This window comes from Rattus norvegicus, chromosome 17, assembly GCF_036323735.1.
Source record: "Rattus norvegicus strain BN/NHsdMcwi chromosome 17, GRCr8, whole genome shotgun sequence".
Taxonomy (NCBI): Eukaryota; Metazoa; Chordata; class Mammalia; order Rodentia; family Muridae; genus Rattus; species Rattus norvegicus.
Window position 1 is genome coordinate 72048751 of NC_086035.1, and position 72089 is coordinate 72120839.

At 44.8% G+C, this 72089-nt stretch overlaps 1 protein-coding gene and 1 long non-coding RNA gene across 13 annotated transcripts; one reads left to right on the top strand and one right to left on the bottom strand.

Annotated features, from left to right (window-relative positions):
- Positions 1-814: 814 nt before the first annotated feature.
- On the bottom strand, positions 815-16341 carry LOC120097756 (uncharacterized). Of its 12 annotated transcripts, XM_063276794.1 has the most exons (4): positions 14687-16341; positions 14510-14553; positions 12989-13175; positions 4823-12780 (listed from the first exon to the last, which is right to left on the bottom strand). In XM_063276794.1, exon 4 carries the CDS (start codon positions 7006-7008, stop codon positions 5971-5973), a length of 1038 nt encoding a protein of 345 aa, XP_063132864.1. In that variant the 5' UTR covers positions 7009-12780; positions 12989-13175; positions 14510-14553; positions 14687-16341; the 3' UTR covers positions 4823-5970. The 12 variants fall into 12 exon arrangements, 8 of the variants coding, with proteins under 8 accessions (XP_063132864.1, XP_063132866.1, XP_063132865.1 ...); XR_010058965.1 differs by lacking the exons at positions 12989-13175; positions 14510-14553; positions 14687-16341 and adding exons at positions 815-2247; positions 13880-14018 and having other exon boundaries at positions 5362-12780; XR_005495460.2 differs by lacking the exon at positions 12989-13175 and having other exon boundaries at positions 4823-5553; positions 7579-12780; positions 13880-14759.
- LOC134482599 (uncharacterized) lies at positions 14648-48722 on the top strand. Its single transcript, XR_010058969.1, has 3 exons — positions 14648-14784; positions 15412-15508; positions 46321-48722. It is a non-coding gene; the product is annotated as an uncharacterized LOC134482599 (long non-coding RNA).
- Positions 48723-72089: the final 23367 nt, after the last annotated feature.

The window sequence follows — 72089 nt, forward strand, 5'->3', positions numbered from 1 at the left end:
TGTATATGTACATATATATGATATACTGACCATTTACTGATGATAAATCATAAATAAATTTATTTTAAAATGGTTCTTTACTGTGTATGTAATTCCACCATTTATTAATGGTGTATATGACTGGACACTAACAGGACAGATGTGTTTGCTTATTCTGCATAAAACATTAAATCTCTGCTGTATAACTGACTACTGCAGGACCAGCATCATCAACACTTTCAGAGTCAGTGGGTGTCCTTTGTTGTTCATTTTGTTTTGTTTTTAAAGATTTATTTATTTTATGTGAGTCCACTGTAGCTGTCTTCAGACACACTAGAAGAGGGCATCAGATCCCATTACAGATGATTGTGAGCCACCATGTGGTTGCTGGGATTTGAACTCAGGACCTTTGGAAGAGCAATCAGTGCTCTTAACTGCTGAGCCATCTCTCCAGCCCCTTGATTTGTTTTTTTTTTTTTTTGTTTTTTTTGTTTTTTTTTTGTTTTTTTGTTTTTTTGGATAGCATTGGTTGTCCTGAAATCCACTATGTAGACCAGGCTCACAGGGCTCTACCTGCCTGTGCTCCCAAATTATTTTTAACTTCTAATGGGGATCTTGGTTTTTAAGCACAGACCCTGAGGATGACACTTTTCACAGATGTGTAGTTTCAAGATGGCAATGTCTTTAGTACCATTTTAGAAATTGTTGGAACGCCTGTCCCAATACCAAACCAACTTCATTTAGTGATCAAAAAATTGGTCCAGCGACAAACCGGTCCAGCGACAAACCGGTCCAGCAACAGGCCCAAAGTGGGATCCAGCTCAAGGGGAGGCCCCAAGACCTGACACCATTACTGAGCCTATGGGGTGCTCACAAAAAGGGACCTAGCATGACTGGCCTCCAAAAGACCCAACAAGCAGCTGAAAGAGTCAGATGCAGACATCTACATGAACAGAAGCTGCTGACCCCTCTGGTTGAATTAGGGAACGACTGGAGGAAGCTGAGGAAGAGGGCTACCCTGTAGAGGGACCAGCAGTCTCAATTAACATGGACCCTGAGATCTCTTAGGCACTCGATCACCAACCAGGCAGCATACACCAGCTGAGATGAGGCCCCCAACACATATACAGCAGAGGACTCCCAGGTCTGGGTTCAGTCAGAGAAGATGCACCTAACCCTCAAGAGACTGGAGGCTCCAGGGAGTTTAGAGGTCGGGTGGGGTGAGTGGAGTGGGGATATCCTCATGGAGACATGGGGAGGGGGAGGAGAGGAGGTATGGAAAGTGGAACAGCTGGAGGGTGAACCCGGAGGGGAATAAAATCTGGAGTGTAAAAATGAATAAAAAATTTGAAAAAAAAAAAAAGACTTCAAAAGTAAAAAAACAGAAAACCCCAAACGCTCAAGTCAGTAATTTTGAAAATGTTTGTGTGCTTGAGATGTGGCTCAGTGGCTACAAGCACTTGGATAGGACCTGAGTTCAGTTTCCAGTACATTCTCCGGTAAGTCCCTCTCCAGAGATCCAACCCAGCGCTCTCTTCTGGCTTTTGCAGGCACTACACCCAATCTGCATACAGCCACGTATGCCCGTAGTTAAAGACAAATCTTTAATAATAATAAAAAAGAAAACAAACATTTTAATACAATCCATTTTATATACATACTAATTTGATACTTAATACCAAAGACTGACAACAGAAAAATATTTACAGTTTTTGTGTTAATGAAGCAATTGAACCACTATATTTCTATAAAAGCAGAAAACCTTGCGTGTATGTAAAGCCACTACAATTTGTAGCGAGCGTACAATGGTCAGAAGCGGCGGTGCTTTGGGAGGCATTCGCCGGCATCCTGAACTGTGGTGGCATGCTGGGGCGGGGCGAAGCGAGTATGTGGTGTTTTCAGAACCAAGGCTGCAGGGGCACTCTGCCGGGCAATGCTTGTAGTCTCTTGTTGGTAGGCGTGCCGCCATGGCCTGGAGCTTCCAGGACATTTCACTTTTGTCTCCTGAAATCCCACGGATGGCTCGTGTTTTCCCCCCTTATGGAGGGTGATCCTCGGAGTGGGTTCTGGTTGCAGTCTGCAGGCCCACAGATGGCCACGTTCCCAACAGCACTCACACTACGTTTTGACTTGACACAGCGGTGCTCTTTTCCTGCTTTGGCCGGACCGCTAACACTCGTCTGCTGCGGCTTCTCAGAACATGGTGTCATTTCATCCACTGTGGGTAAATGCCAGGAGCCTCGGTGGCGACGAATGTGTGGAAGGCTTCTGGAAATTGGTATAAATTGAAAGAATATAATTCCGGGCAGTCTGTCCATCCTCAGGACTGTGACCTTGGGTTCCTCTATGAGCTCTTTGCTCACAGTAATGGGAATGGGTTACTTAAAATATACAGCAAGGATTGAGAAAGTCTGGAGACCAAGCGAGACCTCGTAAAAGTGCCTGGTGCTTACGTTTCACCCTGGTGCTCTGGCCCACAGTCTGACTTCTTGCTGGTTGAGACCACACTTTAGTTCCTTTTTTTTTTTTTAACCATGTCTTAATGCATTTATTTTGCACCTGTATTTGTGTGTGTGTGTGTGTGTGTGTGTGTGTGTGTGTTAGAAGGCAACTGTGGGGAGTCAGTTCTCTCTTTCCAGCAGTTGGGCTCCAGAGATGGGCTCAGATTACCAAGCGTGGCAGCGTGTCTAGAATAATGTTAGACATTTAGTAAATACCTGAGGAACATTCACAGAAGGAAGATCTTTGACTAGATGCTGAGTCCGGCATGGCCCTGATAGGGGTGGGATGTCATGGCTCCCGCCCCTGAGACAGGGCCGACAGGGCATGGGCTCCCATGAGTGTCAATGGCTGCTGTAGGTTGTAAGGCTTGCTTATATAATAATGTACATATTTTACATGTCCCCTCCGAAGGGGACAGCACAAGTCCAGGAGGGGAAGGTGTGGCTAATGTTTTATCAATGGAAAATCCTGGGACTTCTAGGGCAGCTCTTAGGGCTGTGAAAAAAGGACTCTAAAAACATGAATTTGAAAATATATGATTTCTCAACTCTGGAAAGGTAAGGATGCAATATGAACTATATGAGCAACCTAAAGGGACAAAGGCAGCTGCATTCGTGAGCCAGCTTGTCGGAGAGATACAAAGGCAGGCAGATTCCTGAGTTCAAGGTCAGCCTGGCACACAGAAGTCCAGGCCCAGGAAAGGCTGAAATGGGGATTTCCTGGCTGGGTCCCTTCACCCAGCTTATAGTCTGTGCTTAACTGAGGCAGACGGATCTCTGAATTCCTCAATGATTGATTCTGCAATGTTAAAAAAAAATGTGTTTGCTGTCTTTTAAGAATCCAGGGGCTGGATAGCAGGACACCGATTCATAGGACAGTCAAAAGGGAACCTGGACTCAGTGGCTAGATTGATATGTAAATAAGAGTGGGCTTCTGATCTGCAAGGGGTTCGATATCCAGAGAGTGTTTTAGGATAGCAAGCAAGAACTGCTTGGAGAATTGCTTTGAGCAGAAAATAGAGAAGCAGAATAGAGACACAGCGGTCTGGAACAAAACATAGGTTGGCGGCAGCTTGGACCCACAATTCGACTTGAAGTCATTTGCTTCCCTGCTCTCAAGTACCCCTTCTCTCAGAACCCCTCCCCACGCCGAGACTGGCCCTTGGCAATCAGGTATTTTTAAGCCCTATGAGAGTTGATTTTGACTTTGATTTTAACTGGGGTCAGTTGTTTGGCCCTTGAGTACGTCAGGATGAGCAATAGAATGTGAGTCTTCGTGACTCAAGGTGATTTCCAGACCCGCTGCCTTCCTCTGTTTCTCCTAAGAAAGCAAAGTTCCTTTGAGGTTGAGGAATGTTCTCTCTGTCTCGTCAGCCTCATCTCATCTGTTCTTTGTCTTTCTGTCCTTTCTGGTAATCATCTCTACTTTAAATTAACTACCTGGCCAAAATGATTCTGCCTGTGATTCTGATTCTCTCTCTCTCTCTCTCCATCCCCCTCCCCCGTCTCTCCCTCCCTCCCTTCTCCCCTCCCTCATCTCTCTTTTCCTGACACCTTTCAGGCAGGCTCCCACCAAGTCCTAGGGGTTCCGTCTTTGAAGACATCCAGCTGTATCTCATGTCCGCCTGCCTCACCGCATCTACACCACCCTTGCTCCTAGGTCAGTCATTGTCATCCAGCTGGCTTTTCCAACGGATTGTGAATGACCCCTCTGAGGCCACTCCCGTCTCCTTTGTTCAATTATTCATCACGAGGCCTGGGTGACATTAGATAAAATGGGTCACGGTGTCCCCATGACCTTTGCCATGTCTCCCCATGACATTTCACATCCTGGTACAAGATCTCTTGCTTTCTCTCTCTCTCTGATAATTCTAACACCTGTCCTCTTTGGTTCAGGATGCTCCGGGGATGCTGATGGCCTTTGCCTACCTATGGAACTTGTCTACCTCGTTGTGTCTCAATGTCTCATCATCTTGTCTTGCCTTTTGCCTGGGTTAGTCTTTGATCTCTTCTTAGGGCCACACCTCTTCATCCTTGGATGTTGTCTCTTAAGTCCTGCCTTTCTCTGCACCTCATCTAACTGGCGTTTTAGAATATCCTTTTCTGCTGCACCTTCCCAAACCTTCGGAACAGTGGTTCTCAACCTTCCTAGGGCTGTGACCCTTTAACGCAGCTCCTCATGTTGTGGGGACCCCCAACCATAAAATAATTTTTGTTGTTCCTTCATAAGGGTAGTTTTGCTACTGTTATGAGTTGTATTGTAAATATCTGTCCTACAGGGCCCTGTGATCAGTTGACACCCCACCCCCCAATGGTTGAGATCACTGCTTCAAAGAAGCCCATTATGGGTGTGATTTTTTTTTTAAAGATTTTTATTTATTTCACGTATGTGAGTACACTGAAGCTGTCTTCAGACACACCAGGAGAGGGCATCAGAACCCATTACACTTGGTTGTGAGTCCCCATGTGGTTGCTGGGAATTGAACTCAGGACTTTTGGAAGAGCAGCCAGTGCTCTTAACCGCTGAGCCATCTCTCCAGCTCTATCAGTTTGACTTTTTTTTTTTTTTTTTTTTTTTTTTTTGCTTGTTAACTGATGGCCCTTACAACTGGATTATAAGCTCTTCAGGTACGTATAGGTCAGTCATTTTCACTGCTAGGTTCCCTGTACCTGAAAGTCCTGTGGCTAGTAGATATTCAATAGAGACCTATAAGAAACATGGATAAGTGACAAGAAACACTCCAAATGGAGCACACATTGTCATCTTGTAGTTCTTTGAAACCCGGTATAAACTTTCCTTTGGCCTTCCTCTCCCTTCTTCAATTAGCTCATGAATTAATCAGAGATCTCCAGCAAAACAGAATGTGACCCCCTCACTTACAAATAAACAACAATCGTAGACATAAATCGGTGGTTATTGTTGACTCGTGAATAGGACAGCTGGCAGGATGGCTCCGTGGGTAAAGGCAATCTGAATTTACTTCCTGGAATCTACAGGGTAGAAGGAGATTCCTGAATGCAGTCTTCTGACCCCTCATCTTGTGCTGTGGAAGGTGCATACCTCCCAATAGATCTATAAAGGTAAAATATAATCAGAGTTGCGTAATTCCTCCCCTGGATCCTCTGTTATTCACCACAGACACAATGACCATGCTCTGGAGTCCACTGCTCAGAAGAGGCTAAATGATACCACACCCAACATGGTTTTCTATTCACTACGACTGAGGTAATTTGCTGGCTTGGCTTTTCACCGGATACTGTTACCACCACTTCCCCAAGGACGCTTACTTATGGTGCAATGGAGTACGGACATTGTCTACAACATGGGCACTAAACACTGACATAGATCCATGGCTGCAATCTAAGACAGTCTTCTAGGTAAGGAGATGCTCAAAGTAGAGCTTCCTCCTTCCCCCTGCTCTTCTCATCCCTTCATCCTTGCACTCCAAGGAGGAAGCCCACATGAGATCGAGGATAGCAACAGCCCCTTTCAGAAGGCAGCATCCATGTAAATCAATGAAAGGACATTAATAAAGGGTGTGTGTGTGTGTGTGTGTGTGTCTGTCTGTCTGTCTGTCTCTCTCTGTATGTGTGTGTCTGTCTGTCTGTCTCTCTCGCTCTGTGTCTGTCTCTGTATGTGTGTGTGTGTCTGTCTGTCTGTCTCTCTCTCTGTGTGGGTGTGTGTGTCTCTCTCTGTATGTGTGTGTCTGTCTGTCTGTCTCTCTCTGTATGTGTGTGTGTCTGTCTGTCTCTGTGTGTGTGTGTGTATGTGTGTGTGTCTGTCTGTCTCTCTCTGTATGTGTGTCTGTCTGTCTGTCTGTCTCGCTCTGTGTGTGTGTGTATGTGTGTGTGTGTGTCTGTCTCTCTCTGTATGTGTGTGTGTCTGTCTGTCTCTGTGTCTGTCTGTCTCTCTTTGTGTGTGTGTGTATGTGTGTGTCTGTCTGTCTCTCTCTGTATGTGTGTGTGTCTGTCTGTCTCGCTCTGTGTGTGTGTGTGTGTGTGTGTCTCTCTCTGTATGTGTGTGTGTGTCTGTCTGTCTGTCTCTGTGTCTGTCTGTCTCTCTTTGTGTGTGTGTGTATGTGTGTGTGTGTCTGTCTCTGTATGTGTGTGTGTCTGTCTGTCTGTCTCGCTCTGTGTGTGTGTGTATGTGTGTGTGTGTCTGTCTCTCTCTGTATGTGTGTCTGTCTGTCTGTCTCTGTGTCTGTCTGTCTCTCTTTGTGTGTGTGTGTATGTGTGTGTCTGTCTGTCTCTCTCTGTATGTGTGTGTGTCTGTCTGTCTCGCTCTGTGTGTGTGTGTGTGTGTCTGTCTCTCTCTGTATGTGTGTGTGTGTCTGTCTGTCTCTGTGTCTGTCTGTCTCTCTTTGTGTGTGTGTGTGTATGTGTGTGTGTGTCTGTCTCTGTATGTGTGTGTGTGTGTCTGTCTGTCTGTCTCGCTCTGTGTGTGTGTGTGTGCGCGCTGTGTGTCTGTCTCTGTATGTGTGTGTGTCTGTCTGTCTGTCTCGCTCTGTGTGTGTGTGTGTGCGCGCATGCGCGCGCACACACGTGCCCACGTGCACTTCCAGAGTTCAGTCTCAGGTGTCCTCCCCGGTCACCCTTACTTTTTTTTTTCTTTTCTTTTTTTTCGGAGCTGGGGACCGAACCCAGGGCCTTGCGCTTGCTAGGCAAGCGCTCTACCACTGAGCTAAATCCCCAACCCCTTCCCCTTCCTTTTGGGTAAACTTTCACTGTGTAGCTTTTTCTGGCTCAGAACTTGTTGCATAGAGCAGGCTGGCCTCAAACTCACAGAGATCTGCCTGCCTCTTCATCCAAACTCTGGGATTAAAAGGCTGTGCTACAAGACTAGGCCCCTTATCCCCTTTTAATATAGTTTCCAAATAGCAACAACGATTAGGTATCCCAAATATCAAGAAAGAGTATCTCAAAAATGTACTGGGTGCCTTCAGGTCTACCTGCATCAGTGAAGAATACAGTGCACGCACAGAACACTGATGTCTTCTAACTATGGCCAAGCCAGTGTTTTAATGCAGCCCTTCGGAATGTGAACAGAGATCAGCTTCAGTGTTAGTTTGGGGTGCTGGCTGATTCCCCAGGAGCTCACCCAGGGGCCTCTTAGAGGTTCAGGGATTCCACGTCAAGAGCATCTCCGTGCTTACGCTTTTGGTGTGGTCTTTTTCCAGGCCTTACGGTTGCTTCCCCAAGGAGAAAGAGGCTTTCCGCCAAGTCTTTGAATGCTTTCTTGGTGGACCCCCAGCAGAGAAAAGCATTTCCAGTCATTGCCCGCCCTTTGCCCTGGGTCTCTCCCAGTGGAGAAAAGTATATTGCTTCCAAGGTTCCTGGTAGCGAAGAAAAAGGTCTCCCTTGCAGGCAGCCAGCTCTCCTCTGGCAAGTCACCCGGGGCCCTTTCTTTCCTCCTTTCCTTTCCCATGGAATCCGGTCCCTTCTTTTGTCTTTCAAACTTGCCCTTAGACACAGCGATTCAAGCTCGGATTTTCTCCTTGAATGCACTCTCACTGTGAAAGGGGTTTTTCACGAGAATGTGCTGCCCGCGCTCCCTCACGCCAGAGGGCCAGACAAAGACCTCCATGCTGGGCAGAAGTTTTACAGACATTCCCACATGCCTGTTCTTGGTTACGTTTGGCTAAAACCAACCGCGGATGCACGAAAAAAACAGAAAACATTCCTAGGGAAAAAAATCTTCCAAAGCAATGAAGGGTCAACTGTGGCAAAATTTGATAAGCTTCTTTTATCTTGAGTCTATTTTGGGGGGTACATTAATTTGATTGGAGCAAAGCAGGTTTTGCAGCTACCTATGTGGAAACTTTAAGTAGATGCATGCATTCATATTGTTAAACACTATTAAATACCTCAAAGCTAAAAAACAAATAGTTCTGCTAATGGTTTGTATGTGCTCAGATATAGTCAGATCGTTTGTCTTATTCCAGAGCTAAATATAAGAAATTAGGCAAATTTCATTTTACTTCCAACTTTTCTCTAAAAGGCATTATAGCAGATAAATGTCCTTTTCTGGCTTCCTAATTTTTTTTAATTTAATTAATTAATTAATTATATATAAGTATACTGTATCTGTCTTCATACACACAGGAAGCGGGCATCGGATCTCATTACAGGTGGTTGTGGGCCACCATGTGGCTGCTGGGACTTGATCCCAGGACCTCTAGGAAGAGCAAGCAGTGCTCTTAACCACTGAGCCATCTCTCCAGTCCCCCAATGTTATAAAAAGTCACCAGGAAAAGAAGCTCTCCCTTGACGAGTATCCAGATATCTATGTGTAGGTACTTGTTGACATTCTCAAAGACAGCTCTCTGCAGGACCTGGTTTCTCAAGTTTCAGTCAGGCAATATGGCCCTGTGCTGGCTCCTGCTCAGAGAAACTGCAGCATCAAAGCCAGGGAACCAGCCTTCTGCTTTGTCTGCCTTTGCTTCCTCTGTTTCCTTCCTTCTGCTCTGACATCTAGAGAGGTCACCTCAGTGACGCACCCAGGTGGAGGAGAAAGCTGACCACTGCTGAGGCTTCAAGGATCTGAAAAGTTACCTCAAACCCCGCTTTTCCTTTTGCTCCTTAAAGGTCTGCTTCAGCGAGACTCACAGATGCAGCCGTTAACACTCATTACAACCTCGCCGGGCTGGAGTTGTAGCTCAGTTGGTAGGATGCTTGCCTAGTGTGCAAGAAGCCCTGAATTCATTGCCCGACAGCTATGCAAGCTGGGCGTAGCGGTGCACATCTGTAGCTCCAGCTCTTGGGAGGAGAACAGAAGGATTAGGAGTTCAAGGCCAGCCTGGATACATGAGATTCTGTCTCAAAATAACAACAAAACCCTTGTGATTAGGTGATGTGTGTGTGTGTGTGCGCGCACATATATATGTGTTTATATTCATATATATGTGTGTATACATATATGTAGGTACACACATACCTACATATATGTTTACATTCATACATATATATATATACATACACATATGTATATATATATAATTTATGTGTATTGCTTGTAGGAGTTTATGTACACCATATGTGTAAAGTGTCCAAGGAGGCTAGAGAGCACTGAATTCTTGGAATTATGACCTGCCTGATGTGGGTGACGGGAGCTGAACATAACTTTTCTATAAGAAGGGCATTTAAACGCTAAGCCATCTCTCCATCCTGACTTTGCAATCTCCACTCTATTCTGACTTGAGACTTTTATCCTACTGCCCTCTTCTGTGACACCTCATGCTTCCCTCCCTCTCTGCATTGCTTGACCTTTGTACAAGTTTTCAGCCCATCTCCAGGGTCTGGAAGCTGTATTTGATCTGGGACTGAGTGTGCTCTTCGGCTCTTGAGGAAAGGCCAAACGGCATAGATAGATAATAGGGATTGGGAAACAGTAGACGTGGTGGAGTGGGCCACAGCCAGCTTGCACACAGGGTGAGTAGAGCACAGCTCCCATCTGGGCAGCACTCTGAGGGAGATGTCTGTCTGGAGTTGTAGGGAGGAGATCTTATTGCCTTCTTTCCATGCCAACGGTCCTTAAACTTGACTTCATATTAGAATCAACAGTGGAACCAATTGCCTTCAGACCATGCTCCAGTCAAGATCTGGGTATTGTTTTTAAGCTGGTAATTTTTAAATAGGTAATATACCAGTAAGATTGAACACCAGTGCTGTTTGATGAAAATGCCCTCCTATGGGTCAGGCCTGTGTCAGGTGCTATGCTTATAGGTCAAACGCTTATTCCCCCATGGATGTCTGTCTTCTGTCACCTAGGAGGATGGCCTTCTGCACATGATCAGCTGTCCTCATGGGATCTCCAGCCTGTAGAACTCCGAGAAATAAAAGCCTATTAGTTAAGTTGTTGGTCTATGGTAATTTTGACATAGCAAGGGGACCAAGCGGGTGAACCTGAAGAAATGATCTTGTCAATTGTAAGGACCAGAGTCTAGTGAGGTGCACGGCCTGAGGAGACAGGTAAACTTGACTGCTGCCTCTTTCCTTTTTTGCTGTTGTGGACCACTTGACTAATTTCTCTGTGACGGCCAGTGCTCAGAGGAGTTGGAACAAGAGTAACCAGGTTCTTAAGACTACAATAGTCCCAGTGGCTTTCAAGCTTTCTGTGCCACTATTCTCTTGCAAATGTTAGTATAGCCAAGCAACATTTGGAAGTTTTTCTGGGGTTGCTTTAAAAGTCACTGTGTATTGGGAGCTAGGAAGATGATTACTATACAAGCAGAAGGATCTAATTTGGATTCCCCAGCATCAGTGGAAATGCCAGTTATGATCACTGAGGAGTGAGGAGGCTGCAGACAGATTCTTGAAGATTCCTAGTCAGCTAGACCAGCTGAATCGACGAGTCCTAGCTTCAGCGAGAGACTCTGCCTCAAAGAGTGAACAGAAAAATGCACCCAACATCTACCTCTAGCCTCCAGATTCAAGTGCAAACATGTACACATGCATTCCATGCCTATGCACACACACAGACATGTATAAGATTACCACACACATGAAGTCATTGTTAATAGAGGTGAACATTAGAAGGTGCTCTAGTATTTTGTAATTTGCTCTATATCCATCTTTCAATTATCTATCATCTAATTTCTATTTATCTATTATATAGATACCTATTTAGTTATCTACATATCATATATCAATCTACCTATCATATTTATTCATTCATCCATCCATCTATCCATCCATCATCTATCTATCTATCTATCTATCTATCTATCTATCTATCTATCTATCCATCTATCATCTATTTATCTATCCATCTATTATCTATCTGTCTATCTATCTATCTATCATCTATCATCTATCTATTTATCATATCCATCTATCATCTATCATTTATCTATCTATCCATCCATTATCTATCTATCTATCTATCTATCTATCTATCTATCTATCTATCATCTATTTATCTATCTATCATCTATTTATCTCTATAATCTACTTATCATCTATCTGTCACCTATGTATCATTGCTCTATTAACTTGTCTATTTATCTACTATGTATCATTGTCTACCAGTGATTGTCAACTAGAAGCAACCTGCCCTTCACTAGAGGATTTTGGCAATGCCTGGAGAATTTTTGGTTCCTTCATCCAGGGAAAGTGTTCTTGTCATCTTGCAGCTAGAGGTCAGAGGTTCTTCTCAGTATTCTACAATGCACAGAACAGTCTTGGACAACAAAGACTCATCTAGTCTCAATGCCCAGAGTTCTAAAACTGAGAAATCAGGATGCACGGGATTTTTGCAAGATTTGTAATGAATGCATGAGCACAAAGAAGGATTCTGAGGGCCAGGCATGGTAATGTCATTCAAGATCATAAATCACAATGTCAGGGACTTCATGTGAAGCTTGCTTAGCCACAGAAAGCTGCACATGGATAGGGAGCCAAGGTGACTGCACAGGACACAGTACACCTTTGTTGACACTCAGTACCCTCATAAATCAGGTGGTTATGTGAGGTCAGTGCAGCAGAACAGAAATTTCTTGACCTCATTGGATTGTTTGCTCCTTAGCAGGTTACAAGGGTTATGGAATGGAAAGTTGTTCCCTTGGATGCTCTGTTTGTATCTTTTCATTTCTGCTTTAGTTATTGTCAAATATATTATAGCTAGAGTCAATAAAGGTGATCCTCTAGCTTTGTCCTTGAATATTCCCTCCTAGGAGCCTGTGTAGTTAAGAGTACAATAGTTCCTGGACATTGCAACCTGTTGAAAAGCAGAGCTGCCCCTTCCAGGATCTAGTATAGGAGGGATGGATCTATGCTGGATCACTGCAGGCAGGAGAGTGATGACCACTGCAGGCAGGACAGTGATGATCAACGCAGGCAGGCGAGTGATGATCAACGCAGGCAGGCGAGTGATGGCCACTGCAGTCAGGACAGCGATGACCACTGTAGGCAAGAGAGTGATGATCACTGCAGTCAGGACAGCAATGACCACTGCAGTCAGGACAGCAATGACCACTGCAGTCAGGACAGTGATGATCACTGCAGTCAGGACAGCGATGACCCCTGAAGCCAGGACAGCAATGACCACTGCAGCCAGGACAGCAATGACCACTGCAGCCAGGACAGCAATGACACTGCAGCCAGGACAGTGATGACCCCTGCAGTCAGGACAGCGATGACCCCTGCAGTCAGGACAGCGATGACCACTGCAGTCAGGACAGTGATGATCAACACAGGCAGGCAAGTGATGACTATTGGAGGCAGGACAGTGATGGCCACTGCAGTCATGAGAGAGATGACCACTGCAGGCAGGAGAGTGATGATCACTGAGTCAGGAGTTGTCCTGCACCCAAGGAATGTATCAATTACCTGAGATTGACCTTTGGCATGGGTATGCATACAAAATTCATCCTCTCTCTCTCTCTCTCTCTCTCTCTCTCTCTCTCTCTCTCTCTTTCTCCCTCCCTCCCCCCTCTCTCCCTCCCTCTCCCCCTTTTCCCTCTCCCCTCCCTTCGCTCTTATAAGGGAATATTACATGATATATGTTTTACCACAATAAAACAAAAAATATATTAGGATGAAGAAAAGGGGTAGAATTGGAAGCTGAGTGAGGGGGAGGCCAGCTCTCTGGTCTTCCTCATAACCCTAGGAAGAGTCGGGGTTGGCTTAGAGTGGAAGGCACAGTCATGAGAAGAAGCGAAAGGTCCTCCATTCTTGTTGAGGTGGCTTGATGATAGACTAGAAGAGGAGACAAGAAAGATAATGAAACATTGCACACTGGGCTCTGTGAGCAAGGAGATAATGAAGTTACTTGCAATGGGTTGGCCTGATACTGCTTGTATTCTAATGATATTTTGGGACTCCCAAGACTGGTTGCCCCAGAGACAAGGAGATTGCGCATGCTCGTAAAACACTGAGTGACCCTGCCCCAAGTTATTTCTAATTGGTAGATAAAGATGCCGACAGCCAATAGCTGGGCAGAAGAGACATAGGTAGGGTTTAGGTTTTGCAGGTTTGGGGTCTGAGGAGGACCAGGAGAAGAAGAACGTGCAGGAGAAGCAAGGAAGCCGCCATGGGTTAAGGGTCAAGAAAGCGTGGCCCCGAGGCCTGCCCAGTTGGAGTTAAGAGCAGCCTAGATGGAACATAGTAAATCATAAGTAATCACTCCGGGTTATCGATAGGAAAGTAGATTCTAGCACCGTGGAGGTTAGACAGCTGCCCAGCTATTGTGGTGTTCAGGGCTTATTGTAAATATAAAAGTTTGAGTGTCTTTCATCCGGAACTCAGTAACCAAGGTAGGGTAGAAAACCCGGGGCGGGATTAAAGAAAATTCTAAAACAGCTACCACTGATTGAACTGAGTCACGGCCCAGATGGTGGCGTTTGCCTGGCGTGACGGAGGTCCACGGTGGCACTACATATCCTGGGTGTGGACATACATACCTGTAATCTCAGTGGTAGGAAGGTGGTGGCTGGAGAATCTGGAGTTTAAGGTCATTCTCAGTTTGGGGCCAGCTTGGGATCTGTTAGACCTTGTCTAAATATGTCCGTGAAAATAAATGTGCCACTAATTGCAGCGGCAAATGCTGGGAATTGGGGGAAGCAGCAGCGGAGTTCAAACGTTCAAGCTGAGAGACAGTGCCTTTGAGATGATGGTGACGGATTTGAGGACGGACGTCAAGTGGGAAGTTGCAGACGCAAGCCTGGAGTTTAGAAGGACGTCCCAGGGAGGGGACATGAGATGGCAGATGGCGTTAGGGAAGTCACAGTAACACAGGCGATTGCTCAAGCAGAGGGTGTACAGCAGTGAAGAAAAACAACAAAAATATAGTCCAAGAAATGAAACAAGCCCACACCAGATCTGCAGGTCAGCCTTCTGTTCCAGCAAATTAGCTTGTTTTTCTGTCTTAACTGAAGTTTGTGGGCACTTGAATGGTGTTAGTGCCTAAATATAATCGTCTTCTGATGTCTAAATAGAAATATCTTCTGGAGACCTAGAGCACAGGGCAGGCATTGACAAAGTCAGGTGGACCCTGCAGACGGTCAGCGATCTGGGGCACAGGGAGCTCTTACCCCTGAGTCCACGTGGGGGTCTTACAAAATTCACCTTCTCTGGTCTTCTTTGCATGAGGTTTCCAGAAAGAAGAAAGAGAGAAAACAAAACCAAGTAATCGTGATGCCCAGGAGTGGGGACAGCAGCTGCTCCTACTGTACACCTTGAACTGTGAAGGCTTTTCCTATTCCCTCTACCTGTATGTGTATAGTCATCTCCGTTGTTTTGTTCACCCATCTGACTGAAGATTTTATGGCAGCAACTAAAAGAAGGAACTAAGATCCCTTTAAGAGCGGTGAGCACAGGAGGCGTTTCCATCTTCTGGTAGCTTCAGGTTTTTTTTTTTTTTTTGCATATTCAAATTTTCATGGTATAAATCTTTCAGTTCCTTGGTTGGATTTATTCTAATTTTTTTAAAATTTAGGTTAATATGAATGGAATTGCTTATTTGATTTATTTCTCTGTATGTTTGCTGTTGGTATATAGGAAGGCTCCTCTGTTTCTGTGGGTTGATTTGGCATTCTGTTTTACTTGTTTGCTGAGTGTGTAATTAGCCATAGAGTTTTTCTGGTGGAGTAGTTGGGGCCTTGTATGTATAAAATCATACCACGGGCAAATCACAGTACTTGGACTTCTTCCTTTCCCATCTCATCCCCTTTATTACCTTCACCTGTTCCATTGTCTTAGGTAAAACTTCCAGCCATTATAGTGAACAGGAGTGGCGGGAAAAGTAGACATCTTGTTTTGTCCATGATTTTAGTGGAAAAGGTTTGAGGTTTTCTTCCTTTCTTTGAATGACGTTGGCCATGGCCTTGCTGGGTATCGCCCTTATTAGTGTTCTTAGGTTCTCCGGAAGGTTTTGATCATGAGTGGGTTATAGATTTGTTGAATCTAATGTGACGATCGTGCATTCTCTATCCAGGAGTCTAAGTGGTGGTTACATTTACTGAGTTATGACGGATGAACCATCCCTGTTTCTCTGGAGATGGCGCCAACTTAATCATGGCAGATCATGGCAGGTAATCTTTTTGGTTTATTCCTCAATTCAGTTTATAAGTACTTTGTTGAGAGTCTTTGCGCCGTCATCAGAGGAACTGGTCTATAATTTGGGAGAGACTAGTAGTGGTGTTGTGGGAGGAGTTGGGGCAGAGGGACTGGGAGGTGGCCTTGATAAAAACACATTTTAGACATGTACAAAATTTTCCAGCAATAAAAACAAGATGAACTGGGTGACCATAAGATTCTAGTGGAAAAAAGGTGTCAGTTTCCATGCACACCCCTCCCATACACACAGAGACACAGACACACACCCAGACACACACACACACACACCCACACACCCAGACACACACACATAGACACACACCCAGACACACACACACACAGACACACAGACACACAGACACACACACACACCCCCCACACACACAGACACACACCCAGACACACACACACCCAGACACACACACATAGACACACACCCAGACACACACACACACATACACACACACACATAGACACACACCCAGACACGCACCCAGACACATACACACATACACACACACCCAGACACACACAGACACACATAGACACACACCCAGACACACACACACACACCCAGACACACACACACACCCAGACACACACACACACATAGACACACACCCAGACACACACACACACCCAGACACACACACACATAGACACACACCCAGACACACACACACACCCAGACACACACACACATAGACACACACCCAGACACACCCAGACACACACACACATAGACACACACCCAGACACACCCAGACACACACACACAGAGACACACATAGACACACACCCAGACACACACACACACACATAGACATACAGACACACACCCACACACCCCCCCACACACACACCCAGACACACACACACACATACACCCAGACACCCACCCACCCACCCACACACACACACACATACAGACACACACACACAGAGACACACATAGACACACACCCAGACACACACACACACACAGACACACAGACATACACCCAGACACTCAGACACACACACACACATACACACACATACACACACACCCAGACACACACACAGAGACACACATAGACACACACCCAGACACACACACACACACATAGACATACAGACACACACCCAGACACCCAGACACACACACAGACACACACACACACCCAGACACACACACACATAGACACACACACACACCCAGACACACACACACACCCAGACACACACACACATAGATACACACACCCAGACACACACACACACAGACACACACCCACACACACACACATAGACACATACCCAGACACACACACACACATAAACATACACCCAGACACACACACACATAGACACACACCCAGACACAGACACACACACATAGACACACACCCAGACACACACACACACATAGACACACACCCAGACACACACACACATAGACACACACCCAGACACACACACACACACACACACACATAGACACACACCCAGACACAGACACACACACATAGACACACACCCAGACACACACACACATAGACACACACCCAGACACACACACACACATAGACACACACCCAGACACACACACACACACACACACACATAGACACACACCCAGACACACACACTCATACACAAAGGATATGTATACACATACATAAAGAACACACATATGTATATGTGTGATACATGCACACACAGTCAGATTAGATATACTTTTTCCCTCCCTCCTTCTCTCACCTCTTCTGCTCCATTCTCTTCCCTGTTTTAATCCTCCCTCCCCCTTTGGAGGTTATACTTAGCTTTCATTTCCTGGACCTGCCCGGGTTGGTCCAGACATGGAAAAATTGGGGAATTGGTTTGAAAATAAATAGTCAATGTTTTTCTGAACATGCAAGAGCTTCCTAGATGCTTGGCATTTGGGTTGGAAAGAATTCACCACCCACGTTCTTGGACTAAGATAGGGTTACTATGGTCTCTGTTGGCATAGACCTGAGGATCTGCAGTCTGATAAGTATGCACTTTACTGACCAAGCTATCTCTCTCTCCAGCACACAGTCACGTTTTTATGTAATGTGAGTGTTCCTGTGTATGTGTCTAGGTGCCCATGCACATGTGTGTACACGTGTAGAGGTCAAAGGACACTATCCCATGTTTCCCTTGGGAAGGCCATTCACTTTCTTTGAGACAGGGTTTCTCATAGGTCTGAAGTTTACTGGTTAGACTTGACTGGCTGGGCAGGGAACTGCAAGGAGCCTCTGCCTCTGCCTCTCCAGCACTGGGATTACAAGAGTATGACATCATGTTTGACATTCTTATGAGGGGTTAGAGGATACAGCTCAGCGCAAAGACTTTACTGACTGGGCCAACTCAGCTGTGATTTTAAACATGATCGGGAGGCTGTAAATTTGGAGACTTAAATATCCTCTAATTTATTTAGTTCATTCTCCATTTCCCCCCCACAACCTTCACCATATGACTGTGTGAAGCTGATAAAGGATCAACAAATCTGCCCCCAAATTATTCAGTGCCACACACCATATACGGTGGCCCGTTCTTCACTGATTAGAGCGAAAGCAGGTAGAGTTTGGTTTCGTGATAAACTCTGGGCTACAGTGAGGGAGTAGGAGAGCAGTCTTGAACAAACCACGGTAATGAGCTGAAGGTTCGTTGATAGCAGAAATGCTATAAAACAAATGTCTTTCGTTGGAAGGAGCCCATAGCCTTGCCCAAAAGTCACCAAATTTATCTCTACAGCTGTCCCAACGAGTTAGACAAATATTACTCATCGTTACTCAATAGTGGGTCAAGGGGGTGAGTGACACGGTGACTGACGTTGGCCAGCAAATAAAAGAAATATAAGTTATGGTCTCGGGGTTGGGGACTTAGCTCAGTGATAGAGCGCTTGCCTAGCAAGCACAAGGCCCTGGGTTCGGTTCCCAGCTCTGAAAAAAAGAAAAAAAAAGTTATGGTCTCCTCCAAATATTGTCTCCTTGATGTGTACTGGATTGTGGACAGGACAAGATATGGCGAAGAACAATAAGGAGAAAATGATGAATGGATTCTTATGTAAAATAAAAGATGATCAAGTTAGGTCTGTGGTCTATAATGATTTTTAATATGACATACAGAGAGTGGTTTATTGTAAAAATATTTTAAAAGGTATGTATGTATGTATGTATGTATGTATGTATGTATGTATGTATGTATGGTGTGTGTGTGTGTGTGTGTGTGTGTGTGTGTGTGTGACATGTGGGTGGGTATCCATAGGGGCCAGAGGAGTACATTGGATCCATAGAATCTGGAATTATAGGTGGTGTTAGCTGCCCAGTGTGGGGTGCAGGGAGCAGAACCTGGCACCCCTGAAAGAGCAGCAAGTGCTCTTAACCACTTAGCCATCTCCGCAGCCTTGAGACCTGGTTATTTGATCATATGAATAATTGGATAATTTGCTCCATAGAACACTTTCAACAAAATAAACCCACATTTGCTCTTTCAGGATATCTCAAGTTTTTGTGTATTTATTTACCTCTGAATATAGCATCATCGACCAGTCAACCACCCGTCTTTCTCATCCTTCCATCTCATTTATCCTTCCGCTCATTTGTTCCTTCGTTCATATATTTATTTCTCTCTGCCGCTGTCCACCTGCAGACATGAGTTACATCATGATACGTCAGTCAGTGATTGACTGCATGAACAAAATGGTAGTTCCATGATACGGACCGTAAAATTCTTACCATGCAGCAACAGGGTAACATCCTAGCAGAATGTACCACTCGGTTACTCATGGTGATGCTGGTGCGACACACTTGCTGTGTTTACAGCATGTGCAATTATGTATCGCACTAATAATTAATAGTAAGTGATTATATCATTGATTGCATTTGGCAGAATTCTCTAGAGGAGCAGAACCAGTAGACAGACATGTTACATAATATATATTAATATATATGCATAATATACACACACAAACATCTAATAAACAGTGCTTACTAGATTGGCTTAAAACTGATACGTGCTAGAAAGTCAAATGCTCTTCTTCATGCTGGAGAGGCTCAGTCTACAGAGCCACACTGGTGGCGAAGACCTGGAAGATTCCTGGAATGTCTTTGGTCTTTAGGCCACATTGGAATGCTGGAGAAGCAAGATTCCGCAAAGGGCTTCAGCACCATCATTAGAGTAGATGCACTTCTCCTCCTCCTCCTCCCCCCCTCCTCCTCCTCTTCCTCCTCCTCCTCTTCCTCCCCCTCCTCCCCCTCCCCTTCCTCCTCCTCCTCTTCCTCCTCCTCTTCCTCCTTCTCCCCTTCCTCCTCCTCCTCTTCCTCCTCCTCCCCTTCCTCCTCCTCCTCCCCTTCCTCCTCTTCTCCCCCGTCTTCCTCCTCCTCCCCTTCCTCTTCCTCCTCTTCCTCCTCCTCCCCTTCCTCCTCCTCTCCTTCCTTCTCCTCCTCCTCTCCCCCGTCTTCTTCCTCCTCCTCCTCTCCCCCATCCTCCTCCTCCTCTCCCTCCTCCTCTCCTTCCTCCTCCTCCTCTCCCTCCTCCTCCTCTCCTTCCTCCTCCTCCTCTCCCCCATCCTCCTCCTCCTCTCCCTCCTCCTCTCCTTCCTCCTCCTCCTCTCCCTCCTCCTCCTCTCCTTCCTCCTCTTCCTCCTCCTCCTCCTGCTGTCCTCCTCCTCCTCCTGCTGTCCTCCTCCTCCTCCTCTCCCTCCTCCTCCTCCTTCCTCCCCCTCCTCCCCCTCCTCCTCCTCTCCCTCCTCCTCCCCCTCCTCCTCCTCCTCCTCCTCCTCCTCCTCCTCTCCTTCCTCCTTTTCCTGTTCCTCCTCTGGTGTGGTTTCCCTAAGTGATTCCTGATCACTGTGTAGTCCATGCTGGCTTTCTGTCTCCACCTCCTGGATTATCCCCAGCTTCCTCTGGACTTTAGTCTTTAGACTGTGTTTGCATAAGTTTCCTGTAAGAATGAGTCATATTACATGGTGGTGGCCTTGTATACTTCATGTCTTTATGTCTTTAATTTCACTGAGAGGGCTACGCTGGGTGATGGTAATACACAATCTAGATTTGTGCAAATATACTCTATGATGTTGACAAATGGCTCAAGATGTGTGGAAAGAGAAATCTATGTATGTATGTATGCATGTTTCATCTATCTATGTAACTATGTATCTAAGTATGTATGTATGTATGTATCTATCTGTATGTCTGAATGTATGTATGTATGTATGTATGTATGTATCTATCTATCTATCTATCTATCTAATGTGTCGATCTTTTTCTTCTACCTATCCAGCCCCTCCTCCTATTTCTCTATCATCCTTCAATTAAAAAGGATAAAATATTTGTCTTTTAAAAATAAGTAAGCAGGGGCTGGAGAGGTGGCTCAGTGGTCAAGAGCACTGACTGCTCTTCCAAAGGTCCTGAGTTCAATTCCCACCAACCACATGGTGGCTCACAACCATCTGTAATGGGATCTGATGCCCTCTTCTTGTGCGTCTGAAGACAGCTATAGTATATATATATATATATATATATATATATATATATATATATATATATATATATATATGTGTGTGTGTGTGTGTGTGTGTGTGTGTGTGTGTGTATACACACATACAGTATGTATACACACACATATATAATAAATCTTTAAAAAATAAGTAAACAGTTTGATATGGGAGAAAATGAAATTAGAAAAGATAATCACGTTGTTGGATGGAGATAGTTTACAGGAACCATTAGTCTGTGAGCATGTGACTATGGGCAGAACTGGGAATCCATATACTTTTTTGCCTCCTACTTTTATTTTTTATTTATCCATTTTTTTAGGCACTCTGATTTTTTTAAAAAATTATTATACACACACACACACACACACACACACACACACACACACTTGCTGTCTTCAGTAACACCAGAAAAGGGCATCAGATCCCATTACAGATGGCTGTGAGCCACCAAGTGGTTGCTGGGATTTGAACTCAGGACCTCTGGAAGAGCAGTCAGTGCTCCTAATCACTGAGCCATCTCTCCACCCCCTAGGCACTCTGATTTAAATAGGCAGTCTTTATAACAGCCTTGCAAATATTGTTACTCCTTTCCATGAATTAATAAATGAGAAGAAGGGGCTGGGGGTGACACCTCAGCAGTTGATAGCACTGGGGGCTCTTTTAGAGGAGTTGGGTTCAACTACTGACACCCACATGGTGGCTCACAACTGTGTATAACTCCAGTTCCAGGGGATCTGATACACTTTTCTGACCTCTGTAGGCTCATGGTACAAAAGTGGTACAGACATATGTGTAGGACAAAACACTCACACATTAGAAAAGAAGGGGGAGGAGGAGAAGGAAGAAGAAGAAGAAGGTGGAGGAGGAAGAGGAGGAGGAGGAGGAGGAGAAGAAGAAGAAGAAGAGGAAGAAGAAGAAGAAGAAGAAGAAGAAGAAGAAGAAGAAGAAAGACTAAAATAAGTTAGAAAATTTGCATAAAGTCCCAGAGATAAATGAAGAACAAGATTTGAATGTGTCTACATGGTTCCAAGGCAACTATATACTACACTGCTTCACTAGGCTGGCTAAATAACTGCTGAGCCATCTCTCCAGCCCTAGCTAACCCTTTAGAGTTCTCTGCACGTTTGGGAAGAGACAGCTTGCCAGTGTTCAAGGTCCACTGCACACCTGGATGTGGGGGAAAAAAATTCAGGAATGTTCTAAAAGCGACCGGAAGAGCCTCGGAAAGGTGACGCTGCTCTGTCCATTTGTCACCACCTATTTTATTGCTGCTGTCATTTCCTAGTAGGTTTTGTTTCTTGGAAGAAGGCTTACTTATTGTTAAGTACGCGTGACGCTTCTCTTGAAGCCTTTTAACTTTCCATCTGGCACAGATGACATGACTCTTGGCGGGAAGCCACTCACTGCAACGGTTTTCTCTGTTGTCTCTCTGCTGGGAATAGCATATGTAGTGGAGTGAGGTTCACTGTCCCTTATGTGGGGCAACCTTACGTGGGATCTCAGGTTCCAGACAGCAGCAAGCTGCACTATACCTAGCCTGACAAAGGCAGTTATCCGAGAAGGAGATTCAGAGCTAGAGGAAATACTTGGAGCAATTGGAATCCCATCTGAATACCAGTGAGAAAAGAGCACATCGTTTCCACCAGAGGAGGCATTCCTGTCCTTAGAGGCTCAGACTACACCTTGCACAGGAATGACTTTGGAATGTCCAGCCACTCTAGGTAGAAGGACAAAGTAACACAGTAACAGACTAACAGGGGTTTGGTTTTCTGCCAGGTATCCGAAGAGACTCCTATATATGGCCATGACTCCCTGGCCATGAGTTCCCTGTGTGAGAAATGTGCTGGGAGGACCACCGGCCTCTTTAGTCCGCCCAACCATCTTCTTCCCACCTGCCCTTTGCAACTGACCTCTAACTCCTTCCCAATTTGATGATTCAGAATTTCTAAATAAGAGAAAAGGGGACAGGGTCTTTGGGGGTTTTTTTGTTTGTTTGTTTTTTCTTTTACCCACTTCTAAGCTTTTGTGTTGTTTGAAAAGTCAACTTGGGTTTTCTTGAAAAATAACGATAAAAGAAAAAAAAAAAAGCCACCAAGGGTAGAGAGGCATGACTTCTTGTATTGACTTCCTGCTTCTGCCAAGGCAGACGGCCTGTGTCCTCAGCTCACCCTGGCTCTAGGAGCCGTATGCAAATAAGCGGCCTCAGTGCCTGCTCATGGGAGACTCATGAAGCAAACAGAAATGAAACAAAAACAAACAAAGCAAAAACCAAAAACCGCCGTCACCACCAACTACAAAAACCATCCCATGACCAATTAATTCCAAGAAGCAGTGTGTGTGTGTGTGTGTGTGTGTGTGTGTGTGTGTGTGTGTGTGTGTGTGTGTGTGTATGTGGGGGGAGAGGGAGGGTTGGGGGTTGGAGAGGTGGGGGTAGGGGTGGGGCTGTTGTTGAGGGATCCACTCTGCTTTGCCCTTTAATCCTGACTCCCCTAATGGACTGTACTCAGGAGTGACAAAGAATTCAAAGCATCTGCAGGACAAAAAAAAAAAAAAAATTTTAACCTCTAGCCATGTGGAATGCTATTTCTAAGGCTAATTTACTTTGATGGGAAAACAGAAAAAGCAGTCAGGAGTCTTAAACCAATTTGCTGGACTTATTTCACAACTAGCCCTGAGGGTAACCTTTTCCTTCTTTTTATTTCTTTTTAAAACATACATTTATTTATTTATTTATTTATTTATTTATTTATTTATTTATTTATTTATTTATTTATTTATTTTTAGTGAGAGAGTCAAGTCTCACTTGATCACTCAAGATGGTTTAGAATTTGTAAGCTTTCTGCCTTCCCCTCTGAACGGCTTGGACGGGTAGGCATGAACTCCCTTACAGGGTGAAGGTTGTGGTGTGGTAGTTGGTTTTGGAACTGGGCCTGTTAAGCAAGACGTCTGCTATTGAGGTATAGTTCCCAACTTTTTGTAGAGAACTGAGGCAGGGTCTCACTGAGTTGCCCAGATTGGCCTTGAACTCACTCTGTAGCTCCTGTGAACTTTGAACTTGACATCCGTCTGCCTAAACCAGCTGAGTATCTAGGATTGAAGACTTATGCCACAGGGTCCTGATGAAAGTGGGTTTTTTGGTGTTTTGGTTTTTTTTTTTTTTCATTGCTATGTCCAAAGTGCGGGGAGAAAGGAAGAATTCGTTCTGATTTACAGTGCATGGCAGGGAGGCAACTGCTCTCATATTGTGTCCATTGTCAGGAGGTGGAGAGTGGTGAGTGTTCTAGCTAGCTTTCTCTCTTTGATGGAAGCTGGCTCCTAGAACAAGGCTGCCTACATGTAGAGTGGGTCTTCCCAGTTCAAATAACTTCATCTAGAAACCAGACATGCCCAGGACATGCCCAGAGGCCTGTCTTTTCACCAATCTTACAAGTTCACACTCAATATTAGTCACTTCGCTTCTCATCTGCAAGAATTTTAAAAGGTCAACACCATGGCTGCCATTCAACAGTCATGGGTAGGCCGTGCAGCAGGGTCCCTGCCCAAGGGCAGAGGCCTCTGCTCTTTGGTCCTGTATTTCTGTTAACCATGTTTGATTTAAAGAGTCACCTTCTAGGTGGCACCTGTTGGTCATGTGATCATCCAGACATGTGTTTTACCCCAAAGCTGAAGGAGAAATGGAAAACCCAGACAGAAAAGTCGAGCTTAGCTATGTACAAGGAGTATATAAATAGATTCAACCAGGAAATAAATATATTTGCCTCTACTGACCGTGGTCAAAGATAACAATCGGGTCAGGTTCTTTAATTCATCGTTTTCCATTCCTAAGCAGAGTCCTTGGGTAATTAAGATTTCCTTTAAGAGACAAGTGCTCTAGAGTGGTCTAAATAAAGCCCGGGTGGTGCACCCAGTTTACACTTCCTCCGGGAACTTAGCAGGCTTCGGGTAAGACACTAAGATAATTGATAGAAGGCAGTCCTGAACTGTCTGCTGGCCTCTCTCACTTTCTTCTAGCTTTCTAAAGTTTACGTAATCTTCGGTTCACGGGGGCCATTTCAAAATATTTTAAAACATATTTAGAGCTGAGTGAAGATTTTTACTTTTGACATTTTCTAAATATTTATTGATTTATTACATAGGTACATCATAGCTGTCCTCAGACACACCAGAAGAGGGCATCAGATCTCATTACAGGTGGTTGTGAGCCACCATGTGGTTGCTGGGATTTGAACTCAGGACCTCTGGAAGGGCAGTCAGTGCTCTTAACCACTGAGCTATCTCTCCAGCCCCTTACTTTTGATATTTGTATTTAGGGGGCAAATAAAAAAAAATGTAGGGGGTGGAGAGATGGGTCGGTGGTTAAGGGCCCTTGCTGCTGCTCATCCAGAGGACCTGAGTTCAGTTGTCACCCACAACTCAAGATTCAAGGAGTTTGATGCCCTCGTTTGGCCTTCTCAGGAACCCATACACATCTCTCTCTCTCTCTCTCTCTCTCTCTCTCTCTCTCTCTCTCTCCCTCTCCCTCTCCCTCTCCCCCTCCCTCCCCTCTCCCTCCCTCTCTCTCTTTCTCTCTCTCTCTCTCTCTCTCTCTCTCTCCCTCTCCCTCTCCCTCTCCCCCTCCCTCCCCTCTCCCTCCCTCTCTCTCTCTCTTTCTCTCTCTCTCTCTCTCTCTCTCTCTCTCTCTCTCTCTCTCTCTCTCTCTCACACACACACACACACACACAGTCACACACATGTGCATGCGAGCAACAGAAGAGAGCCAGAACGGGAGGGAAGCAAAGTCTGTAGGGTCTGCTGGGGTAGTGCAGTTAGCCTGGAAAATGATTCTTAGCCAAGGAGGGATCCTGACCATAGGAAGGAGCAGGGTTTGTGAGGCAGGGCACTTAGAATGATCAACGTGCAGCCATTGATGGGGGTGCATCAAGGAGGGAGGGGGGACAGGAGGAAAGGTTGCTTTTTTATTTGCCCCAGGACACTGTCCCAATGTTCACCATGGTGGCCCTAGCCTGTGCTGTGACTTCTCAGATGTCTAGTCTCTCCTGTTCATCCCTGAGGTATCTGGATGCTGGTCATCTCCCATAGGGTCCCATGCATTCCAAGTTGTCATCTCCCATAGTGTCCCATGCAATCCTAGTGGTCATCTCCCATAGTGTCCCATGCAATCCTAGTGGTCATCTCCCATAGTGTCCCATGCAATTCTAGTGACTATCTCCCATAGTGTCCCATGCAATCCTAGTGGTCATCTCCCATAGTGTCCCATGCAATCCTAGTGGTCATCTCCCATAGTGTCCCATGCAATCCTAGTGGTCATCTCCCATAGTGTCCCATGCAATCCTAGTGACCATCTCCCATAGTGTCCCATGCATTCTAAATTGCTATCATCCCTCTGCTCTGCTGTACAGAGGTCCTCCTTCTTTTAGACAGACAGCACCTTGTTTGTCTGCCTGGAAAGCACTGACCTTTCTAGTGCCTTCTACTCCATCTGGCGAATTTCTTACCCACTTGATGGTCAGTTTTCCCAGAGAGGATTCCTAGCTGCCTGAGCTCTTTTTCTCCAGCTTCTTTGTCTAGGTACGGTGTCAAAAGTGTGAGCAGGCCTAGGGTCATACTTCAGGAGGCCATTTTCTCCGCCCGTCTCTCTGCTGGCCTACTCAGCCCCACAGAACTGCCTCGTCTCATAGGCTCAGTCAAGTGGAGGGTTGCAGCGGGACATTGATCTCAGAGTCCTCAACGGGTTCATGGATGCTGTAAAGCCCAGCATCACGCTGTCTGGATGGAAGGACTGTCCAGCCAGATCAAACACACAGAAGACCTTTTCATGATGGTGTGGCTACAGTCCGGGTGTTTCCAATAGTCTGGCTGTCACTTGATTCCAAGTTCTAACACCCACAGAGGGCTGAGTAAAGACCAGGTGTGGGGGAGAGACGATGAGCTTATATAAAAACCAATAGCCTTAGTCCATGTCCTGTGGTACTAAGAGACAGTGCCTGTTAAATAGACAGTTCTGTTGTAAAGGAGGAAACCAGAGTAGTCTGGAGTCAGTCAGTCAGTCAGTCTGTCTGTCTATTTCTTTTATTTCTGTATATATGTGCATCTCTGTGTATTTGTTTTACATATATGTTATACATAGGCGTGTGGGCCAATGCCTGTGACATTGGTGGGCTGCCCTGGCATCCTCTGCCGTATTCTTTTGAGATAAGATCTGTTAATGAACCCGGGGTTAGGTCAGTGAACATAAGCCTTGACGACCTTCTATCTCCCACAGTTCCAGGGTTACACGTGCTTCAGTTTTATTTTATGTTTCTGTTAGGATGACTCAGCAAAATAAAATTCTGGTTTGTCGTTGGACGCACAAACACACATCAAACAGGCCAAAGTGAAGTAAAATAAAATAACATAAATGAAATAAGATACCAAATGGAACAAATGGGAACTTTGTAGACAAAAAGGAATTTTGTACCTTTGGTCTTTTTGACAGTTTCATACAAAACAATGGGTTTTTGTTTGTTTGGTTTTTGTTTTTTAAACGTGGATGCCCGGGATTTGAACTTAAGTCTTCATACTTGCCAACTAAATGGTCTTACGCAGTGAGCTATCTCCTCAGCCCCGGCTGGAGTGTGAAGGAGGCCGGAGAAATTGAAACCATAGGCAGTGATGCCTGTATAAGAAACAAGACGTCTGTGGGAGAAAAAGCAGGGACAGATTGGAGTTAGGAACATACAAGAAGAGCCAAGTCATGTAGTTTACCTAGGATGGAAAAGCATTAAGGGCAACTGGGGAACAGCAAAATGGATCTGACTAACTGAAGATGGACTGTTAGCACATTCCAAAGGGAAACGACTTGAGTGGGTTTGAAGCAAATCAATTTGTAAATATCTCATTATGCAGATGTAGATGTATTATGTTTCTTTATTTTGTGTCCTTTAATGCTAGGGCTATATTCCTCAGACTTTTAGTAAATTATTAATTAATTAATTAATATATATATGAGGGATCTGTTTTAAGGAATGCCTGATGGCCAGAAAAATCACACTGGCTCCCATTATACATGATTGTGGGATGTCATATGGTTGCTGAGAATTGAACTCAGGGCTTCAGGAAATGCAGCCGGTGTCTCTAACCACTGAGCCGTTTTTCCAGCACCTGAGAATAGGTTTTGTTGTGAACTTAACTTCCCTTTCCTTTCCTTTTCTTTCCTTCTGTTTTTCCTTCCTTCCATTTTCCTTTCCTTTCTTTCTTGCTTGTTTTTGCTTTTGTTTCTGTTTTGTTTGTTTCTTTGTTTTGAGGCAGGGTTTCTCTGTCTGTCTGTCATGGATCTTGCTCTGTAGACCAGGCTGGCCTCGAACTCAGAGATCCACCTGCCCCTGCATCCTGAGCACTGGGATCAAAGGCATGCACCACCACCATCAGCCTCAGACTTTTCATTTGGGTTTTAAAAATTCATTGAAAATAGACGTCGAGTTTAGCAAATGAAAGGAGAAAGAAAGATCTTAGAAAAAAAAAAGTCTTGAAAACAACCAGTTTCTCCCACTGCCTTCACTCTTGACAGGTTTAAACTGTGTGGATGCACATATTGAGTTACACTTAAATACATGGAAACCTAAAAATGCCAGAGGGAGGGAGGAGGCTACAGAACACATAAGCCTAACTGTTCCTTCCCCCTCAACTCTGGTAAATTCAAACTACTCGGAGGCTAAGACTCCTCTTACACCACAGGAAGACCCACTGCTAAAATGACAGTTGATGTTGACGGCCATTACGGGACCTAAGCACTGAATTGCCCACGGGCCTTGAGTCCTATATGTAAACTGGTCCGCATCATGTGAGGTGAATGCATATGAAGTGTGGGGACTTGGACTGTCGTTCTAGTTTAATTTCTGTTCCTGTGATAAAGTATCCTGACCAAAAGCAACTTAGGAGAGAAAGAATCCTTGGCTCACAGGTGCAGAATGCAGTTCACTATTGTGGGGAAGTCAAGGCGGGGAGTCGCATCACAACCGGAGTCAAGAGCAAAGAGAAACGAACGCAGCCTTGTTGCTCGAGTCTCAGCTAGCTTCTTTCACTGTTACACGGGGCAGGGACAGCCACCTAGGGTCATGGTGCTAACCACAGTGGGTTGGGTATTGGTACATCAATTAATACACATCAATTAACACTCAAGACAAAACCCCCGAGACATTCCCACAGGCCAACCTGAGGTAGGTAATTCCTCCTTGACAGGGTTTCTTCCCAGGTGACTCTAGGTTAAGGAAGATTGACAATAAAAATAGCTAACCTGTGTTTCCATCTCCTATTAACCACACACACACACACACACACACACACACACACACACACACACACACCTCTTTTAAATCACAGATTCTTATGTCTTCTCCCTTATAATGTAAAAACATAGTCTAACTTAAAAAACAAAAAAAGAAATTCCAGACTTAATTTGCATGTCTTTTGGGGTCAGCTTTGAGAACTAACGTGCACCATGATACTTCTCTGACTGGCCGAGTCATCATCATTGTCAGATAGCAAGACATAGCAAAGTTCATATGGGGCATAAAAAGCAAAGTTCAGAAAAGCTCCCTTGAGGGCCTTTAAAAGGCACGGTGAATTTGGGGACGCAGTCTAGCACGTGGTAAACATCCAGATTGTGTGAACAACTAGTGCAACCCTGGGCGAGTTATTGATTTCTCTTATTATTATTTATTTATTATATATGAGTACACTGTCACTGTCTTCAGACACAGCAGAAGAGGGCATCAGATCTCATTACAGATGGTTGTGAGCCACCGTGTGGTTGCTGGGAATTGAACTCAGGACCTCTGGAAGAGCAGTCAGTGCTCTTAACCGCTGAGCCATCTCTCCAGCCCCAGATCATTGATTTCTTAAGCCTTAGTTTGCTCATCAGCCAAATAGCTAAGAAGCCCGGAGTGACGGGGCATGCCAGTAATAACAGCCCTGGAGAAACTGAGGCAGGAGACTAGGAATTCAGGATCATTCACAGCTAGATAGTGAGTTTGAGGCCAGCTTAGGTTATCTGAGACCCTGTTTTTAAAGACCTAGTGACACAAACAAACAAAATGGAGCTAAGAAAGAACTGCTTTGTAAGGTTGTTGCTAGCACTGTAAATGTGCATTCATTCATTCATTCACTCGTTCGTTCATTTGCTCATTCATTCACTTGCTCATTCATTCATTCATTCACTCACTCATTTGTTCATTTGCTCATTCATTCATTCATTTGCTCATTCATTCACTCACTCATTTGTTCATTCACTCATTCATATGCTCGTCCATCCCTTCACTGACTCATTCATTCATTCACTCGTTCACTCACTCATTTGTTCATTTGCTCATTCATTCATTTATTCATTCATTCATTTGCTCATTCATTCACTCACTCATTCGTTCATTCACTCATTCATATGCTCGTCCATCCCTTCACTGACTCATTCATTCATTCACTCGTTCGTTCATTTGCTCATTCATTCACTTGCTCATTCATTCATTCACTCGTTCACTCACTCATTTGTTCATTTGCTCATTCATTCATTCACTCGTTCGTTCATTTGCTCATTCATTCACTTGCTCATTCATTCATTCACTCGTTCACTCACTCATTTGTTCATTTGCTCATTCATTCACTCACTCATTCATTTGCTCATTCATTCACTCATTCATTCGTTCACTCATTCATATGCTCGTCCATCCCTTCACTGACTCATTCATTCATTCTAGATGATGTTTTGTGTATAGGAGACCTACAGATGCACGAGACACCAATTCAATCATTGAGCTTATACTGAAGAGATCTATAAAAAAGCAAACACAGTAAAATGCGGTCAGTCCTGGTCCCTTAAGGGTCTGTGTCAGGTGGATTAGGGTAAACAAAACCCAGGTGTGAACATATGTGTGCCTTCTACCCTCTTCTCTTCTCTTCCCCTCTGTACCATTTTCATCCTTACCCTTGAGGGACAATAATAACATTGAATACATGTGATAATTAAACCTGAAAACAGGACTGGGCTCAGTCAACAAAGTGTTTGTCATGCAAGTGTGAGAGTCTGAGTTCATTCCTCAGCATCCACGTTAAAGATCCAGACATTTCTGTAACTCCAGGGCTGGGGAGGCAGAAAGGCAGAAGCCCTAGGATTCACTGACCTGTCAGCCCAATTAGTGATCTTCAGGTTCCACAAGAGACCTTGTCTCAAAAAATAAGGTGAAGGCTAATCAAGGAAGACACTTGCTCCTGATATCTGGCTAGCACATGCATGCACACATATGAACACGTGCACATGAACGTTTCTGAATTTATTGCTTGGAAGACAAGAGTGGGGTGCAGGAAAAGTCCTGCATCCGAAGGATGGAGAGGACTTACGACGGATCCTGGCTAGTTTATCTCCTGTCAACATAACACATCTGCAAAGAGGGAACCCAATTAGGAACCGCTTCCATCAGATTGGCTGGTGGCTATGTCTTTGCGGGGGACATTTCCTTGATTGTTAATTACTGTGGATGGTATCGTGCCTAGGCATGAGGTCCTGGGTTATTTAATGACGCTAGCTGAGCAGAAGCAGGGGTAGCAAACTACTAAACAGCATTTCTCCATGTTTCCTGCTTGAGGGCCTACCTCACCTTCCTTCAGTGATGGATGGTGACCTGGAAGTGTGTCGTAGTTAGTGTTACTATTGCTGTGGTAAACACCACGACCAAAAGCAAGTTGGGGAGGAACAGGTTTTTGTTTTGGGGAGGAATGGGTTTTTGTTTTTGATTTTCATTTTAAAATATTTATTTATTTATTTATTGTCTTAGTCAGAGTTTTCATCCCTGCACAAAAACATCCTGACCAAGAAGAAAGCTGGGGAGGAAAGGTTTTTTTTTTCCGCTTACACTTCCCCATGGCTGTTCATCACCAAAGGAAGTCAGGACTGGAACTCAAGCAGGTCAGGAAGCAGGAGCTGATGCAGAGGCCACGGGGGGTGGGGGGGATGTTACTCACTGGCTTGCTTCCCCTGGCTTGCTCAGCTTGCTTTCTTATGTAACCCAAGACCACCAGCCCAGGGATGGCACCACCCACAACAGGTCCTCCACCCTTGATCACTACTCATAGAGGCATTTCCTCAAGGGTGACTCCTTTCTCTGTGATAAATCCAGCTTGTGTCAAGTTGAGTGTACACTCAAAACCGGCCAGTACATTTATTTTTGGCTTTTCGAGACAGGGTTTCTTTGCATAGCCCTGACTGTCCTAGAACTTGCTCTGTAGACTAGGATGGCACCAAAGTCATAGAGATCTGCCTACCTCTGCCTCCAAAGCACTGGGATGCAAGGTGTGCAGTGTTATCCGGCCTGGGGAAAGGGTTTATTTTGCTTACAAAAGGCAGGAGTTGATGGAGTTAATGGAGGCCACGGAGCTGTGCTGTTTACTGTCTCAGTCCATGCAGCTTGCTCAGCCTGTGTTTTCTTTTAGAACCCAGGACCACCAGCCTGGGTGTAGCCCCACCCCCAATGAACCAGGCTGTCCCATATCAATCACTAATTAAGAAATTGCCCTTCAGACTTGCCCACAACCCATCTTAGGGAGTCATTTCCTCAGTTGAGGTTCCCCTTCTCTCTGATGATTTTAGCTTGCGTCAAATTGACGTGAACCCAGCCTGCTCGGAGTGTAAGAAAGCCCAATGAACCCTTCCCCGGAGTTGCTTTTGGTCACAGTGTTTTATTTCAGCAACTGCTGCGGCCATTGCCAGTCCTGAGAACTGAGCTGTCAGACAGGTAGACGTACAAAGACCTTTGCTTCACGGTGAGCTGAGTTCTAGTTTCAGATATGTCTTTTTTCAAGCAGTGCCCACCAAGTGACTTCACTTCTCTCAGTCTTACATTCTCTACCCTTAAATGAGGTTATGACTAACCCCCCTCATCGGGTTGTAGTAAGGATTGAGGAAGTTACCATCTGTACAGATGTTAGTACAAGTTATCCTTTTCTTTTTTTTTTTTTTTAAGATTCATTTGTTATTTATAAGTACACGGTAGCTGTCTTCAGACACGCCATAAGAGGGCATCCAATCCTCTTACAGATGGTTTCTGGGATTTGAACTCAGGACCTTGGAAAGAGCAGTCAGTGCTCTTAACTGCTGAGCCATCTCTCCAGCCCAAGTTATCCTTTTCTTGATTGATTGTGTTGATTAATCTTCATTGTCAACTTGATTGGGTCTGGAATTATAATGGAAAGACCTTTGTGTGTGTGTATGCGTGCACGCACATGTTTCCAGAAAGGTTTAACTGAAGAAAGAAAACTCATACTGAATGTAGGCTGCACTACAGATGGGGTCCCAGGACAATAAGACAGAAAGGGAACTGAACCCCCATATTCCTCTCTCTGTTTCTAGACTGTGGGCTCTTGTGACAAGCTGCCTAGACTTCTAGGCCCCAAGCTGTGACAGCCTTGATGGATTGCACCCTCAAAGCTATGAGCAATGAATAAAATAAACAATAAGTTTACTTTTATTGTTTCCAGTGAATGTAGATTACAGAACATCAGACTTAGGTCCGAAGGCCTGGTCTTAGGCGAAAATCATATTTATGTTTATCTAGAACTGAGAGTTGAAGCCAAGTTTTAGAAGACTGTTCTGAACTAGAACCTAATGGGATTGCTCTTATTTTAATTCTGGGATCCTCTCGTGAGGTATGAACTGAGGTATTTCCAGAAGGGGTTTTCAGGAAGGCCTATGACATCATCATTTAGAGGGAACTATATCAAATTGCCTCCAGGGCAAAAAGATCAACTCCCTCCTGCTAGACCAAGTCCAGATGCACAAGAGACCTGGTGTTGCTGACATTCTATCTGTTCCTGGGTTTTCCCATGGAAAGTTCCTTCCAGCCACTTATAGGAAGTCAACACCCAGGATCAAGAAGATTAGTTCCGATAAAAGCTGAGCTGGGCTTCACTCGGATTGACATTGTCTTCCTGAGTGGGCTTAAGCAGATTTATCTTACACATACATCTGAGACCTCAGGGACAGCCAGCCTCAGACTGGGAGGGATAAACAGAAGAGCCTCAGACAAGGCACAAAAACTACAGTAGGAAGTGAGTATTGGGTAGAGTCAGGCCGTAGAATCAGAAAAATAAGAAATGAAGAAAAAAGGACACAGAGAACGCTGTAGTGTGGGGATCACTTTCCTAAGCATCAACTGTTACATTTTCGCTTCTCTTAACCTCTTTCCACCGTGTGGTGTTTAGTTTTATTTAGGTTTTTACTTTTCAATTTCAGTTGACACAACCTTGAATCACAGGGAAGGAAAGTCTCAGTGAGAGGCTGTCTCCGCAGAGCTGGTCTGTGGGCATCTCTGTGAGGGATTGTCTTTTAAATTAATTGATGTAGGGAGATTAAGCCCACTGTGGGCGGCACTATTACCTAGGTAGTGGGTCATGAACTGCTTAAAAGTGAACACACACACACACACACACACACACACACACACACACAAGTATGCCTTCATTTCTCCCTTTTCTTGACCGTGGATGTGATATGACTAATGATTTGAAGTTCTAGCTTGGACTTTCCCAACAACCTGGAAGTCGAAACAACCCTTTTTCGTCCAGGATAGATGATCACAATGACAGAAATGAAACTAGAACATTCACACTTATTTATGTATCAGTTTTCTCGGTCTAGTCAAAGCACAATACAGACAAGACCCACCTGATCATAGTTTCCAAATAATGGTGGGCACCCATGCTATCAACTAACACAGACGCGAAAGGCGTAGCAGGTCGGTAAACCTCTTTAGATTTGTGTTAGCACTGTTGAAAGAGCTTAAAGCTTGAATTTTGCTGGAAACGTCTCAGAGGAATTTTCTATAATTGGAAGAACTAAAGCTTATGTTGGCCCATTCCTCCAGTGCAGTTTAACCGACTTCAAATTTAATAGTCTTGGTAGGCGCAAGGACGGCTGGCGGAGGCCCGAAGTGTCTAGTCCTATTAGAGAAGGATTTTTGAGTTCTAGTTTTTTGGTTACTCGGCATGAGAATGTGCTAAAACAACAAGGACAGAGACGGTGTCCCAGCTCTGTCTGGCCACGCCGAGGAGTCCAGGAGGGTTTGTGCTTTCCATAGTTCTCCCGACTGTTCTCAGTTCACTTGGAACTAGGAGGGTCTCGAATTTTCCCACCCCAAGCCCTGCTCCCACTTTCTGCTCAAAGTTAACAGTCTGTATGCTACATGCAGCAGTCAGTTGGTTGTCATTTGTCCCTGTTTAAAAAAAAATAAATGACACACGCCTAGGAGAAGGCTCCAGAGTTTCCTGTTCCTCAAAGCCAACAAAACTTTGTGTTTACAACTGTCAATTCTACTTGCAAAATGTCTGTTATGCCTCTTTTCCCCCACACGTTTCCTTTCCATTTATTTATTTATTTATTTATTTATTTATTTATTTATTTATGCCATTATTTGTCAGAACCTTGTCACCTCTTAGCACAGGCTCTTTTTTTTTTCTTTTTCTTTTTTTCAGAGCTGGGGACCGAACCCAGGGCCTTGCGTTTGCTAGGCAAGCGCTCTACCACTGAGCTAAATCCCCAACCCCTTAGCACAGACTCTTGCTGAAACCAACTGGGACTGATCGTACCATCCGTTCAGCTCAGAGGCTGTACTTAACCTTGGGTTTGTATGAGAATAACAAGGAAGGCCTTGGTGACACTGAAGGGTTGGCCCAACTGTCTTGGCGTGATTTTCAAGACCTGGAGCAATGTGGGACCAGTGTACCTTTCTGCCCTACCAGCCCCATGTCCCCGTCCCAGTTGATATCTGACCGATTCTGAACACATCATGGACGTTCATGCTTCTGTGATTCTGTTCCGCTGTGTTCCTCCACCCAGGTTATTACTTTCTTCTTCTTCTGGGTGGAAACTTACTTACCCATTAAGGCCCATCCAGGTGGAATGGAATCCGTGCAGGCTCCCTTAACTGCTGAGATTGGTATCAGTGATTGGCTGAATAATCAAAGAGGCAGTTAGCAGAGGAGACGAGAGACTGAAACAGCCAACACAGCACCCTCTCGAGTCTAAGATAGCGAGGGCGCCCATGCTTGAGTCTTGGTGCCAGGCCTTTCAACACTTGTAATTGCATTTAGTTAATGTCTGCGTGAGCACCTGGTGCTTCTGCCACAGTGCAGGTGTGGAGGTCAAAGCACAACTGTAAGGGTCAGTTCTCTCCTACCATACCAGTGTGGGGGACGTAATATAGACTGTCAGGCTTGGCAGCAAGTGTCTTTCTCTACTGAGTAATCTTGTGGGCACTTATGAAAGGCATTCTGGGTAGAGTTTCACTGATTAAAACTCCCCGTTGATTCTCTTCATAAATGATAGTCATAATGGTTTTATTTTCCAGTTCGGCTTCAATGTAACAGAATGAGAATATAAAACTGTCAAGGGGGTGGGGAGATGACCTAGCGGGTGAAGTACTTATCTTGTAAATAGGAGGAACCAGAGTCTAGATCCCTAGAACCCATATAAAAAGCCAGACACTTACGATCCTAGAAACGGTGAGATGGAAGGTAGAGACAGGCTGTTCCCTGGAAGCTTGCCCGCCATTTAAGAGTTTAGCCTATTTGGCAAGGTTCCAGGACAGTAGGCCTGGTGCACACAGCATGGCAGAAATGAGAGATGTGGCTTCAACAAGGAGGGTGGAGAGATCTGGGTCCTGAGTTGTCCTCTAATCTCTGCATGAATGCCACATACATGTGCCTATCCACCTGAACACACACACACACACACACACACACACACACACACACACACACACATTCTCTTTCTTTCTCACTCACACATTCTCTCTCTCTCTCTCTCACACACACACACATGCACACACAAACACACACACACATTCTCTTTCTTTCTCTCTCACTCACACATTCTCTCTCTCTCTCTCTCTCTCTCACACACACACATATACACACGCCCCCACACACGTGCGCACGCACACGCACACACATATTCTCTTTCACTTTTTTCACTCACACACATTCTATCTCTCATACACTCACACACAGACATACAGACACACACACACCCACACACACACTCTCACCCTCTGTCACTCACACATATTCTCTCTCTCTCTCTCTCTCTCTCACACACACACACACACACGCAATCACTCACACACATTCTCTTTCTGTCTCACTGTCTCTCTCAATCTCTCTCTTTCTCTCTCTCTCTCACACACACACACACACAGAGAGAGAGAGAGAGAGAGAGAGAGAGAGAGAGAACAGAATAAAGAATTTAAAAATGCCAAATTATTTTTTTTGTGGTAAAGTAATTAATCTATCTGAACCTTCATAGAACATTAAGCTCAATTTCCACAGAATCACCTTTCTTGCTGTATGCCTTTACCTCATGCTAAAATAGCAGGAAAAAGCTTGAGAAAGGGCTGTATTTGATTGGGGTGAATCCGCTACCCTTGTGTGCTCTGTAAGAGGGACATCCTACCTCATATCCACTCCACTTCCCGGCCCTGACCTCTCACCCCACCTCTCACTCCTCCAGAATTGGGCATGAGCAAAGTCTCCTTCCTGTTGCTAATCATTAAGGTAGCTGAGTAGAAGCTGGCCACTTCCTTCCATGTGATGTGCCCCTTACCCCAAGCAGATGGTCTGTAGCACTTACCCATGACTTTTCTTTGGAGTCTGGCACATACCTGCTGGCCACTTTTTCAGACCCTGAAGTTTCTGAGAAAATTCTGACTGGGGTATTTAAAATTGTTTTAGGCTTTTGCTGCACCAGTGCTGAAGATGAATGGTGACCACTATCTGTGCAGTCTAGGAAAATCATCCTCCAATCACAGTTGTGGTCAGAAGGCCACTCCTGATTTGACTACCCAGGAGTCTGAACAGAGGCAGATGGGTGTTGTAGGGCTCTCTTATTTAGGTTACCCCTTCAGAGATGGAGAGAGACACATCTCTCAGATCCTGTGCCGTTCTACCCGGAACGGCTTTGGACGTTTCCTGACACCACCCCTGCCATCCCTCTGCAACAGACGCACTGGCATCATGGAGTTGTCGTCGGCTGGGATCAACCTTGCCTCAGTATCTTCCAAGGTTCAAAGCTTGGGGATCATGATCAAACTGACCAATTAACAAGAGGGGGAAGAAGTTTTGATTTTGAATGTATACAAAGGAATTCGTTTAAAAATGGCTCATAATGAGGCCTATAAATCTTCATAGGCTAATCAAAGGAAATGGGGTGAGGGCTATTGGGTGACAGACAAATGTTCTGACACGTATAGGAGTTGATATGTGTCAAAGAACGGCTATCTGCCTGCAGAAGGTGACGTTGTCTCAGGCTGCAGTTCTTCTACTGAAGAAATAATGTCTTTGAAGGTGGAAATTTCCGTTGGAATTGTAGTATTAAAATGCTTTCTGAAGGGGGAAATTCTTACTGTCTAGTTTTTGGAAGTAAGAGAAAAGTCAAAAGCTCCAATTGCTTTTAGTTTAAAATTCTCCATATGCCCCCAAGGCATACTTGGGGTTATATTTCTGGCCCCCTCACTCCTTAGTGTAGATCTTCTGTATGTGACACCACCAGGGAAGACCCTTCTCAGTAAATAAAAAGTAAATGTAAAGAGTGGGTGAATGTGAATATTTTTCCCTCCTGCCTAAACGTAACACATTGATTTCAGAGTGTGGCTAAATACTCCTCCCTTGCTGGAGGTGACCCACTGATTTGAGTTCACAATGAAATACAACTATGTCTCACAGCCTCATTCCCTTCAGACAGTAACTAACTGGAAGCATGAGGTGTTAGAGTGCTCATGGACCGGAAGCAGGAACTTGTTGGAAGTGGCATTTGGGACTGGTCATGGAGCTCTGTGGATAGAATTCGTGCCTACTATGCATGAGGTCCCCGGTTCAAGCCCTAGTCCTGCATAAACCAGGCATGGTAGTACATGTCTGCAATCCATGTAACCAGAAAGTACTAGCAAGGGGATTAGAAATTTAAGGTTATCCTTAGTTACAAAGTGAGTTCAAGGCTAGCCTGGGCTACACAACAGTTTATCTGAATAATGATGATGATGATGATGATGATGATGATGATGATAACTAATAATAGCTTCACAAATAAACCACTAAGCTCGTTCAATGCAGGCGAGGTGCTAGGGGTCTTGCATCATGGGGTCCTGTAAGGGAAGGTGGCAGAGAAGAGAGGTGTGGAAGTGAGAAACTGGGCTCTTCAGTGGCTGCTCTTATTTCTACAATTATGCAAATAACGAGATAAAGCCAGCCTATTCAAGAACTCTGAAGAGCAAGGTCAGATACCCCGAAACCCTTCTAGTATCTGTGTTTCCTCTGGGGTCCTGAAAACACCCTTTCTGCCAGATCTTTTTCAGCTCTGAGTGTAGGGTTCATACCATTGCCTGTATCCACCACAGGCACCCTTGTGTTCTGTCTGTTTTTCTACATTGCATAGTAACTAGACAAACACTATGTTTTACTGGAAGAAAGAAAATTTTGTTATGTAGCACAACTCCTTGCTTCATGGTCCAGGAAACTGAATTTGGGGCTTAAGTGATTTGACTCAACTATGCCAGTCAGCAAGCCAGCTATGGAGACACACCATTCACTTCCTGTTTTACTCACACCTCTTATGTGAATTGCAGAACCACAGCTCTAGCAGGGTCACCTGTGCCTTTTTGAGTCTGTTGTCATCTACAAACTGCATGCTCAGTCAACATGCAATCTCCCCTATTTCCCTAACACAAACTTGTGCATGTAAACACACACACACACACACACACACACACACACACACACACACAGAGAGAGAGAGAGAGAGAGAGAGAGAGAGAGAGAGAGAGAGAGAGAGAGAGAGATCTTATAATGCTTTAAGTAAGTCCACTAGTTTGTGTTGAGCCTCATCATGGGGGCACAGGCTGCCCATGGGCTGCAAGTTGGACATACCTAGTAGGTGTCATTTGAAACATGTGTGACTCTATTTTCCTGTGGTAGTCTGTTGAGCTCTGATGGTCATTTGACCTGGTCATAGTGAATCTGTTGTTTTATTTATAAACCTTGACCCAAGCTTTTGGCCAATTAGTTTCTCTTATTTAGGAATCAGGAGTAAAGGGATGGAGAGGTGGCTCAAAGGTTAAGAGCACTGACTGCTCTTCCAGAGGTCCTGAGTTCGATTCCCAGCATCCACATACCACAGCAATCTGTAATGGCATCTGAGTCCCTGTTGTGGTATGTGTGAAGACAGAACACTCATAGTAAATAAATATTTAAAGAGTAAACAAACAAACAAAGGAATCTGGATAAAAAGGGGCATAGACACGTCTAGGGTCCTAATAGGGAAGGCATTTGCGCAGGCTGTAGAGACGCTGTGGCAGCTGGAACTGTGAAGGAACATAAGCTGAACACAGTAGCGAAGGGACAGTACAGTCAGATGGGAATAGGTCCCTGAGGAAGAGGTCACGTGGCTCACATAACAGCCAGAGGAATGCGTTTCTGCTTCTGTGGTTTTTGGAGCTGATCTAGTTAAAGACCGGTTGTACCAACAATGTGCTCTTTTAAAAGATAATCATAACTTCTATTTCTTGCTGCAAGCGGATGCAGTTGTTACAAGAAAATCAAGCCCAAGTCCAGCTTCCTTGCTTCCATGACAAGGGACCTGAGGTCAGTTTCCAGCGCTTGTGACAGGTAGAGCTGGAGTTACCGAGGCTGGGGCAGGAAACTGAGCTCAGTCCCTCTGCATGAGCAGCAAGTGTTCTTAACCACTGACCGTATGTCTGGCTCAAGACCATTTTAATTCAGAGGAGACAACTACACAATAGGCAGCGTTTTCAAGTCACATCTGCCCTCACACATGCTAAGCCTCCTGCATTCCATAGCCATGTAATCAATAAACACACACGGACACACTTCCACCCACACTCCACCTTTTCCTTGCTGCTGGGCGGTCCTATAGGTTTAAACGACAGCATAATGGCACTCCTCTACCAATGTAACAATCTACACAATGGTGTCACTGCCCTAAAAGTCCACGATGCTGTGTCTTCTCCCTTGCTTCTCCCCAATTCCTGACAGACACTGGTCTGACTGTCATCCGTGTGTGCCTTTTCCACATGTAATCTTGGTGGAATTGCACAGCGTGCAACCTTTGGAGCTTTTTCTTTTTCATTCGTGCTCCCCCTATATCTTCTCAAGGTTTGGAAGCGCACTCCTTCTTAGTGCCAAACCTTTTCCAATCGTGTGCACTTTCTGCAGCTTACTTCTGCTCCCCTACAGAAGAACATCCTGGCTGCTTCTGCACCTTGACAATAATAAGTAAAGATGCTACAAAAATCTGGGTAGAGTAGATTTTTGGTGGACATATGCTTTCAACTCATTTGAATAAACCCCAAAGAACGGAGGGTTAGAGCAAACGTATGTGGAGAATGTGCTTAATCTCTTAAGGGTAAGACAAGCCGTGTGTTGAAGTAGTTGTGGTGTTTTGTATAACACTATGGCGAGTGGCTGGTCTTGTTTGTTACTGCTACCTCCCTGGGCTTCAGCTCTCCAAGTAGGTGTGCTGTGGTCATTGTATCAAATTTTTACTGTGTGGCATATGCACATGTATGTGTTCATGCGTGTGTGTGTGTCAATCTGCATGAAGGCACATGGGCGTGTGGAGGCCAGAGGTTGACATCTGTGTCTTCCTCAGTTGCTTCCCACGTTATTTTTTCAGGTAGGCTCTCTCACTGAACCTGGAACTCACGGATTCTGCAAGTCTCAGTGGTCCCCTGAAATACTGGGGCCATTCTTGGTTCAGTGTCTCTCTCTACAGGCAGAAGCTATCATGAGAGCTCCTTGGATAGGAGAAAAGAAGAGGAGAAGAGAGGAGAGGAGAGGAGAGGGGAGGAAAGGGGAGGGGAGGGGAAGGGAGGGGAGGGGAGGGGAGAGAAGTCAAAGTTGCTTCCTCAGGCAAATTTCCTGTTTATGTGAAGCCGGACAGCCTGAGTCACACTGTTCATGCTAGTGATGATTGATGGTTGTTTTGCCCCTGCATGCCCTTCCCCCACCCCAATCCGGTTGCCAAAACCCCATTTATGTTCTAGACCTCATTAGCTTTCCGAGGGCAGCACAGCATCTTAGATTTGTTTCCTTCTTTGTTCCTCCGCCACCTGGTAAAATGTCTACGTCTCTGATGTAAAGTCTTCCTCTAATCTAGAAAAGCAAGACATGCAGACTGTCTGCCACAGCATACCAGTGGTGATTCTGCCACTGTTGACAACAGTGCTGGGATACCAGGGAGGGGAATAAAGAAGAAAGGTGAAGGGAGAGAAAAAGAAGGGAGAGAAAGAGAAGACAACAAAATTGTAATCACTCAAATGAAACCCTGATCCGTGTTTGTCTTAGGGTTCTATTCCTGCACAAAACATCATGGCCAAGAAGGAAGTTGGGGAGGAAAAGGTTTATTGAACTTACAAGTCCACATTGCTGTTCATCACCAAAGGGAGTCAGGACAGGAACTCACACAAGTCAGGAACTTGGAGGCAGGAGCTGATGCAGAGACCATGGGAGGGGTGATGTTTACTGGCTTGCTTCCCATGGCTTGCTCAGCTTGCTTTCTTATAAAACCCAAGACCACCAGCTCAGGGACAGCACTACCAACAATGGACTGCCCCCCCCCCATCACTAATTGAGAAAATGCCTTACAGCTGGATCTCATGGAGGCATTTCCTCAAGGAGGCTCCTTTTTCTGTGATAACTCCAGCTTGTGTCAAGTTGACACACAAAACCAGCCAATACAGTAATGTCTGCCAGTGTTTATAGTGTATATTCCTTGGATCTGGGAAAAGATGCTTACTGTCAGTTCTTAAGAACAAGTCCAGTTGGCTTGAGCACAGCACTAGGAACTTGTAGGAGTAAATGTGGTCTTATTAGGGTGTAGTTTTCTTGCAGACTGTGCAAGCATTCAGGACAGGGAGTCAGGGAACCTGCCTTATCATCTTTGGTTCTGTGCTTGTCATATAGCCGAGACCCAATGGACATTTGCTTCCTGGTACCCACAGTGTGGATGATTGGGGATTACTCATACCTCTCTGGATCAGCTTAGTGGACACTTTGGAGGTAAAGAACTGAAAACATCTTTTAGCAATCATAAAGCACAAAGCCCTGCCCCCACCTCCTAAGAAGCCAGACTACCCAATTATATAAAGATAAGAAATACACTGACAGCCCTTGTTCTGCAAATAGGACAGGGACCCAAGGGCTTCTCTATCAACACAACTCCATTCTTCCTTTGTTTGCCTCCCAGGGTCTGAGATGTTAACAAATTGATTGGAGCTGGGAAGAACTAAAAGACAAACACAGCACCTGTGGGCAGGACCGTGACGGCATTTCCAGGAAGGATTAACTGGAAGGCACATTTGCAGTGATATATCAGATATAAGGGGGTCTGACAGACAAGCTGAAGCTTTGGCCTGTCTGTCTTCAGCCCTGGCTCACGAGTGCATCTACTCTATTGCTGCTGATGCTACGGTGATCTTCTGCTGACTGCAGAACCGAGCCATTTCAATCTTCTCATGTGGACTAAAACCCAGCTGCTCTCCAGAGATCCTCCAGGCCTTCAGTGTCACTACTGAGGCATCCAGGAGTCTCATGATCTGAGCATGAAGTGATGCAGGTGTCCACAGTTGGGAACAACCCGTATCATGTGATCTCATGATCTATCTATCTATCTATCTATCTATCTATCTATCTATCTATCTACCTACCTATGATAGATAGATATAGATGTAGATGTGTATTTATATATTAGATATAAGTCAGATAGATATAGATATGAATTCTATTGGTTCTGTGTTTATAGAGAGTCCTGACTAATAAAGATCTCAGATAAGTATTCACATAAAATGCAGCTAAAATGAAGGCTGTGCCTCCGAAGGTGTCGTTGATATAAAGTTGGGTCTTAGAAGGACATGGCCTTGGCCACTTACTATAATCATCGGGTGCCTAACACCACCAAAGGCCAGGCTTAAGCTTTAGCTCTTGTCATAGTTTGTGGCGCTATGGCCAGGGAGAGTATCTGAAAGGAGGGTGGGTTTGATGGGAGGGCGCTGGGGATGGCACTGCACAGACCATGTCAGTGCTTGTGGGTAGGGAAAAAGAAACAGACTGGAGTCTGGTAGAAGGTAACCAGTCAGCTGGAGTTCACCCATCCCACTCTGTCTGTTCTTTGTTGTTTTAATTCCTGTTTGACTCTGGCCCAATCTTTTGGGCCTGGGCCAAGCAAGTTTCATGATGGTTGCCAGCTAGCTAGACCTCAAAACAAGTTTGCAGGTGGCCTTACTGAAGGCCTACTGAGGAAGACATGTTGACAACGCACTTTTGTTTCTGAGGCACCTGTGGGAGAGGACTTGGTGAAATTTGCCGCTCGTGGCAATGGGCCATTTCAGGCACATCATTCTAAAAGGGTGACTCTGGACTTTCTAAGCAGTGAGGTAGAATCAAGACTTCAGGGGCTGGGGATTTAGCTCAGTGGTAGAGCCCTTACCTAGGAAGCACAAGGCCCTGGGTTCGGTCCCCAGCTCCAAAAAAAAGAACCAAAAAAAAAAAAAAAAAAGACTTCGGCTGGTCCTTACAGCTAGTCATCTTATAACCTGAACTTGAAGGTCATTTAAGTAGCCTTTTCTTTAGTCATCTTTTGAACCCTGAGCCTTTTCTAGGAACAAATCTTTCTCCTCCTGCTCTGCCTCTCTTTACTTCTGGGGTCCAGGTTGCTCAAGATGGCCTCATCAAATGTTCTTCCTGTAGAAACGTATCTGACTGTTGCATCAGGCGTCATGGTGGTTAATGTTGACCATCAACTCCACAGGGTCTAGAATCACTGGGGAAACAGGTCTATCAGAGATTTTCTAGATTAGGTCAATTGAGGTGGGAAGATGCTCTCTACACATGGGTGGCAACATTCCATCAAACTGTGCGGAATGGGAAAGCAAGCTGAGTACCAGCATTCATCTTTCTCCTCTTCCTGACCGAACACACTGACTGCTCCTGCTGCCTCAGGCTCCTGCTGCCTTCTTTCCCACCATGATGGACCATGCCCTCGAAGTGTGAACCCAAATAGCACTTCCTTCCTTCCTCCCTTCCTTCCTTCTTTCCTTCCTTCCTAAATTGCTCTTGGGCATTTTATGACAACAGTAAGAAAAAGTAAAAGTCACTTGAATATGAGTATGAACCAACGGTCCCCTTACATAAATGCGACATTCCACTTAACGTATCCCAGAAGAGGAACTCTCTCAGAGTCAACAGAGTAAAACTCAGGCAAGTTCAGGCTGTTTTATCCACCCCACTATAAATGCAGGAGTAAGGAGAGAGTTCAAGACAATCACTTGAAACCTCCCCTTTACACAGAATAAGCATATCTTCTCTCTCCCTCCCATCATAGTTTCAACACACTGGAATCTCATCTTTTGAAAATTCCTGAGTGTTAAGAATGGAGAGCTGACATTTCAGCCCAGAAGGAGTCTCTGCAACTCAAACCAAGTTTCTAAAAACATGCCATGTTATATAATTCAGGGCAAGGCATGGAAAAGTACTAGCTGGTGTGCAGCTGGAGGCTGTCCTGCCTCTGACTCACTGAGGCAAAGGCACTTGAATTGAGATGCATCTCGGAAAAGCCACTCGAGTCCATTCATCCTCCAGGATCCCACGAATTTGCTGTGGGGGTGGGGGTGGTGGTGAGACGTAAGGAGAGGATCCTGGGAACAGTAGTGAGTTTCCAAAGTTTGCTCCTGCTCCCCCTGAAGCCAGTGTAGAGGACTTCTTCATTCCCTTCCAGATGTCTGCTACTGTCCAACTGTTTCTATGCCTCACACCTGAGTGGGAAAATGGCCTTCAACAGCCAAACTAGGATCTGTGCTGTGGCCTCATGCCAGTGACACTTCTGCCGTATCAAACATTACTCTCTGTTTCAGTTGCCTGTCTTCACATAGGGAGCCATTTTGGTGTCTGGCCAATCTCTGAATGATTGCTGGCCCCAGTAACCAACAGAATAAAAAGACATGCTTAAAATATGCCTACATATAAGCAATCATCCAGCTACTGGATGGCTCTTTTTAAAATGTGTGCATGTCTGTGCTTATGTGCACATGTGTGCGTACATGTGTGTGGCATGCCAGTACATGTACATATGTGGGAATCCTTGTGAAGGCTGAAGGTTGGTGGTGGGTGTCTTCTTCAACCTCTTTCCACTTTATTTTGTATTTTCATGAGACAGAATTTCTCCCTGATCTTTGCACTCATTAATTTGCCTCCTAGATTGGCTGCCCAGCAAGCCCCAGAGACTCTCATGTCTCCGCCTCCTGTGTGCTGGGATTACAGGAGGGAGTCGCCGTGCCTGGCTTCTTCATGCAAGTTCTGGGGACACACACACTGAGGTCCTCATGCATTAACCATCGTCCCAAACCTCTTCAGAGGCCTTTAACAGAACAAACATATGGCAGTTTAGAATGTAAAAGCGCACCTAAGGTACTTTCTTTTATTTTTAACTTAGATGTGTGTGGGTATGCCTGTGTGTGAGGATGTGCAGATGCATGTGAGAGGGCCCATGATGGCCAGATCCTCTGGAGCTGAGTTACAAACATCTGAGCCACCGTATGGGTACCGGCAACCCATCTCGGGTCATCTTCAAGAACAGTACGTGCTCTTAACCTCTGAACCCCCCTATACTGACTTTCTAGGATTAACACACACACACACACACACACACACACACACACACACACTCCCATGTGTACACAAACTTATGCATTATTGAGAATTTGGCATTTTCTGGTGAGATCCCAGCTCTTGCCATGACCCCCCCCCCCCCATTTTATGACAGGGATCTTATGATCTTATGTCATCCGACCGACACATCTCAGGAGTGCTCTTTTATTTTTAAATATCTACAGAGAACAGCGAGAGACGCACTCATGGCTTCCTGCTAGGAGACAGTAAGTGCCGTTCAAGGTTGGTGTCTCTTTCATTCAAGTTTGGCTGAGTCATTCACAGCTAACACTATGTTTAGGATTTGCTAATACGGGCATAACTTTCCATGGAAGCAAATAACATTGCAGTCACCCAGCTTCCCACACCGCGTGTCCCAGATGGGCTTGAGGAGGATGCGCTGGTTCACACACCTCCCCCGGCAGCGGCAGCTCCAAGGAGTTGGGGTGACCTCCCTGTCCATGTGCACGTCAAACCCTCCCACACCGCAATCTGGAATCTAATGACCTATTTGAGCTCTAATTTTAAAAGTGCCCTACAGGCTTGCCTACGGCCCAATCTTATTGAAGAACTTTGTCAATTGGTTCCCTGCTCTTAAATGATTTTAGCTTGTGTCAAACTGACATAAAAACTAGCCGGCTAATCATGCTCTAAATATCCACCACATTGGGACAAATGACAAGATTCATGCATAAAAACAAAGCAGCCAGAAAATGAACTTCCACAGCAAGGAATGAAATCAGAGTGTCAAAAAGTGTAGGGGGGTTGGGGATTTAGCTCAGTGGTAGAGCGCTTGCCTAGGAAGCGCAAGGCCCTGGGTTCGGTCCCCAGCTCCGAAAAAAAGAACCAAAAAAAAAAAAAAAAGTGTAGGGAGCCATTCTGAGCTATACAGTCACAAAGGATGTGGGGAGCAGGTGTGGCGGCAGTCCCAAGATGGTGCCCAGGACTGCAGTTAAGTCTCATGACTAGAACCTGACTTCCTCACACACCTGAAACTAGCCACGTCCATTGTGAGAGCTGCGCAGGCGCACCATGACGCAAGATCAGGCCATGTGACCTAGACCTATGAACTGAGATTATGCAGTCTGGACTGAGGAGGCGGAGTTGACGGAGGATAAGGGTGTGTGCTCGGGGGCTGCGGAGAGAGAGAAATAAGAAAAGAGATTGTTGCTTGCATGCAGAAAAAGGTTCCTGAATAAACTGCTTTGAGAAGAACATCGTGGTGTCCCTCCTTTCCTGCTGGTCGGGGTTGGTCGTGACAAAAAAGGGTGCCTGCTCCCCAATTTTTTTGCAGTATGTCTCAATTCGCTTCTCTGTCACTGTGATAAATACCATGACCAAAAGCAACTTGGAAAGGAAAGTTTCATCTTACAGGATATAGACCATGGGGAAGGAAGCAAAGGCAGGAACTCAAGCGGGAACCTGGAGGCCAGAACTGAAGCAGAGGCCATGGACGAGGCATGACTTGTTTGCCATGCCTTGCTCGGGTTAATTTTTTTACAACCCAGGACCATCTGAAGTGGAAAACTCACTCCAAGAAATTTGCGCTAGTGTGATTAGCTAATCAGATGGAGGCATTTTTCTCAGTAGAGGCTTCCTATTCCCAAATGACTCTACCTTGTGTCAAAGCGACAAAAACAGAAACAAACAAACAACAAACAAACAAAAAACAAACAAACAAAAAAAAAACCCCAGAACACAGTGCTAGTCACAGGAATCAAGATATGGAATCATCCTATGGAGAAATGGAGAAAGAACATACTACCTAGTATTTTCTACTTTCTCCATATGCTGTTGTGGGATGGGCTCAGCCGTGGACTCTTCTTGAAGGGTTCCAGGAGGAACCTGTTTACAGACAGCCTGATTTTCAGAGGGAGGCTGCTGGGTGTGTGTGTGTGTGTGTGTGTGTGTGTGTGTGTGTGTGTCACAGGAGTCATTGAATTATGGGAAACTGGGAGGCTTGTATGGTTGTGATGACCAAGATGTCTGTAGTCTACTCTCTTGTCAATAAAAAAGAATGGTAATCTCTCTCTCTCTCTTAAAGATTTATTTATTTATTTATTCATTTATTTATTTATTAGTACACGGTCGCTGTCTTCAGACACACCAGAAGAGGGCATCAGATCTCATTACAGATGTTTGTGAGCCACCATGTGGTTGCTGGGATTTGAACTCAGGACCTCTGGAAGAGCAGTCGGTGCTCTTAACCACTGAGCCATCTCTCCAGCCCCTCTCTCTCATTTTCTAATGGGAACCTAAGTCTTGCTGTGATTCTTATGCACTCCTAAGGGTCTCAGTTTTGAATTCCACAAGCTCCAGGTTTTTGAAAGATGGAGTAATAATGAACGAAAGTAGAGAGCTTTCTTCTGCCTAGCCATAGTGAACTAGAACTGCAGGCCGTAGGCACTACAGGGATCCAGCCTAAGGCTCTCATTTAATGGAGGTTACAGAGAACTCTTGGAGTTAGGCTGCTGCCCTTGACATAACTGATGGCCACTGCCCAAGAAGGCACCACCAGCTGGTTTTTCCAGATTACCCATCTCACACTGCTCAGTTTAATCCAAATCCTCATGCAGCTTCACATCAGGAAGCACAGCAATCCCTACATCTCAGGACCAGACCTATGAACGCTGAAGTATTCCAAGAAAAAAAGCATAATGAGGTTTTGTGAGCACACCCGACATTACTCAGCCTCCCGCTGATATAACAAGTCCTGGAGATGGTCAATTTATGGAGAGAAAAAGCTTTATTTTGGCTCACAGTTTGGAAGGTTTCAGCCCACAGTTGGTTGGCTCTACTGTTCTTGATGCTGTGGAGAAAGTATCATGGTGGGAGAGTGTCTGGTGGAGGAAGCCTTCATCTGCCTCATGATTTTAAAAGTGAAAGAAAGAGAGAGTTCTGCAAACCCTTCAAAGGTGCTCCCCTGATGACCTAAAACCTCTCAGCAGACTCTGTGGTATCTATGGTAGAGAGGACTCTCCTATGGTATATACTCCCTGACAACAGAATCATAGGTTAGGGAGTAAGTCCTTAACACACCGGCTTTTGCGGTCATTCGAGATCCAATCTGTAGCATTTCCTCAGCAGAGTGTAAGACTTCAGTGACGAGGCTCGGGATCTCCAGCCTCAGACATACACTGGTCCTATGAAGATAGCAAACACATTTTTAACATCACTGGGCACAGGGCCTGAGAATACACTGCCTCTGAATGGAATGTATGGTGTTTGGATATGGAATTGTTGGACTGAGGGCTGTGCACATGGTCTGTGGGGCCATGCTATAGGAAGGTGGCTGGAAGGTGGAATGTGTGAAGTGAAGTGATTTTGGAAGTGATTATATCTGGAGCCGGAGGTTGAGGTAAGACAAGGGTGAGAAGAACTCAATACGCATCTGAGTGGGCTTTGTTTTATTTTGAGACCAGGAAAAGAGATATTTATTACTACAAGTGCAATTTTATTCTGTGTACTGAAAGTCTGGAAAAAAACAAAAACAAAAACAAACAAAAAACCCAGCCAAACTAACCAACCAAACAAATAAACCCCCCAAAACCTACAAAAAAACAAAGAATGCTTTAAATAAATACAAGTGAAGTCACTTTACTGGAGATTGGCCTGTTGGCTGGGTGTGATTTTTTAAAAATATTTATTTTATATCTATGAGTACACTGTCGCTGTCTTCAGACACACCAGAAGAGGGCATCGGATTCCATTACAGATGGTTGTGAGCCACCATGTGGTTGCTGGGATTTGAACTCAGGACCTCTGGAAGAGCAGTCAGTGCTCTTAACCGCTGAGCCATCTCTCCAGCCCAACTGGATGTGATCTGCACACCCTGCACACATCTGCAATCCCAGCATTCCAGAGGCTGAGACCAGCATATCATGAGCTTTAAGGGAGGCTACCTAGTGAGACCCTGTCTAAACAAATAAATAACAACAAACAAACAAACAAACAAGGCATCTTGGGACAAATTATTCCTGTGCTCCCCTTGTTACTTGGTCCCATCCACTGCCACCCACCTACAGTGGTGGGACCCATAGCAGCTCTCATGCCAAATCCTCAGTCTCCGTTCTACAGGAGTTTTGACTGCTTTGGTCACTGCTTCAGGAAAAGGCCAATCTCAACCATGATACTCCTTTAGGGAGCTCCCACTCCACAATTCAAAGATGCAGAGCCCACGAAGCTCATTTGTGGAGAGAGAGAGGGCATTGTAGGACTGTACTGAGTTCAGTGAGAGAGAATACTTTAGATAGTGCTAGTGAGTGTGGTCCCCAGTGCCTAAGAGGCTTCTAGAGCTCGGAGCTGTTCCTACAACCTGCTCGTTTCTGTTGTACAGATGGAGCTTTCTCCTATGTCTTCTCTTGAAGAAAATGCTGCAAGCTGAGAGAACAGTTCAAAGGGGGGAAAGGGTGGGCCCATCAGTGCCAAGTGATAGAGAAACAGAGATGACAAGAATCTAGGTTCTAGGTGGTTCACACAGCACCTCTGTCTACCTTTTCTTGATCTGCCTCAGTTCCCTTCTACCATGTCTTGATCCATGGAACATCCTGGGAGCAAGAGTGCCAACACAAATACAGGATATGCTTTTAATAAACCATTTCACCATTGGTGCTGAAGCCTGTGACCGTCCTGTTCGTTGTTTAAGACATAGCAACACATAATGGCATGATCGCCTCTTCACTGGGTAGATCACGGGAGGTGACTGTTGCAGACTATTTCACAAGCATTGTCAGAATTTAAAAGTTTAATGTTAACTATATATTTGGAAATCCATTCATTCATTCATCCATCCACCCATTCACCTGTTACCCATCCATCAATCTGTTTATTTATTCATCCATTTATCATTCATTCAACCAACCATTCATCCATCTATTCATCCATCCATCCACCCATCATCCATCCATCCATCCATCCATCCATTCTTCCATCCATCCATCTGTCTATCTATCTGTCCATCTGTCCATCCATCCATCATCCATCCATCCATCTGTTCATCTGTTCATCCATCCATCTCTTCATCCATCCATCCATCATCCGTCCATCCATCCATCCATTCTTCCATCCATCCGTCCGTCTGTCCATCCATCCATCATCCATCCATCCATCCATCTATCCATCCTCCCATCCATCCATTCATCCATACATTCATTTGTTCATTCATCCATCTATTCATCCATCCACCCACCCATCCATCCAACTATTCTTCCACCCATCCATCCATCCATCCATCTATCCGTCCATCTGTCCATCCATCCACCCATCCATCCATCCATCCATCCATCCATCCATCCATCCATCTGTCCATCCATCCATCCATCCATCCATCCATCCATCCATCATCCATCCATCCATCTCTTCATCCATCCATCCATCCATCATCCGTCCATCCATCCATCATCCGTCCATCCATCCATCCATCCACCCACTCATCATCCATCTATCTACCCACCGCTCATACATCCAACTAACTAACCATCCAGCCATTCAACTACCTATCTTTCCACCCATCCACTTAGCATTTTTAAATCATTTAACCATAGGACCCAAACCTGCTGAAGTTGTTTTGAGGTGACGGTAGTGAACAGAACAGACAGGTACCGGTACAGGCTCTTAGATTTGCACTCTTGTAACCACCAGTTACTGCTAAGCATGGAACACTTGATTCACGGTCAGTCATTACTAAGGTAAACTGAAAGTATAAAAGAGACGCTAGATCCACAGGCTTATGATATGTATACAGTAAAGAACAATATCGTATTGATCATTTGTAATATCAACTACATGTTGAACCAGTAATATTTTGAATATTTAGGATAGGTAAAATGTATTATTAAACTTAATTTTATTCTTTTCCTTTCTGTTTATTTATTTTTTTCATTAAATATTTTACACCAGGCACCCCAAGCCCACTCATCTTGCAGTCCCTCCATATCTGCTTTTGCCCTTGTTACCTATGCCCCCTCCCCCAATAAAATAGACAAAACTAACCGAACACAAAACCTGTCTCACAGTGGAAGCTGTGGGGTGTCCTTTTATCCTTTTACCCATATAGTTTTACTTGCAAATGTTCATTAGAATGAGTCACTGTTCTGGTTCAAGGCCTTTGGCTTCTGCCACATTACCAATACTGGATCCTCACCGGGACTCTTTTTGGACATCTCTGCGTCGCTGTGCCCTGGAGCTCCTGCAGCTTTGGGTCTGTAGGCCTAGTCACGTGCTCTAGCAATTCATCTATGGGATAGATATTGGGCTCCACTCTAATCCCTGGATCTGGGTCTGGGCTGGAAGCTGAGTCAGTTCCCCTGTGCCCATACCACCAGGGCCAGCTCCAGTGTGCTGCCCAGGTGAGGTCCAGGGCAGTTCTGCAGGGTACCGCCGCAGGTGAAGGGCGGGTCTTTACCTTTTCAAATAATAGTTTGCATTATATATTTAAATGCATCATATTTCCAGAACGCAGCAGATCTGGAAAGGGACATTCTGAATAAAGAGATGAGTTGGGAGTGATTCTAGGGGAAATAAACAAAAGGTGCCACTGAGTTAAGAGAACAGGGCACGGTTGCTGCCGCTGCAGAGAGCCCCTGGGCAGCACCCCACGAGCGAACCTGAGCCTCGGGACCACAGGTAAGACCAAATTTTCTGCTGCAAGAAAGCTGCCTGGTGAGCTTGGGACACACGGAAGCAGAATTTCTCTAGGACCGGGCACGTTCTGTGTTTACCGGAAGTCCCACACCCGCGGATCCCGGCCTGCAGCAGCTCTCTGCTCCCAGACCCGGTGAGAGAGAGACCCAACCGCCTGGTCAGGTGGGCACTCCTGAGGCTGCAGAGCAGAAGAGACCACCAACACTGCTCACCCCTGCCCACATCCCTGGCCCAAGAGGAAACTGTATAAGGCCTCTGGGCTCCCGTGGGGGAGGGCCCAGGAGCGGCAGGACACCTGCCTGAGACACCGCCGGAACCTGAAAGAAACAGACAGGATAAACAGTTCTCTGCACCCAAATCCCGTGGGAGGGAGAGCTAAACCTTCAGAGAGGCAGACAAGCCTGGGAAACCAGAAGAGACTGCTCCCTGCACACACATCTCGGACGCCAGAGGAAAAAGCCAAAGACCATCTGGAACCCTGGTGCACTGAAGCTCCCGGAAGGGGCGGCACAGGTCTTCCTGGTTGCTGCCGCTGCAGAGAGCCCCTGGGCAGCACCCCACGAGCGAACTTGAGCCTCGGGACCACAGGTAAGACCAAATTTTCTGCTGCAAGAAAGCTGCCTGGTGAACTCAAGACACAGGCCCACAGGAACAGCTGAAGACCTATAGAGAGGAAAAACTACACGCCCGAAAGCAGAACACACTGTCCCCATAACTGACTGAAGGAGAGGAAAACAGGTCTACAGCACTCCTGACACACAGGCTTATAGGACAGTCTAGCCACTGTCAGAAATAGCAGAACAAAGTAACACTAGAGATAATCTGATGGCGAGAGGCAAGCGCAGGATCCCAAGCAACAGAAACCAAGACTACATGCCATCATCGGAGCCCAATTCTCCCACCAAAACAAACATGAAATATCCAAACACACCAGAAAAGCAAGATCTAGTTTCAAAATCATATTTGATCATGATGCTGGAGGACTTCAAGAAAGACATGAACACACTTAGGGAAACACAGGAAAACATTAATAAACAAGTAGAAGCCTACAGAGAGGAATCACAAAAATCCCTGAAAGAATTCCGGGAAAACACAATCAAACAGTTGAAGGAATTAAAAATGGAAATAGAAGCAATCAAGAAAGAACACATGGAAACAACCCTGGATATAGAAAACCAAAAGAAGAGACAAGGAGCTGTAGATACAAGCTTCACCAACAGAATACAAGAGATGGAAGAGAGAATCTCAGGAGCAGAAGATTCCATAGAAATCATTGACTCAACTGTCAAAGATAATGTAAAGCAGAAAAAGCTACTGGTCCAAAACATACAGGAAATCCAGGACTCAATGAGAAGATCAAACCTAAGGATAATAGGTATAGAAGAGAGTGAAGACTCCCAGCTCAAAGGACCAGTAAATATCTTCAACAAAATCATAGAAGAAAACTTCCCTAACCTAAAAAAAGAGATACCCATAGACATACAAGAAGCCTACAGAACTCCAAATAGATTGGACCAGAAAAGAAACACCTCCCGTCACATAATTGTCAAAACACCAAACGCACAAAATAAAGAAAGAATATTAAAAGCAGTAAGGGAAAAAGGTCAAGTAACATATAAAGGGAGACCTATCAGAATCACACCAGACTTCTCGCCAGAAACTATGAAGGCCAGAAGATCCTGGACTGATGTCATACAGACCCTAAGAGAACACAAATGCCAGCCCAGGTTACTGTATCCAGCAAAACTCTCAATTAACATTGATGGAGAAACCAAGATATTCCATGACAAAACCAAATTTACACAATATCTTTCTACAAATCCAGCACTACAAAGGATAATAAATGGTAAAGCCCAACATAAGGAGGCAAGCTATACCCTAGAAGAAGCAAGAAACTAATCGTCTTGGCAACAAAACAAAGAGAATGAAAGCACACAAACATAACCTCACATCCAAATATGAATATAAAGGGAAACAATAATCACTATTCCTTAATATCTCTCAATATCAATGGCCTCAACTCCCCAATAAAAAGACATAGATTAACAAACTGGATACGCAACGAGGACCCTGCATTCTGCTGCCTATAGGAAACACACCTCAGAGACAAAGACAGACACTACCTCAAAATGAAAGGCTGGAAAACAACTTTCCAAGCAAATGCTCAGAAGAAGCAAGCTGGAGTAGCCATTCTAATATCAAATAAAATCAATTTCCAACTAAAAGTCATCAAAAAAGATAAGGAAGGACACTTCATATTCATCAAAGGAAAAATCCACCAAGATGAACTCTCAATCCTAAATATCTATGCCCCAAATACAAGGGCACCTACATACGTAAAAGAAACCTTACTAAAGCTCAAAACACACATTGCACCTCACACAATAATAGTGGGAGATTTCAACACCCCACTCTCATCAATGGACAGATCATGGAAACAGAAATTAAACAGTGATGTTGACAGACTAAGAGAAGTCATGAGCCAAATGGACTTAACGGATATTTATAGAACATTCTATCCTAAAGCAAAAGGATATACCTTCTTCTCAGCTCCTCATGGTACTTTCTCCAAAATTGACCATATAATTGGTCAAAAAACGGGCCTCAACAGGTACAGAAAGATAGAAATAATCCCATGCGTGCTATCGGACCACCACGGCCTAAAACTGGTCTTCAATAACAATAAGGGAAGAATGCCCACATATACGTGGAAATTGAACAATGCTCTACTCAATGATAACCTGGTCAAGGAAGAAATAAAGAAAGAAATTAAAAACTTTTTAGAATTTAATGAAAATGAAGATACAACATACTCAAACTTATGGGACACAATGAAAGCTGTGCTAAGAGGAAAACTCATAGCGCTGAGTGCCTGCAGAAAGAAACAGGAAAGAGCATATGTCAGCAGCTTGACAGCACACCTAAAAGCTCTAGAACAAAAAGAAGCAAATACACCCAGGAGGAGTAGAAGGCAGGAAATAATCAAACTCAGAGCTGAAATCAACCAAGTAGAAACAAAAAGGACCATAGAAAGAATCAACAGAACCAAAAGTTGGTTCTTTGAGAAAATCAACAAGATAGATAAACCCTTAGCCAGACTAACGAGAGGACACAGAGAGTGCGTCCAAATTAACAAAATCAGAAATGAAAAGGGAGACATAACTACAGATTCAGAGGAAATTAAAAAAATCATCAGATCTTACTATAAAAACCTATATTCAACAAAATTTGAAAATCTTCAGGAAATGGACAATTTCCTAGACAGATACCAGGTATCGAAGTTAAATCAGGAACAGATAAACCAGTTAAACAACCCCATAACTCCTAAGGAAATAGAAGCAGTCATTAAAGGTCTCCCAACCAAAAAGAGCCCAGGTCCAGACGGGTTTAGTGCAGAATTCTATCAAACCTTCATAGAAGACCTCATACCAATATTATCCAAACTATTCCACAAAATTGAAACAGATGGAGCCCTACCGAATTCCTTCTACGAAGCCACAATTACTCTTATACCTAAACCACACAAAGACACAACAAAGAAAGAGAACTTCAGACCAATTTCCCTTATGAACATCGACGCAAAAATACTCAATAAAATTCTGGCAAACCGAATTCAAGAGCACATCAAAACAATCATCCACCATGATCAAGTAGGCTTCATCTCAGGCATGCAGGGATGGTTTAATATACGGAAAACCATCAACGTGATCCATTATATAAACAAACTGAAAGAACAGAACCACATGATCATTTCATTAGATGCTGAGAAAGCATTTGACAAAATTCAACACCCCTTCATGATAAAAGTCCTGGAAAGAATAGGAATTCAAGGCCCATACCTAAACATAGTAAAAGCCATATACAGCAAACCAGTTGCTAACATTAAACTAGATGGAGAGAAACTTGAAGCAATCCCACTAAAATCAGGGACTAGACAAGGCTGCCCACTCTCTCCCTACTTATTCAATATAGTTCTTGAAGTTCTAGCCAGAGCAATCAGACAACAAAAGGAGATCAAAGGGATACAGATCGGAAAAGAAGAGGTCAAAATATCACTATTTGCAGATGACATGATAGTATATTTAAGTGATCCCAAAAGTTCCACCAGAGAACTACTAAAGCTGATAAACAACTTCAGCAAAGTGGCTGGGTATAAAATTAACTCAAATAAATCAGTTGCCTTCCTCTATACAAAAGAGAAACAAGCCGAGAAAGAAATTAGGGAAACGACACCCTTCATAATAGACCCAAATAATATAAAGTACCTCGGTGTGACTTTAACCAAGCAAGTAAAAGATCTGTACAATAAGAACTTCAAGACACTGAAGAAAGAAATTGAAGAAGCCCTCAGAAGATGGAAAGATCTCCCATGCTCATGGATTGGCAGGATTAATATAGTAAAAATGGCCATTTTACCAAAAGCGATCTACAGATTCAATGCAATCCCCATCAAAATACCAATCCAATTCTTCAAAGAGTTAGACAGAACAATTTGCAAATTCATCTGGAATAACAAAAAACCCAGGATAGCTAAAGCTATCCTCAACAATAAAAGGACTTCAGGGGGAATCACTATCCCTGAACTCAAGCAGTATTACAGAGCAATAGTGATAAAAACTGCATGGTATTGGTACAGAGACAGACAGATAGACCAATGGAATAGAATTGAAGACCCAGAAATGAACCCACACACCTATGGTCACTTGATTTTTGACAAAGGAGCCAAAACCATCCAATGGAAAAAAGATAGCATTTTCAGCAAATGGTGCTGGTTCAACTGGAGGGCAACATGTAGAAGAATGCAGATCGATCCATGCTTATCACCCTGTACAAAGCTTAAGTCCAAGTGGATCAAGGACCTCCACATCAAACCAGACACACTCAAACTAATAGAAGAAAAACTAGGGAAGCATCTGGAACACATGGGCACTGGAAAAAATTTCCTGAACAAAACACCAATGGCTTATGCTCTAAGATCAAGAATCGACAAATGGGATCTCATAAAACTGCAAAGCTTCTGTAAGGCAAAGGACACTGTGGTTAGGACAAAACGGCAACCAACAGATTGGGAAAAGATCTTTATCAATCCTACAACAGATAGAGGCCTTATATCCAAAATATACAAAGAACTCAAGAAGTTAGACCGCAGGGAAACAAATAACCCTATTAAAAAATGGGGTTCAGAGCTAAACAAAGAATTCACAGCTGAGGAATGCCGAATGGCTGAGAAACACCTAAAGAAATGTTCAACATCTTTAGTCATAAAGGAAATGCAAATCAAAACAACCCTGAGATTTCACCTCACACCAGTGCGATTGGCTAAGATCAAAAACTCAGGTGACAGCAGATGCTGGCGAGGATGTGGAGAAAGAGGAACACTCCTCCATTGTTGGTGGGATTGCAGACTGGTAAAACCATTCTGGAAATCAGTCTGGAGGTTCCTCAGAAAATTGGACATTGAACTGCCTGAGGATCCAGCTATACCTCTCTTGGGCATATACCCAAAAGATGCCTCAACATATAAAAGAGACACGTGCTCCACTATGTTCATCGCAGCCTTATTTATAATAGCCAGAAAATGGAAAGAACCCAGATGCCCTTCAACAGAGGAATGGATACAGAAAATGTGGTACATCTACACAATGGAATATTACTCAGCTATCAAAAACAACGAGTTTATGAAATTCGTAGGCAAATGGTTGGAACTGGAAAATATCATCCTGAGTGAGCTAACCCAATCACAGAAAAACATACATGGTATGCACTCATTGATAAGTGGCTATTAGCCCAAATGCTTGAATTACCCTAGATCCCTAGAACAAACGTAACTCAAGACAGATGATCAAAATGTGAATGCTTCACTCCTTCTTTAAATGAGGAAAAAGAATACCCTTGGCAGGGAAGGGAGAGGCAAAGATTAAAACAGAGACTGAAGGAACATCCATTCAGAGCCTGCCCCACATTTGGCCCATACATATACAGCCACTCAATTAGACAAGATGGATGAAGCAAAGAAGTGCAGACCGACAGGAGCCGGATGTAGATCGCTCCTGAGAGACACAGCCAGAATACAGCAAATACAGAGGCGAATGCCAGCAGCAAACCACTGAACTGAGAATAGGTCCCCTATTGAAGGAATCAGAGAAAGAACTGGAAGAGCTTGAAGGGGCTCGAGACCCCAAAAGTACAACAATGCCAAGCAACCAGAGCTTCCAGGGACTAAGCCACTACCTAAAGACTATACATGGATTGACCCTGGACTCTGACCCCATAGGTAGCAATGAATATCCTAGTAAGAGCACCAGTGGAAGGGGAAGCCCTGGGTCCTGCTAAGACTGAACCCCCAGTGAACTAGTCTATGGGGGGAGGGCGGCAATGGGGGGAGGGTTGGGAGGGGAACACCCATAAGGAAGGGGAGGGGGGAGGGGGATGTTTGCCCGGAAACCGGGAAAGGGAATAACACTTGAAATGTATATAAGAAATACTCAAGTTAATAAAAAAAAAAAAAAACAAAAAAAAAAAACAAAAAAAAACAAAACAAAACAAAAAAACAAAAGAGAACAGGGCACACCTTCGTGTTCTCTACACATTTGGGAAGAACGTGTGAGAAAAAGCGCATGTTCCAGTAGAGTCTGATCTTTGTCTTGTTTGGGGGTGCGTTATTTTAATAAGCGGTGATTTAAATTATGATGCTATTTTAGACTATATAGCATTCATTCATGTTCTTTGGTCATGGTTAGTTATTATTACATCATTGGTGGCGGCCAAGATGCCAGCTGTGGTTTTAACGAAGGGCGGACTGCATTGTGTGGAGAAGTTATGAATGGTGTGTGTGTGTGTGTGTGTGTGTGTGTGTGTGTGTGTGTGTGTGTGTGTGTATGAGTTTGTGAGACTGTGTGCACAGAGAGACCTGAGGAGGATGCCAGGTGTCTTGCTCTGATGGTCCCTACCCTGTTCCCTTGAGACAGGGTGTCCAACTGAGAGGGAAGCTTGCCATTCACGTAGGCTGACTGACAGGCAAGCTCCCAGGAACGCTGCCTCAGCTTCTATTGCTGGGTTTATGGGCATGCGCAGCCATACCTCTCCTTTTATGGACGCAGCATAAGCATGAAGACTTGAGTTCAGAACTCCCAGTACCCACACAAAAAGCCAGGTGCAATGAGTTTGCAAGCCCAGCAATGGATTAAGACAGAGACAGGAAAATTATAGGGGCTTCCTGGCCCTAGCTAGTTTACATGAAAGAGTAAACTCCAGGTTCACTGAGAGACCTTGCTTCAAAATTAGGTAGAGAGTGATAGAGATCACGTGGCTACCTCTGGCTTCTCTGTGTCCATATATAGGTTATCAAAATTATACACATATGGACACACATGTACATACACCCTTACACACACACACACACACACACGTGCATACACATGTCTCAAAAATATCTGTATCTAAGTAGGACTCACCGTTCTTTCATGCACCCTTGTTATTACTCGGATCTGCTATGCACTGGGCACTTGGTGTGGTGTTGGGGATCAACGGGCAAGTGAAATCAAAGAAGCCTCTGTACCCCTACAGCTGGTAGACATGAATCACACCACTTGGAAGTCTTTGGCTACACAGAGGACTTCTAAAGTCCCTTGTGGCTCTCTGAAATTAAACATTTCTTTTTCCGTCTCTGATGCTTGTAGCTGTCAAAGAGGAGACTCATGTGTTCCCTGAATCCCAGGATCCAGAGCAGCAGGAATTTGGCTGTCAGGTTGTGGAGAGTGTCCTTGTCCTGGCTTTGGCCCGCAATATTGCCTGAAGTAGAAGTCGCTCTGGGATCCTTGCCTCCCACCTTCTCCCTCACCTCACCAGCCTCCCTCCCTCATGCCGGGTTTTGTGGTTACTGCCGGTTTTAAGCTCCCCCTAAGCTTGTTGCTGCCTGTGCTGAATTGGATTTCTCTTGGCACTGGTCCCAGCCTCTTCTCTGAACTTTCTGGCCATTAGCCTGGTGCTGACTGGTACCAGCCTCATGGGATTTGACACTGACACAGCTCCATTCACCAGAATGGTTGGAGTGGACTTCTCGGCTAAGCCCATTCCTCCCTGTCTTTTCTTTCTGTCTCATCTGCGATGGCACTTTCCGGGGCCTCTGTGGTGGAAGTCTGTAAGGCATGGGGGTGCACTCATTTACCCAGTGGGAAGCAAGCGACGCTGTGTACCTGGCGTTGACTAGAGGTTAAGACTGCAGCAACAGCCCTTGAACTCACTACTTCATTAGGAAGAAAGCAGCAAGTTCAGCCCCACCCTCGCTCAGCTTCCTGTAACTGTCACCGAGCACCTGGGATGTTTCAAAAGGAGGGAAGGCTTACTTTAGCTTATGGTTTCAGGACTTACTTCCCAAAGCTGCTTGGTGGTTAATATCAAATATCATGGTGGGGGTATGTGGTGGAGCAGTCATTCCCATCACTCACAGAGTCCAGGAAAGAAAAGGCAAGAGGGTGGGAAGTGGGTCCCAACATCTTCCTAAAAGACCCGTACCCAATGGTATAGCTTCTGTTTGTTCCAGATGCTGGTATTTTCCCTACTTCCCCCTTAGGGACACTGTGTAGGTCCCAGGGTTCGAACTCACCAAGATGACGTTCCCTTGTACTATAACGTACCTTTTCCAAAACTGTTAGCTCACTACTGCCTGCGACTCCGCTTTCAAGTGACGTGACACCCTCACGCAGACATACGTGCGGGCAAAGCACCAACGTACATAGAATAGAGATAAAATCCTAAGTTTAAAAACAATTAAGATTATTGTTGATACATTGTATGTATATAATATATATTAGCATAAATACACATCATTCCTCCCATCCACTGTCTCCAGTGAGCATACGGAACATATGGCCCAACGGAATCAAGGGGCTTTGATTTTGTTGTTGTATTAGATTTGTTCCTATTTGATCATTAGTTTCTATTATCTTTTGGCAGCTTAAGAATAATCTATAAAAATATTTAAAGTGAGAGGGTGGTATCTATCTATCTATATCCATATCTCTATATATGTAACGATCAAATAGGAACCCATCTAATAAAAAACAACAAGCCAAGGCCCCTTACCTGCACTGGGATGCTCATGGGAGAGCTGGCAACGTCGTATTAGTGTTTATTTATGCTCATATCCTTTCACAATGCACTGTGCTTCCAAATACTTAGAACTTGCTATTGGATTCAGTCAGGTTTTATTTCTACGAAGCCATTGCTGTTATATCTTTAAATCTTTCTGTTGTTGGGTAGAGTGTTGGTGCTTTTTTGAGACAGGATCTTATGTAGCCCTGGCAAACCTGGGCTAACTAACTCCTAGAGACCTGCCTCCCAAGTGTAAGCATTAATGACATGTGCCGCCATGCCTGGCTAAATTTCTTTCCTTAGTACAAATGTTGGCGGTGCTTTTCGGTAATGGGCTCTATTGTCAAATAGGAAACCCTTTGTGGGCACACGATTTACTCAACTCTGGTGCTGTAGTGTGAACTCAGCCACGGGACAACACATGTATGAATGAATGTGGCTGTGTTTCAGTGAAACGTTGTCTCTAAAAACAAGTAGTGGGCTGGGTTGGTGTACCTGATGGTGTACCTGAGTTGCGATTTATTGATTCCTGATTTCAGAGCCGTTTCATAGAAAAGCAATCTATGGGAGAGCTCTAAGGCTCAGTGGATAAAGGTGCCTACGGAGAAGCCCGACAACTTGAGTTCAATCCTTGGGGTCCGTGTGGCAGAAGAGGAGAAGTTACTCCTGAAAGCTGTTCTCTAGCCTTTACTGTAACATGATGGCAGGTACACACACACACACACACACACACACACACACACACACACACACACACAGATATAGGGACAGACACACACACATACACAAACACACATATACACCAAATAAGTACAATGATACTTTTTAAAAAGTAAAACAATCCATTAATATTAAAACAGGTCGGGGTTGGGGATTTAGCTCAGTGGTAGAGCGCTTGCCTAGGAAGCACAAGGCCCTGGGTTCGGTCCCCAGCTCCGAAAAAAAAAGAACCAAAAAAAAAAAAAAAAAAAAAAAAAAACGGGTCTTGAGCCAGTTGTCCTAGGGAAATGTCCCAGAATGAGTGGTCTAGGCGTTACTTGGGAAGAGATCATTCCCTCATAATTTTACGCAGCACGTTTGACTTGTAGCGGGCATCCTATCACCCTAGCTACTTGTGTTCAAATCTCCCCTCGTAGGTTGTAGCTCTTTATGAAGAGCCTATGCCTTGTCTGTTCCTGAACCTTTCTGGTGTAATATAGACAATGGATATATTACATTTATATTATACATTTATACATATTATATAATATGTATACATGTATACATATACATTTATATTATTACATTATATTAAATATCATTTAATGAGCGCATGAGGCTGTGGGGAGAGACGATTTCTAAGGATATACCAAGAAGAGACCCGTTCCTGTTGTGTAGCTGCTGAGTCCTGACTAGTGTGTCTGTGGCTCTCTTTAGCCTATCCCTTATCTTCGGTGATAAGTGGGGCTTAGCCTGAGGTGCCACTTCGCTCTGTGGTGCTCTAAGCTTTCATTGTCTGCAGTGTCTGCAGTGGGAAAGGCGGCAATGTGTCTCTGCGGTGTGCCCGCCGATTCACTGATTCATGGAGGGTTCCACGGAGGGTGCGAGCCCTTGACCTGGGCCAGTCATTTTTCTACACTTCTATTTCTTTCCTAAAATATAGGAAAATAATCAAAACCTTTATTTTTAACTGTGGGAAAGTCTCCCTCTCCCTTTAATAATCAGCGTTCTGTTTATCAGCTTCAACCAGCAGGGCTTTGATTCCTTCTCGCTGTGAACCATCGTGGGGACACTGGCAGTGATATGTGACATAGGAATGTGCTCAGATGCTCACTGTAAATACATGTACCCAACTGCTGGGACAGACATAGGTGCCACAGGGCCATCTGCTTAATTGGATAGATACAGGAAGACTTGACTGGGGAAAGAGTGTTACAGTTGCAAACCCAGGAAGAAAACAACAACAAAACATGTTGCTACCAGAAGCAGGATGATTTTAAAAGTTACTTTCTCAAAACCAAATCCTAAGTGTGTTGGAATAATTATGGTTGAGAGGCATAAAGTTGTGTTCTTTGTTTCAAATACTCTTTTGCTCTTTCTCCTTCCTCTTTTCCTTCCTTCCTTCTTTCCTTCCTTCCTTCCTTCCTTCCTTCCTTCCTCCTTTCCTTTCCATCCCTTCCCTTCCTCCCCTGTTCTCTCTCTCTCTCTCTCTCTCTCTCTCTCTCTCTCTCTCTCTCTCTCTCTAGCGAATGACCTCCCATCATCTAGAGACTTTACCAACCATCAGTAAGTAGCTCCTTAGCTAAAGGTGGGAGCTCACGAGCCCCTCTCTGCTCTGTATCAGAAGGTTGACTGGCTTGATCCTGTGGAGACAGCCACAGGAGCTATGAAGTCATGAGTGAGGCTGTCCTGTCATGTGCAGAAGACACTGTTTAGCTCTTGTCCTCCCTGGCCTCTGGCTCTTCGAATCTTTTGACCTTTTCTTCCGTGACTGTCCCTAAGACTTGGGTGTTACACATGATACAGATATGCATACTTTGATAAGTTGTGATTTTGCCGTTGGATGCTGTCCACTGATTCTAATTCCGTCCATGAATATTTCTTGAAGATCTTCCATGTGTTAGGACAGCTATATATCTTGCTAGTGTTCACCTTACAGAGACCATCTCTCAATGCATTCTGTTACCCTTGTCTTCAGAACATCTCTGCACCCACTTAGGCTGTCACAAAAGGTATAACAGAACTCTTTAGTGGTTTTCATTAAAAAAAAAAAAAGAAGTCGGGCTGGAGAGATGGTTCAGTGGTTAGGAGCACTGACTGCTTTACCAAAGGTCCTGAGTTCAAATCCCAACAATCACATGGTGGCTCACAACCATCTGTAATGGGATCCAATGCCCTCTTCTGGTGTGTCTGAAGACAGCTACAATGTGCTTATATATAATAAATAAATCTTTTTAAAAAAAAGAAAAAAGTCAATAAAACACAATGTAATCCTTACATGCTAAGAAATCCTAGCTCAAGAGGATACTTAGTAGATATTAAAACATCCTGATAGTTTCAAATCTAACCAAAGAGAAGTGGATGAGTCCATGACCCTCATGCCACAGTTGTATATGTATTGTAGTATATGGGGCTCACAGTGGGGTAGGGTCAGCCCATAGGAAGGAAACCTTCTGCTCAGCCCCAGTCTTATTCTGCCAAGTCCTAAAACTAAAGCACATGGTTCAGCAACTGGGCCTCACTTCCTATTCTGGTGGGCAACAGACAGCAGCAGCAATGTGCTGCATGCTTTGGAGGCCCCAGGAATCTTTCTGGCCAGCAAGGAGGCGATATGTTCTTATAGACAAGTTTTATTGAGACACAAGGCTCACAAAGACAACCATTTCAAAGCACTTACTTTATCGTTCTATATATATTGTCGGAGTTGCCTAGCTTTCACCACGATCCGACTTCAGGACATTCTGATCACCCCTCACAAAGTGTCTGTGTTCGTTAACACTCATTTCTCCGTACACTCTGGTCTTGAAATTACTCACCTATTTCTGGTCTCACTAGGTTTGCTTGTACTGGACTTTCTACGTAAATAGGATTCTACACTGTGTGCTCTTCTGGGCCTTCTTTTCCCATATAGGTTGTGTTCCTGAGACCTATTAATACCGCAGTATTATGTATTAGCACTCCATTCCTTTTTATTGTTGAGTAGTATTCCATTGTATGGGCATACCGCATCTGCCTGTTGGCTGATGACCACTGATGCTGTTCCTCCTAAATGCACTGAATGAAGTTGCGAAGAAACTTTGTATCTACCTTTGTATGTGTACATGTTTTTATTTCTCTTGAGCAAACAACTGTAAGAGTAATGGTTAGGTCTTATAAACTAGTAAGTTTTTTTTTCTTATAAAGAAAAATATTTAATTGAGGGCCAGCTTTCAGTTCAGAGGCTTGGCCCACTGACATCATTGCAGGAAGCATGTCAGCATGCAGGCAGACGTAGTGCTGGAGAAGGAGCTCAGAGCTCTACCACTTGACCTGAAGGCAGCAGGAAGAGGGTAAATATTTAATCTTTAAATCTGCCAGGCTAGTTTAAAAGGACACATTGCATAATTTTGCCATGGCATCTACAATGTAACAATTAATGATATAGAACATCTTTTCATAGGGGTTGGGGATTTAGCTCAGTGGTAGAACGCTTGCCTAGCAAGCACAAGGCCCTGGGTTCGGTCCCCAGCTCTGGAAAAAAAAAAAAGAAAAAAAAAAGAACATCTTTTCGTAATGTTACTAGTCATTTGTCCATATTTTTTGAAAAAAGAAAAAGTATCTTTTCAATTGCTCTATTTTTAGCTTGGGCTTTTGTTGTTTTCTTGCTGAGTCATAAGAGTCATTATGTATTCTACAGTGTCCATACACGTAGAGGATTGTTAGTAGAGTGCCTTACACACAGTAGGCCCTCAACAAACTCCTGTTTGCTAAATGGTATGAACGGGAGTGGTTGGAACCTTTGGCTATGGGCGCACAGAATTATGACATTAAGAATTAGCTAATCTTTTTCTTTTCTTTTCTTTTCTTTCTTTCTTTTTTTTTCCAGCGCAGACTTCGAATTTAAAGGCTGGCTTGTGCTGCTCGCTTCCAGCTATTGATGGGGCCTTGGGCTGCATCATCCTCGGCTAGACTGGCAGCCAGTGCCCTGGAGCCTGTACAGGGCACTGGAGCCCTTTCATTCTCTTTCTTTCCCTTTGGCACAGAGAGTGTCTTGCGACAGGTTGAATAAGCAGCCTGAAATTTTGCCAGAGTCATGGGATGAGGAAACACAGGCAGGAGAAAAAGCATCTGGGCGAGGCTGGGCGTTGGGGGAGGGGCAGCGGAAGCTCACCATCACATGGTTTCCATGGTTCAAATGCGGTTAAAGGCCAGCATCAGTTCAAGCCCTTTCTTTAGTCTTTCGGGAAGCCTGGCCCTTCCCTTAGGTCGTTTGTTTAGTACGGTCTGGTGGGCTTGTTTGGTTACTTCCCCAAACCCACGAGCAAAGAGTTTTCTAGGTAGAACAGGGATGTGGTCGTTCCAGCCATGAGGGCAAGTGATTCCTCAGGGGACCGGCACCTGAACTTAAAAACTCTGGCTCCAATCAAATTGTCCCTGTGAAAATGCCCGACACTGAGTTGCCATACTGAGTAGAGATCGAGGGAGAAGTTAGGTGCCAGAGTTCTGTGTTCTCTTTTCCTGCCACTAGCCTGTGGAAACACATTTGAACGCACACGTACTTAGGCGTGCACGGGACTCGGGAGAGAGAGCAGGGCTGAAGTTATTAGGTCAGCAGTAGGAGCTAAGGTTGGATGGCTGGGTTAGATCTGAGCTGAGTTAGTGGGCACAGGGAAATGTGCCCCTCATAACTCTCTACTTAAAATTTCGCATCCAACACCCAAATCCTGCATGCCTTGGCTTCCCTTAATTTACATCATGATTGTCTTTTAGTGTTCTATGCAATTAGCTTATTTGTTATGTCTACTGTCTACTCTCTGCCTCCTTCACTCCCTGGTCTTAGGGGGAGGACTCCATGGTGCGTTGGTTGATTGCTGAAACCTTTCAACACAGCCAGTGGCTACTGAGGAATTAATTACTGGTAGTGAAAAATACTGCCCCCCCCCTCACTTCTTGCAATTGTCAGGAAGAGGAAGTGGCACCGGAGAGGGAACAGCTTGCATTACAACACGGGAGGGTGAGTACTACATCAGGAGACTGACCATGTCTCAGTTGCCCGTGGACGATGCCACTCCTCACTTGGTAAACGACAAGAGAGAAGCTCATTTTAGGTGATAAGTTTATGGGACTTCTGCACGGGGAGCATTTAAGAAACCCACAGCAACAATCATCTCCTGGTCACCGAACATCTTAGATGCTAAAAGCACTGACCATCAGCTCAGCTCTTCCCTTTTTTTCTATCCTTATCTGTGGCTCTTCCTTGGGAACTGTGAGAACAGAACTGAGCAAAATGTGACCCAAATGCTGGGTCAGCAACAGTGTTTGCCTTGTCATCTGCAGGGCTCTCTGCTAGTGAAAGGCTCTCTGCTAGGGGAGGTTTTCACTGTTCTGTTTATGTGACCTGAGTGTTTACCCAATGAGTGCGATCGATATGATCCTTTCACTGAGGAAGAGACTGAGCCGGAGGACAAATAACTCTGCAAAGACCTGTCTGCTCAGAGTCCTGGATCATATGACCCGAGAGGCTCCCTTCAGGGCTCTGCATTACTTTATGACCAGCAGGTTTTCCCCTTTATTTCCTACGACACACCCCACTCACTAGCATTTATTAATTGTACAAATTAGTAACGGGCTCTACTGTGACGTTTTACCCTTGGATCACACCATCCTTTGATTAGACTCATCTCTCTAGTACTCTTGTGCGTTCCTCCTGCTTTCCTTGACAGATGCCCAAGGAGAATGAAGGGAGCTGAAGAATCCAGCTCGGTCTGGTTCATAAAACAGTGCCAACAGCAGTTGTGTTTCTTGTCACGCTCCTCTGCCTCCCTCTAGTGGTGATCTAGCCTCAAATTGTGTGTGTGTGTGTGTGTGTGTGTGTGTGCGCGCGCGCGCGCGAGTGTGTGTGTGTGTGAGAGAGAGAGAGATGGTGTAATGTGTATGGTGTGTGTATATGTGTGCTATGTATAATGTGGCATGTGTATGTGTGAGATGTATATGGAGTGTGTGATGTGTATGTTGTATGTGTGCTTGTGCATGTGTGATATATATGGTATAATGTGTATGGTGTGCGTATGTATGGTATGTATGGTATGTATGGTGTGGTGTGTGTATGTGGTATGTGTGTGATGTACGTGGTATAATTATATGGTGTATGTGTGTTTTGTGTTGCATGTGTGCATGTGCATGTTGTAATGTGTATGGTGTGTGTATATGTAGTATGTATAGTGTGGTGTGTGATGTATATGGTATGTGTGTGATGTATGTATATGGTGTAATGTATATGGTGTGTGTGTGTGTGTGTGTGTGTGTGTGTGTGTGTGTGTGTACGTGTGTGATGGTTAATCTTTATTGCCAACCAGATGAGATTTAGGATCACAACAGAAACGGGTAGCTGGGCTTGTCTGTAAAGGGTTATCTAGAGTATATCAGCTGAGGTAGAACCCAGCCTAAGTGGCCCAGGTTGGGGTCCCAGACTGAGCAGAGGGGAAACTAAGCTGAGCAGCATCCTGCATCACTCTGCTTCCTGATGCAGATGCCACGTGGTCCGCTCCTCACACAGACACTGTCCTTTCCCGCTGTGGACTGTGAGTCAGAACAGCCCTTCCTTCCTTCCTTAGGGCGTTCTCAGGCTCTCTGTCACAGCACTATATCAAATGACGAACCCAACCAGTGTGTGCATACAGAAGAGAATGCCGTGTGTGTGTGTGTGTGTGTGTGTGTGTGTGTGTGTGTGTGTGTGTGTGTGTGTGTGACATATACACTGGACAGCTGTCTTTAATTACTAAAACAACAGCACGGGAGCTCCAAAGAAGCTGAGCTCTAATCCACTCTTTCCTCCTTCATTGCCTCCCTCCCTCCCTCTCCCCTTCCTCCCTCCCTTCCTCCTTCCCTTCACCTCTCCCTCCCTCCTTCCACTTCTCCCTCTTTCCTTCCCTTCACCCCTCCCTTCCTCCCTCCCCCCACTTCTCCTCCCTCCTCCCCCTTCCTCTTCTCCTTCTCTTCCTTCCTTCTTGTAGTTAAATATGTCACCCGCTCTATGCTCCCAGGTGGGAGTGTAGCTCCGCTAGTCCAGCCAGAGTGCTCTGGGTTCACGAATGAGACACGGGTGTGCAGCATTGTTTGGAATATGCTGCAACTAGCTCAAAGGCTGGGCCATTCCTGAACTTCCACGAGGCTAACACACTCCCCTCCGATGTTCTTGAATTACTACTTTCTAAGATCTATACTTTGTCTCTGCTACCCCAGGCCCAGTCGGGGGAGTAGTCCCTGGGGCTGCTTTTCCCTGATTCTTACATGGTTGGTTCTCTGTCTCCCACAGCTCTCATGTGTTTGCATCCTCTTCCTTCCTTCTGCCCTAGCAATTCTCCTTCTCCCTGGGAATCCTCAAAGTCCCACCTCTCTGCCCCTGCCCAGACATTGGCTGATGACTATTGACCAGTCAAAAAAACCCCCAACTTTTTGGCTAGGACCCTCAGCGGACAGAGAGACATGTGAATTCCTATGTGAGTCCAAATCAAATCCCCAACACTTCTCTCACACCTAAAGTGTGTGAAACCCTGTATTCAATACCGAGAATGCAAAGATAAAAGTTTGAGCTTGTATTTCCTGGACCAGGATGTTTTGACTTCTTTTCTGCAGGGAAGAAGATTTAAAAATTTTACAGAAGAGTGGAGGAAGCTACCCTTGCTATTGCTGTCATTTTAGTACAAGGCAAAACTATGATCCTGAGATGTCAATCCAGGAAATCAGTGGCTTTTAATGCAGTGTCTCTGTGCTGAATCCCAACTACTTTAGCGCTCTCTCTCTCTCTCTCTCTCTCTCTCTCTCTCTCTCTCTCTCTCTCTCCTTGTATTCCTCCACCAGTACTCTTTTACTTTATATTTTCTTCCTCTATCCCTCAGTGTACTGGGTAAAGATGCCAGGCACAGACTGGGCAGCTCCTAGTGGGTCCTGTTGCTTGCTCCCTGAAGAGATCAGTCAGAGATACACTGACTGAGATACATGCAGAGGTGGGGGTGGATGGGGAGTCGGACTTCTCGATAACCCTAAAGGATTTGCCAAGAGCATCCTAGTCAAAACAAAGGCAGGCTCTATGTAGGTAGACTCCTGTTTAGAACCAGAGGTAGAGGGAAGGGCTCTGAATGTTCTCACAAAGGCCCGTGTCACTCCTCTTATTCCGATCTTCTGATAACTGTGGAGTCTTACTCGGGGCTTTATCATGGCTGTTCTGGTTCCTGAGTCTCTGGCTGGTCTCCAGGTTGCTGCTGACCTTGTTAGAGATCACGTGAGATTACTGATAACCACAGACATGACTCTGGGTATGTGATAGTAGCTCGGAGGACCTAGCGTGTCTGACACACTGTCGCAGATAGTTCTAATCTAGGCACAGCTTGCTCACAAACCTGAGTGAGAGTGTTTACCTCTCCCACTAGAGCAGAAACAGCCAAGTGCTTTAATGCTGCTGATTGACTTTCTTCCCTATATTTGGAACATACTTGGGCATCAATAATTCCTCATTTCATAAAGAAAAGGAGGAATGGCTTGGTGGTGTAGAGCTGTGATCCTGGGAATACAGGCTCAAAGGCTGGGGCTGGAAGGCTGAAGTTTTGAGATCAGCTTGGGTTACAAAGGAGCTCACGTCTGTATTATATAGCCACCCCCAATCCCCACAAATAAAATAAAAGAAAGCATGAATAATTATTGACTTCAACAATACTTACTTCTCACACACAATTTTTTTTCCTAAGGAGAGCCGACAGGAACGCACAGTACGAGGATCTCAGGAGAGGTCCCTGTAGCGCAGTGAACTTTATTGATGTTATTCAAGAGAGTAAGGAGGGCTCCCTAGACTCCTCCTGTTCTTATGGGGGTCTGGGATAGAAATTGTGAGACACATTCTCAGTGTTGGG

Excerpts from the sequence above, each read along its gene's own strand:
- LOC120097756 (XM_063276796.1), bottom strand. The coding sequence starts at position 7,008 with ATGCGCGCACACACACACACACAGAGCGAGACAGACAGACAGACACAC.